The sequence below is a fragment of the Quercus robur genome, chromosome 2, assembly GCF_932294415.1.
Source record: "Quercus robur chromosome 2, dhQueRobu3.1, whole genome shotgun sequence".
Classification (NCBI taxonomy): domain Eukaryota; kingdom Viridiplantae; phylum Streptophyta; class Magnoliopsida; order Fagales; family Fagaceae; genus Quercus; species Quercus robur.
The window spans coordinates 13,596,131-13,656,127 of record NC_065535.1 but is presented as its reverse complement, the minus strand read 5'-3'; the positions used below and the strand labels follow the sequence as shown (position 1 = coordinate 13,656,127).

Genomic DNA, 59,997 nt, shown 5'->3' with positions numbered 1-59,997 from the left:
TACAGGCTGCGGCAAGGTGAAGGAGCCAGGGAGGAAAGACCAGCGAGGTGGAGAACGGAGCGGCGCCGGCGAGGTGAGGCGAGGCATGCAAGGAGCAGCGGTGCCGGAGAAGTGAGAAGCGGCACCGGCAATCTGAGCATGGGAGGCGAAGCAGTGGCACCGGCTGTCTTGCTTAAGTGAGAGTGAGGGTGAGGTAGAGAATGGGAGGCGGCTTGGGAGAGAATGAAAGGGTGAGAGAATGGGTCTGAGGGATTTGGGAGAAAAGTGAGTATTTATAGTTAGGGTTTTTTTTTTTTTTTTTTTTTTAAATATTATATATACGGGTCGGGTTCGGGCCGGGTATGCATAATACCCGGACCCGACCCGAACCCGCTTCGGGTTTTTTTAATGAAAACCCAAACCCGACCCTAATGTTAAACGGGTCGGGTAAAACCCGACCCATTAGGGTCGGGTCGGACCGGGTACCCGCGGGTCGGGTTCATTTTGCCATCCCTAGAGGTGCGTGGGGATGCTTCTTCAAGATTCCCCCTAGGCACAATAAACGTTATTTTTGCTACTCTAGGGAGGACTGGATCTTGCCCTTCCAGGGTACTGTCGGTGTTTCGACCTCTGGCCGAGAAGCATTACCGAGCGTCAAAAAGAGCTAGGATGGACATCCCCCTGATTTTGGGTTTTTTGGATGAGGACAAAGTTGGAACCATACAACCCCATGATGATGCTCTGGTAGTCACACTGAGAATTGGTGGGTATGATGTAAAAAGGGTGATGATTGATCAGGGTAGTGCTGTTGATATAATGTATCCAGATTTGTATAAAGGATTAGGTTTGAAGCCTGAAGACCTGTCCACCTACAGTTCCCCTCTGGTGAGTTTTGAGGGAAGGATGGTCATTCCAAAAGGACAGATTAGACTACCTGTGCAAATCGGTATGGATGTGGTGGAAGTGGACTTCATTGTTGTAGATGTTTTCTCTCCATACATAGCTATTATGGGTAGATCTTGGCTTCATACTGTGAGAGTGCCCTTTTTCGTGACACTCAGGCCCAAGGATCCTAGGTCTAAATGAAAAGGAGGATTTGGTGGACCGGGCCTTGACTCACTGCAGCTAACGAGCTGTTTAAGAATCAAGTGAAATGCAGAGAATACTCCTGACAATATAAAGAAAATGACAAACAAGGATATCGTAGAGTGCCAAAAATTAACAAGGTAAATTCAGAAGGAAAGAAACAGGATTAACAAAGCGATAAAAATTAGTGTTGTGGGGATCCTGGGAAATATGAAGCAATGTTTCATTAATACATTATCTGTTTGATTACAGAAAGCTCACTAGGACGTGATACAAGGTTCAATCAAGCTCAAAAATTGCAGTCTTGAATGACTATTTTAGCCTTCAAAACTTGCAAAGTTTGATTCTCGTTGAATCCGAGTATGTGCAATAGTGGCTTTTACAGGATACCGGGTAGCAATATTTTGTTTTCCCTTAATATTTTCTCTTCACTCTCGATTTTTCTGATAGTTCTTTTTCTAGAGAATTTCTTCTTCCTTTCTCACTTTTTTTCGCTGCCCTTTCTTCACAACCCATCCCCTCCTTTTATAATGGAGTTTTCTGGGCTTCCCAGGGAACCATTGGTTCTCCTGTTTTGCTCTTTTGCAAACAGAGCATGTCCTGTCCCCATCGTCTCGGTAAGTCCCTTTTCCGTTTCTTCTCATTCTTTCCTTCTCTCAGTTCTGATTCTTTTGAAAGCTTCTGGTTGGCCATCTTCTTTGGGACGTGCTGAGGTATGCCCTTCTCGGCATCCCCATTTCTGGCGTCTTCCACTTTTCCTTTTCTTTCCTATTTGGGCGGAATCCTGTTCTGCCATTTTTGAAAGTCATTTGTTATCATTCTTCTTCCCTGTCTTGGTTCCCCGAGGCCTCTTCTGTCTGTGCCATGAGAGGTCGCTCGCGTTCTTTTTGCTTTTGTTTCTTGTTTTCTTTTTTCTGTCTTCTTTCTATCGAGCTGTCCCAGTCTTCCTTTTTCTCTGTGCCTGAAGGGATCCGCGCCTATTGATGGTTCCTGAGGATCCTTGCTTCTTATACTTTGTTGTGGTCCTCTTTTTTTTGGATGCTTCTTTTTCTGGGTTTCGGGATCCTCTGGGCCTTTCTTTTATTCCCTCATGGGTCTCCTGTATAATTACTTTGAGCTTAGCTTGAATTTTCCTTCTGGGCTTAACTTATTCTTTTTGGGCTTATTTCACTATGATCTTTTTCAGACCTCAACATTTAGCCCCCCGAGCTCGTGGGTTGCCTGAAGCCCACGCGTGAGTGATTTAGGTTTCCTAAGATTTTCGTGGGATCCCCTTTTTCTCTACTTCTATTGGTTCCCTTCCCTTTTTACTTGGGATCCCTGCCCTTTTCCGCTGTTTTTGGTCACCTCCTTTTTGCGTGTTGCGTTCTCTTATAATTATTACTTTTTGCAGCTTCCTCTTTACACGGGACGTGGCAGTTGAGTATTTGAGGTAAAACTCCTCTACCCACTTTTCTCGTTTCCCGTTACTTCTCATTAATAACTACTGATTAATCCCTTCTTCAAATTAAATTTTTTGCAACTGGCGCTTCTTTCCATAAACTGTTTTCCCCAACTGCTACTTGCGCCTTTATTGTAGCCGTTTCATCTTATCACTTTGCTTCTCTGAGTTTTTTCATTCTTTGAGTTTCTCTTCTTCTCTGTTACTCTGGTCTTCCCCTTTTCGCACTTTCAATCTCCTTTCTTCTCATTGTACGTGTTGTTCCGATGGCTTCTTCTTCTTCCCGAAAGAGGAGAGAGCGTACTCCCAGTCCTTCTGAGGGTGAAGGTTCTTCTGGTTCTGCTCCAAGTGATTCTCACGAGGTTACCAAACGTCCGGCCTTCCCTTTACGAGATCCTTGGTATTCTCCCAGTTTATTTTTCCCTCATATATCTCACGGTGAGGCTCCTCCATCCCCTCATGTTTGGATGTTTTCTGGCCAAGCGGGTTTCGCTGGTTCCGCCCAAGTTCCTGACCCTAGAGAGATTTTCGATCTCCAGATTAGGCAAGGAATCCGAGAAGTGGTTCCTATTTTCTTTGATTTTGTTCCGAGAAAGATTCAGGGCTGGCCTATATGGGTAGACAAGGAACTGTCTGATGCTGAGTTTGTGGGTCGCTTGGAGCGCGCCGGTATCCTAAAGGCAGTGGCTATTTCCAGAAACCTTGAGGGCTTCAGAGACGCCAAAGGGCTCAGGCATCTGGTACGTCGTTGGTGCCCTTCTCTTCATACTTTTTTCTTTTCTGCTGGTGAATTGACGATCACCTTGGAAGATGTGGTTAATAACTTCCTCCTTCCGGTGTTTGGTGAAGAGAGCCTGTTTGATATTAACCTTTCTGGTGAGGATCTCGTGGTAGAGGATAAATTGTTTGGTCATTTTGATGGTCGCGCTGCCTCTTCTGGTGGTAAGTCGGCTAGGATGGGGAGATGGGTGATGACCCTTTCTCGTGAGAAGGATAAGGAAGTGAGGTGGGCCGGTTTTCTGGCTTTTTGGCTTAGTAAGTTTTTGTTTAGTGAGTTCCCTGGGTACGGAGTTAAGTCTTCATTTTTTCCGTTGGCAATCAAGTTGGCTCGAGACACCCAGTATCCTTTGGCCCCTCTGTTTTTGGGTCATGTTTACTCTCAATTGGACCAGCTTCATGGAGATGAGACTGAGGGTGATTCTTGTTATGTGATCACTTCATCTCTTCATTGTGCCATTCTTCAGATTTTCATGTGGGACCGTTCTGCAGCTACTTTGGCCAAGTGCAGGAATTTGAAATTTGTGAAGGACAAGTTCCAAGGATCCCCCGACATAGTGAAGGGTCTTTGTGGTAATTCTATCGATGCCTTTCCCATCATTTTTCGTTGGATTAGCTTGAAAGGTGGTGGCCTTAATCTTGTGGAGTTATTTGATCAAGCAGGGAGCTTACATTGGAGATCCCCTCGTGAGTTTGGTCCTGGCTTCGCGTGTGATTCTGTGTTGTCTTCTTTTTTATCTTCTACAGGTAATACCTTTGACTTGCGCCGTGGTGATGAGGGCAGTCTGGCTTATCTTGCCTGCATTAGCCCCTCCTGGCTTCCTGTGCCTTCTTCAAGTGGCGCAAAATATACTCATTATTCAGCACACCGGGTGCTCCGACAATTTGGTTTTGACCAAGACATCCCTCCAGTATTTAAGGACGTGGTGCCGTCCCTTCCTTCCTTAGATCCTTTCCTGAGGCTGCAGGCCTTTTCTTATTGGTCACGGAGGAGCCCCCAATTTGCAGTACCTAACTCCCAGAGAGGAGTCTTTGCTTCTAGCGGCTATACCAGTTATTGGAGAAGAGTACAAAAGTCTTTTGTTGATTATGTTGGCTCTGGTACAGTTCGGGAAACCCAGAATCCTAGCATTGCTTCTGCTCCGACATCCAATAGACGTTTATCCCTTCCTACTGCTGGGATTGTTTCTGCTGCTGCAAGCAGCAAGACTGGGTTCGCAGAGTGGCATGCCTCCAGGGGAGGTTGGGTGGCTTATGGACAAGACTTTCCTGAGACTTGGCTGGGTGATAGTCTCATTATTGGCGCTTCTTTTGGAGTGCCCATCAAGAAAGGTGCAATGGAGACAATAAGTGCTGCCACTGTTCCGAGTAAAGGTAAGGACGTCAGGCCGAAGAAAATGAAAGCTGTTGATGTTGGCGAAAATACAGGGGGTGTGGAGATAGGTTCTGAGGTGAAAAGAAGAAAAACTGGGAAATCTCAAGCACACTTGGCATCTCAGGAAGGCAAGGATGTCAGGGAACCTTTGGTTTCAAGGACCCGGAAGAAGACCAAGGTAGAGTCTTCTTTTTCCCAGGTTCCTGTGACTGCTTCAGTCTATGGTTCTTTAGGATCCTCTGGTTTGGTATCCCAGCCTCCTTTAGGACCCTCTAGGCGTACTCGTAGTAGCAAAAAACTTCCAGAGAATCTGTAGAGAGAGAGAGAAGGGTAAGACTTCTTTCCTTCTTCTCTTTTTTTTTTTTTTACCTGTTCACCTTGTTGCACTTATTTCTATTTTGCTGACGAGTGGTGATTTCCTTTGCAGTCCAAGCGCAAGTCTGATCACAAGAAGGGTAAAAGCCAATCTTCTGGTGACGATGTGGTATGTGTGTCCCCCCTTTTTTTTGTTTTCTCCCTTTTGTTCTGACATTGTGTTGTTAGCATTTCCCGTTGTTTTTTTTTTACTTGGCACTGCCTTTTCCTCTTCTTCTTCCTTTAGGTGGAGGTATCCCCTCCTATGACTGGCAAGGCTCTGGGAGAGGAAGCTATCACAGCTCTTTCTGTTGTTTTTCCTGCTGTGGGGAAGGAGTCCCCTACTGGTGGTTCAGCTGAGGAAACCGGGCAACCGATGCAAGATTCCCAGGATTCTCAGGATCCCAAAGTCTCTAGGATCCCTTCATCTCAAAGTCCCCATCTTGAACGTACTCCTAGTCCTATCAGGACTGTGTTTCCTCAATTCTTGTCAGATAAAGGCGCTTCGGGAGACACTCCTTTATCCAAACAAACAAGTAAGCCTTGTTTCCTTGAAATAGCATTATATCTTTATTTTCTTTTCCAGTTTTTTTTTTGAGTTCCTCCTTTTCTTTCTCCCTTTTAGGTCAAACCAGTGAGAAATCCGCTCCCAGTGTTGCCTCTTCTTTAGAATCAGAAAACTCAGAAGGTGAGTGCGAGCTGCTCCCATTATGTTTCCTTTTCTTTTCTTTCCTTCCCTTCGCCCTTCTCTTTCCTTTTCTTTTATGGCGAAGCCCCCTGCATCTATTCCTTCCTTTAGCCATTTTGCCGTTGGTCCTTCACCTCTTCTTCAACTTGCCTTATATTCTTTCCCAGAATCCTCGGGGAAGTCAGGGGATCAGGAAGAAGAGGCTCTGCCCCAAGAAGCCGGAATTGGTTTGTCCTTCTTTTTCCTTTTTTTCTTTTTCTTTTTTTTTAAGAATAAATCTGTTCTTCCTTTTCTTTTCTTTTTTGAATATTGATACAGGCTTTGCAGGTTCTGAGCTTGTTATCCCTGAAGGAATTGTGAGACCTGTTCAAGTTGCTGACCTTCATCCAGAGCGAAAGGCTGCAAGTCCCCCTGTCTCTGCAAGTGGTGACACAGTGATGGGGGATGCCTCGAAAGTGGCTGCCTCAGATCTTGATTCAGGGCTTTCCTCCTTCTTGGCTCACTTTGATCTCTTGGAATTTAATAGTCTTCCTGCCAGCCACTTCCATGTTTTTGGGTCTTCTTATGGCAACTTCCTGCGCTTCTCTGTTCCTGTGGAAGGCTTGCCGCTGCTAGAGAGTCTGCTCAAGAGTCATGGGGATTTCACCAGTGGCTTTAGGGGAGGCATCTTTCTAGGCAATATTTTGATGGAGTTGCTGTGTGTTGTGCTGGTTTCCCTGAGGAATTCCTCTGTAGATTCTTTGTCTGAAGAAAAGCTTCTGGAGTGGAGAGGGGTGGTGCAAGACCTTCTGGAGGCCAAGTTCAATTTGTCTTTTCTGCTGGATCACTTGCGTCTGCTGGCTCATATGCTGTTTCAAAGGCAATCATTCAAGAGTATAGACACTGAGATAGCTGCTGCTGAGGAAGCTTTGGCTCATGCTCACAAGGCTTTACAAGACTTGAAGGTCAAGCGGCAGAGGATTCTTTCTACTTTGACTGTGCCTGTTATTTCTCCGGATGCCTCCCTGTTGGTCGGCCTCATTCCTTAGCTTATTTTAGATTTACATAAACAATTTGGGGTTGTATAAGTTTTTTTTTTTTGAACATTGCTCTACTCTTTGCTTTCTCTTTTTTTTTTTTTTTTTTTTGTTTCAAAACTGCTTCTCATTTCTTAGTATGTGAATCTGCCTTTTTCTTTGATATATTGCCTTTTCTTTCCTATGACTCTTTTCTTTCCTGAGTCTTGGACCATGGTTTCCACAGGCTTCACTGTAAGTTCTGGTCCAAGTACTCGGTAATCTATTATGCAAGTACTGAACTGGGTACACTGGTATCCTTTCCTATGTATTTTTTTTGAGATACGGTCCCAGTTCATGAACTTTGACAGGTTCCCCTTTTGCCAAGTGCTAGGCTAGGTATCCTAGATATTTCACTTTTATTCTGTGATCCTAGACCTATGCACTTGGAACTGTTTGTGGGATATCTGAAGTTATTTGTGAGGTGGATCCTGGGCCATATGTAAAAGGGTATTACATACTCTTTTTTTTTTTTTTTTGACTCAGGTATCCTTCCTTAAATCTATCCAAATTTGGTCTTTGCAGTATTTAAAGAAAGATTCAAATGTTAAAGAAACAGGAACTTCATTAAAACATGGTCATTTTTAAGGAACAAAGAAAAAAAATCATTAGGTGCAGTATTGACCACAAAGTGTCAATCTATCACATGTTCCTGAACAAAATTATCTTAGACCAGAATTCATGATAAAGGCGGAAAAAAAATTAAAAAAAAAGATAAAAATAAAAAAGAACTTAGCAGATAGTGAAGCTGGTAAAAGGACCCTGAGGTACCGGGATCCCCTTGTCCTTATGCATAGTATTGCTTCAACCATTTCCCGTTTATGGGTTCTGTCAGGACTGTCCCATCTTCTTTGGCAAGGTAATAATACCCACTCTCATGAGCTGCATTGATGATGTAGGGTCCTTCCCATTTTGGGGTGAACTTGGAAGGCCCTGGCAGGTTCCTCCTCACGTGCTCCGCCATCCTTAGTACTAATTGTCCTTCAGTGAACACTCTTGGGCGTACTGTTTGTGCATATGCTCTGGTCATTCTTTACTGGTATCTCTGGCTCCTTTTCTTGGCCAGCTCTCTTTCTTCTTCTACCCCTTCCAGATCTGCTAGCCTCTTTTCATTGTTTGCGTCCTCACTTTCTCCTTGATTTTCCTCTAGAATTACCCTTGGTGTAGGAATGACTAACTCCATGGGGCTGATGGCTTCTGTTCCATAGACCAGGGAGAATGGGGAAAATCCTGTGGCTGTCTTTACAGAGCTTCTACATGCCCAAAGCACATCTGCCAGATGGTCACTCCATTTCCCTCCATACTCATGCTTCATTTTCTTAAGGATCTTCAACATTACCCTATTAGTAGCCTCAGCTTGGCCGTTTCCTTGTGGGTAATATGGGGTAGATCTTCTATGCTTGATGTGGTATGCTTCAGTTAATCCCTTCATATCTTTGTTTATGAATGGGATTCCATTGTCACTGATCAATCTTCTGGGGATCCCGAACCTTGTAATGATGTGGTCTCGAATGAAATTTGCCACAGCTGCTCCAGTAGCTTTTTTCAAGGGGATGACCTCTACCCATTTTGTAAAGTACTCCGTGGCTGCCAGGATCCATATATAACCGTTGGATGGAGGGTTTATAGGCCCTATGAGATCGAGCCCCCAAGTATGAAAAGGCCATGGCGTCGTCATATCCTGTAGGACATTTGGATGAGTGTGAATTGTATCTCCCAGGACTTGGCAAGCATGACATGTTTTGACCAGCTCCTCAGAGTCCCTTTTCATTGTTGGCCAGTAATATCCCAACAACAGTAACTGCTTGTACAACCTTCTTTTCCCTGGGTGACTTCCACAATCTCCAGAGTGTACCTCTCTGACTACTTCTCTAGCTTCCTTTGGTCCCAGGCACCTGAGGGGACCCCCATGGTATCCCTTTTTGAATAAAATGTCATTCTGCAAGAAATACCTGCACGCTAACTTTTTGAGCTTGTGGGCCAGTTTCCTGTCGGTTGGCAAGATCCCCTAAGCCAGGTATCCTATGAAAGGAACCCGCCAATCTTCTGCAATAAATACCGCGTAGCTTTCTTCTTTATCAATTGCCAAACGACATTCCTGGCATTTCCCCTGTATGATTGCTGCTTCCTTGTCCATATCTGGCCAGTAATACCCCATGCGTTGCATCCTTCTGTATAGGCTGACCTTTTCTGCAACTCCACATACTTGGGCGTGTAATTCTTCTAGTTTCGACTTTCCTTCCTTCTCGGTGATACATCTGGACAGTATCCCTCCTGCCAGCCTTCTATAAAATTCTCCTTCTATCTGAGTGTAATCCATTAGTTCTTTGATGTTCCCTCTAGGACCTACCTCTTTCATCTTTTCTTTGACTTCGTCCCTCCAGTCCCACTGTTTGGACTCTCTGGGGTACATCCTTTGGAGGATCCTTACAATAGAATATTCCTGCCTTTCTATTTTTATCAGCGTATCCCTCCCATTAAGCGGTATTTGGGATCCTAGGGTGGCGAGCGCATCAGCAAACCTGTTTTCACTTCTTTGAATGTATTCTATGCTGAAGGTGTGAAATTTCATCTCCAGCCTTTGTGCCCAAGTCCTGTAGGCTGCTAAGCTTTGTTCCCGTAATGCAAAGTCACCTTTCACTTGGGAGACTACAAGATTGGAATCTCCCAATACTCTCATATGTTTCACTCCTATGCTGAGTGCTATATTCAACCCAGTTAAGTATGCCTCATATTCAGCTGCATTATTAGAGCATGAGAAACCAAGCTTGAAAGACAGGGGCATGATATCCCCATTTTCACAGCTTAGTACAATTCCTACCCCATTTGAAGTTGCTGTAGCCGACCCGTCAAACCTCATGGTCCATTTCTTCCCTGGGATCTCCATCACTGCTACCTCACCAGGGATTTCTTTGCTCAGTGGGCCTTCCTCCTTTCCTGGGAATTGAGCTAGCAAATCTGCTATGGCCTGGCTTTTGACAGCCTTGGGAGTTCTTATACCTATATCATATTGTGAGAGCAACACTAGCCATTGTGCTATCCTTCCTGTGAGAAGGGGCTGGTGTAGGAGCGCTTTTATGGGGTGGGACTTGGTTACCAAGAGGATTTGGTGAGCTGAGAAGTACCTCTTCAACCTTTGGGATGCATAAATGATCACTAGGCAGGCTTTCTCTATTCTGGGGTACCTGGTCTCGGTATCCTTGAGTTTTCTGCTTACATAATATGCAGGCTGCTCATTTCCTTGGTCATCTTCTTGTGCCAGCAAAGCTCCTATTGCCTGAGAGTTTGATGCTAAGTATAGCAACAGAGGTTGCCCACGTACTGGTGCCTGGAGGGTGGGCAGATGATTCATGATGCTCTGAATTCTTTGAAAAGCTTCCTGCTGCTCTGTCCCCCAGGTAAATTCATTCCCCTTTTTCAACAGTTTGGATAGGCCTGCGGTAGCTGAGGCTAAACCAAGCACAAATCTCCTAATATAGGAGACCCTTCCTAGGAAGCTTTTGAGTTTCCTTACATTAGTTGGTCTTCTCATCGTGGCGATAGCTGTGGCCTTGGCTGGGTCCACGCTTATGCCTTTGTGATGTACCAGGAACCCAAGGAACTTTCCAGCAGACACTCCAAATGCGCACTTCATGGGGTTCCTACGTAACTTGTACTTCCTGCATCTTTTAAAGACTTGCTCAAGTACTTGGAAATGTTCTGTTCTGGTTTTTGACTTGACCACAATATCATCTACATAATCTTCCATCTCCTCATGCATCATGTCATGGAAAATGGCTGTCATGGTCCGCTGATATGTAGCCCCCGCATTTTTGAGGCCAAAGGGCATTACAGTGTAGTAAAAGTTCCCAATCGGAATTCTGAATGCCGTCTTCTCTGCATCTTTGGCTGCCATGCGGATTTGGTTGTATCCACTGTACCCATCCATAAATGAGAACATTGAGTTTCCTGCAGCTGAATCTACAAGGAGGTCGATATTGGGCAAGGGGAATTCATCTTTAGGACATGCCTTGTTCAAGTTACGAAAGTCTACACAACAACGGATCTGACCATTTTTCTTCTTCACAGGTACAATGTTGGAAAGCCATTTTGGGTGTTGGATGGGTTTGATAAAACCAGCTGTTAGCAATTTCTTGACCTCTTGAACTATTTGAGCTTCTACCTCAGTGTGGAAGACCCTAGCTGGTTGGACTACTGGCCTCATTCCTGGGTCCACATTAAGAGAATGGACTACCAATCCTGGGTCTAGACCAGGCATCTCATCATAGGTCCATGCAAACACATCTCTATATTTTTGAAGTAAGGTTACCAGTTGTTCTCTTTCTTGAGCCACCAATTGACTGCTAATGAAGACAGGTTTTCGGGATCCTGGTTCTGTCCCCAAATCTATTTCCTTTAATTCTTCCTCAGGCTGAATCTGGGCCTCCTTAACTGGTTCTTCTGGGATTACTTCTTAGGCCATCATGCAGCTTGGTGGTCCGGGACCTTCCTGCACAATGCATTCGGGTCCCGTGCACCTTCACAAGCGATAGATCAGTCTTCCCCCAGGTTCCCGCACCACCACACATTCTCGAGATCCTGAAGAGCTGGGCTCCCTCTTTTGTCTTTTTCTTTCTAGAAGGTTCCTCAGGTCACGGGTGCCCCTCCCTCCTTCTTCTTCTTCTAGGATAGGTGCCCCTAGGGTCCCTAGGGCGGGGTTCTCATCATCTGGCTCCAACTCATCATAAAACATTGTTTATGCAAAGTTCACTTCTCCCTGGCTGAAAGGATTATGGTTGGCAGGGATCCTTATGGGCCTTCCATTCAGTCTCCCTTTAATGCATTGATGGAACGTGGATGGAATAAGGCGATGTTTATGAAGCCACGGGCGTCCCAACAACACGTGATAAGAAACTTGTGCATTAATCACATGAAACCTTGTCAAAGCTACTATAGGCCCTACCCTTAAGGCTAGCTGCACGTATCCTTCTGTTGATTCCACTGATCCTCCAAATCCTGTTATTTCCATGGGAGCCCCCAGGATCCTTCTGCCAACTAAGCCAACAGCTTCCAGGGTACTCAAGGCTATGAGATTGAGTGATGCCCCCGTATCCACCAGTGCTCTTCTGACTTGAACGCCGTTTATGGTGGCCAATAGATAAAGGGGTCTACGGTGGTCTGGGTGCTCAATCTCCATGTCTTCATCAGTGAAGGTTATTGCATTGGTTGTCTCCAGGAAAGCTCGACTAGCATGTGACTCAGCTGTAAAGCATTCCATCCCTGAATCTGCTGCTATGCTCATGAGAGACTCTGTGGCCACCCTTCTTGCTTCTGGTCCGAATCCTAATTGATTGAATAGTGACCTGAACTTAGGATTCTTCTGGAGGGTCCTGACTGTACTCGGGTGGAAGGATCCTTCAGATTCTCCTGCTTCTGTCGGGTTCCCATGTATTACTACTGCTACCACCCCTTTTCCTTTGTGGTTAGGCAAGGGGTTCCTCTGTCATGGCTTAACAACTCCATCTCCAATCCATTTGTCTAGGACATGGCTTAACTCCTCAGCTGTACATGGGATCACTGGTGGTTCCTCGAACACCTTCCCGTCTGGTCTCTTCCTTTTCTCTCCTACTGATGCTGTCATAGCTTGGGATGCAGGCAGCCTTTTTGTCCTAATGGTTTGCGCCGTCCTTCTGGTTCTCTGTAACAGGTCAGCAAACTGCGCGATACATAGGTTTTCAAGGTTGAGCCTATAATCAAAAAGCATGTTGGCTATACAGGTTTCCACGAGCTCCTTTTCTTCATGGTCTCCATATCAGTCTAGGGACACATCTTCAAATCTTTTGATGAATTGAACAGGATCTTCTCCAGGTCTCTGCCTCACCATTTGCAGATTCTGGAAAGTGATTTTGTCTTCACCAGGGTAATATTTGGCGCAGAATTTTTTCATCATCTCATCCCAGGTTTTGATGGACCCGGGTCTCAGCGTGGTGTACCAAGTGTATGCCCTATCCACTAAGGATTTGGCGAATTCCCTCAGACATAATTCTCTGTCTCCTGCATAGGGGCCCATAGTGTGGACAAACCTACTCACATGTTCCACAGCACTTCCGTTCCTGCCATCGAAAGGATGGAACTTTGGGGGTTCGTACCCCTTAGAGTATGGTTTGCCAAGAAGTTCCGGAGGAAACGGGGGATTCCGAGAGAATTGCTTGGGGATCCCTGAGAGTTTTTCCCTTTCTTGCTCCAGGAGGGCATTGACATCTGCCAGTGTCAAGTACTGAGGGTTGGCTCTTCCTCCCACTGCTGACCCTCCTTCTGGCTGCGTCCCATCTTGGTGCCCAGTAGGGGGAACATTGTCTCTGATTTCCTGTGTCCTGCCCTCTTTGAGAAGACGAACTTCTTGCTCCAGATCCTTTAACATTGCTGTCATCCTGGCCATGAGGCCTGGTTCCTGCCTTGCGTGTCTTTGTTCTGATATAACCTCCTGTTCTACCAAGGGTATCCCACCTCCTTGCCTGGAAGCTACCTCGTTTTCTCCTACGGGCTCAGAGGCCGTAGGTGGCACATTAGTTCCTTTGCTGTTTCTTTGTCTTGGAGGCATTCTCTGTGAAGGGGTTGCTTCTTCCTTCTTCTTTGCCCAGTCCCCAGTGGAGTCGCCAAAATGTGAGATTGCCCTTTTTCGTGACACTCAGGCCCAAGGATCCTAGGCCTAAATGAAAAGGAGGATTTGGTGGACCGGGCCTTGACTCACCGCAGCTAACGAGCTGTTTAAGAATCAAGTGAAATGCAGAGAATACTCCTGACAATATAAAGAAAATGACAAACAAGGATATCGTAGAGTGCCAAAAATTAACAAGGTAAATTCAGAAGGAAAGAAACAGGATTAACAAAGCGATAAAAATTAGTGCTGTGGGGATCCTGGGAAATATGAAGCAATGTTTCCTTAATACATTATCTGTTTGATTACAGAAAGCTCACTAGGACGTGATACAAGGTTCAATCAAGCTCAAAAATTGCAGTCTTGAATGACTATTTCAGCCTTCAAAACTTGCAAAGTTTGATTCTCGTTGAATCCAAGTATGTGCAATAGTGGCTTTTACAGGATACCGGGAAGCAATATTTTGTTTTCCCTTAATATTTTCTCTTCACTCTCGATTTTTTTGATAGTTCTTTTTCTAGAGAATTTCTTCTTCCTTTCTCACTTTTTTTTCGCTGCCCTTTCTTCACAACCCATCCCCTCCTTTTATAATGGAGTTTTCTGGGCTTCCCGGGGAACCATTGGTTCCCCTGTTTTGCTCTTTTGCAAACAGAGCATGTCCTGTCCCCATCGTCTCGGTAAGTCCCTTTTCCGTTTCTTCTCATTCTTTCCTTCTCTCAATTCTGATTCTTTTGAAAGCTTCTGGTTGGCCATCTTCTTTGGGACGTGCTGAGGTATGCCCTTCTCGGCATCCCCATTTCTGGCGTCTTCCACTTTTCCTTTTCTTTCCTATTTGGGCGGAATCCTGTTCTGCCATTTTTGAAAGTCGTTTGTTATCATTCTTCTTCCCTGTCTTGGTTCCCCGAGGCCTCTTCTGTCTGTGCCATGAGAGGTCGCTCGCGTTCTTTTTGCTTTTGTTTCTTGTTTTCTTTTTTCTGTCTTCTTTCTATCGAGCTGTCCCAGTCTTCCTTTTTCTCTGTGCCTGAAGGGATCCGCGCCTATTGATGGTTCCTGAGGATCCTTGCTTCTTATACTTTGCCGTGGTCCTCTTTTTTTTGGATGCTTCTTTTTCTGGGCTTCGGGATCCTCTGGGCCTTTCTTTTATTCCCTCATGGGTCTCTTGTATAATTACTTTGGGCTTAGCTTGAATTTTCCTTCTGGGCTTAACTTATTCTTTTTGGGCTTATTTCACTATGATCTTTTTCAGACCTCAACACATACCTTGAGAGCAGTCTTATCTACTTTACATCAGAGAGTGAAGTACCTATCTGGAGGTCAAGTATTGGAGATAGTAGGAAGCCAGGTTGCAGCTTGGCAATGCCTGGTAGCTGCTATACAATATCGGCCAGACGCAGAGACCTCAGCTACCACCGATAATAGATTATAGCAATTAAAACCCCCAGCTTTGCCCTTAGATGGACCAGCCGACGAGGTAAAGTGTGAAAACTTAGAGAAGGTAATTGTTGTTGATGATCTAGAAAGATGTTTCCAGGTTAGGGCTAAACTACCTTTGCAAGAGAAGGAATGATTGCTGGAATTCCTTAGAGAAAATGTAGATGTGTTCGCATGGAACCCATATGAAACCCCAGGTGTAGATCCGAATTTCATTTGTCATCGACTCAACGTGAATCCTTTTGTTATTCCCAAAAGACAGCCACCTCGGTGACCATTAAAAGAGCATGCTGAAACTGTCAGAAGTGAGGTGGCCAAGCTCAGGCAGGCTGGGGCTATCAAAGAAGTTTTTTATCCTCAATAGTTGGCCAATACGGTGGTGGTAAAGAAGAAGACAGGAAAGTGGCAAGTGTGCGTGGACTTCACAAACCTCAATAAGGCTTGTCCCAAGGATTCATTTCCCATGCCGAAGATAGACTAGTTGGTGGATGCAACCGTTGGTCATCCTAGGATGAGTTTCTTGGATGCCTTTCAAGGATATCACCAAATACCGCTAGCAATGGACGATCAAAGAGAAGACTACTTTTGTCACCCCTGTTGGAAACTATCATTACAAAGTGATGCCCTTTGGTTTGAAAAATGTAGGATCTACCTACCAACGGATGATGACTAAAATATTTGAACCACAGTTGGGTAGAAGCATGGAAGTCTACATCGATGATATGGTAGTGAAGAGTAAAGTGGTATCCGAGCATGTGGAAGATCTTAGGAACATCTTTGGAATACTGAGAAAGCATAAGCTATGTCTGAATGCTTCAAAGTGTTCCTTTGGTGTAGGCTCCGGAAGATTCTTGGGATACAGGGTGACTTATAGAGGAATTAAAGTGAACCCATATCAGATTAAGGCCATCAACGGTTTACAAGCACCTCGGAATCCAAAAGAGGTGTAGAAACTGACTGGAATGACTGCTACTTTGAACCGATTTATCTCCAAATCGGCCGAGAGGTGTCGTCCCTTTTTCCTTCTACTGCATAAGTGGAAAGGATTTGAATGGACCGAGGAGTGTACTGTGGCGTTTCAACAATTGAAGGAGTACTTGTCCAGGACGCCTATCATGTCTAGTCCTGAGGTGGATGAGGTGCTGTTTGTTTATCTGGCAGTTGCCCTTCATGCAGTTAGTTTTGTCTTAATATGAGAGGACAGCGGCATCCAAAGACCAGTTTATTACGTAAGTAAGTCCCTTTATGAAGCCGAGGTGAGATACTTATCATTGGAAAAGGCCATTTTGGCGGTGGTCCATGCAACACGCAAACTTCCACATTACTTTCAAGCCCATACTGTGGTTTTCTTGACTCAGTTATCTCTCAAGTACATACTCAGAAGTGCAGATTCCACTGGGAGAATTGCTAAGTGGGGCACAATCCTAGGTGCTTTTGACATTAAGTATATGCCTCGCACTTCTGTGAAAGGCCAAGTCCTTGCCGATCTGGTAGCTGAGTTAGCCGAGTGTCCAGAAGAAGCTAACATGAAGTAAAGTGACATGGATGAAAAATCGATTGTTCTGATATCCACACAAGGCGGTTCCTCCTGGAGGGTATATATGGACGGAGCAGCAAACCAATGGGGGGTAGGACTGGGGCTAGTTTTGATATCCCCTGAAGAGATCATTATTGAAAAATCCTTGAGGTTAGGATTCTCAGCTACAAACAACGAGGCAGAATACAAAACTTTATTGATGGGAATGAGTATGGTCCAGAAAATGGGTAGAAAGATAGCATAATTATTCTCAGATTCAAGATTGGTAGTTGGCCAAGTAAAAGGAGAACTGGAAGCCCGAGATCCAAGAATGCAGGGGTATTTGAATCAAGTTAGGTGTATGCAAACGAAATTTGAATTTTTTGTCTTGTCACATATTCCCCGAAGTGAAAATACCCATGCCGATTCCCTGGCAAACTTTGCCACATCTTCAATACGGAATTTTCCTCGGGTGATAATCGTCGAAGATTTGTATACACCCACCTCACCAGAAAATGACGCACCTCAGGTTCATCAAGTCAATCTAGCGCCGAGTTAGATGGATCCCATATTGAAATTCCTCGAAAGTGACATCTTGCCCGAAGAGAAAATAGAAGCTGATAAAATACCGAAGAAAGCTCCTCGGTTTTGGTTATCCGAGGACCAAAAGCTATATAAACGGTCCTTTTGTGGGCCGTACCTACTTTGTGTACATCTCGAGATGTCAAAGACACTCGTAGAGGAGCTGCATGAAGGTATTTGTGGAAGTCATACAGGGGGAAGGTCCCTATCACACTGGGCCATTACTCAAGGATATTGGTGGCCAAATATGTAGAAGGAAGCGTAGGATTATGTTAAAAAATGCGACTAGTGTCAAAGGTTCACTCCGAACATCCACCAACCTGGAGGAATTCTTAACCCTTTGTCCAGCCCTTGGCCTTTTGCTCAATGGGGTTTAGATATTGTCGGTCCTTTTCCTAAAGCCTTAGGAAACAAAAAGTATCTGTTGGTCGGCACGAATTATTTTACTAAATGGGTAGAAGCTGAACCTTTGGCTAACAGCAGAGACTTAGATATTAAGAGGTTTATTTGGAAGAATATTGTTACGCGATTTGGAACACCGCACACTCTTGTCTCGGATAATGGCCTTCAATTTGATAGTAAGGCCTTCAGGCAGTACTGTTCAGACTTAGGTATAAAAAATAGATATTCCACTTCGGCCTATCCTTAAGGGAATGGGCAAGCTGAAGCTGTTAACAAAGTAATAGTCAATGGACTTAAGAAGAGATTAGACGATGCAAAAGGAAAATGGGTAAAGGAATTGCAACATGTTCTCTGGACCTATCGAACAACGCCTCGATGGTCAACAGGTGAGACTCATTTTTCCATGACCTATGGAGCTGAGGCCATCATCCCTCTGGAAACTGGATTCCCAACGTTAAGGACTAGCACATTTTCCTCGGACAGTAACGATGGGCTGTTGGGGAAAAGTTTAGACTTGATTGAAGAGCGAAGGGAGAGTGCAATGATCTAATTGGCTTACTACCAACATAAACTCAAGCAAGGCTATGATACTAATGTAAAGCTGAGACCATTAGCAGTAAGAGATCTGGTGCTAAGGAAAGTTCTGGGAACGACAAAGAATCCAGCTTGGGGAAAATTGGGGCCTAATTGGGAAGGGCCTTATCGGATTACTTTAGTAGCCGGAATAGGAGCCTATTATTTGGAAGACCTGAATGAAAAAGCTGTACTCCATCCTTGGAATGTAAATAATCTCAAGAGGTATTATTATTAATAAAAGTAATTGAGTTTGGGTCTTCTTTTAATTTATGCCGATCACGCATCTTGCGTTTCCACATCTAATGGCATCTTGTGAAGTATTAAACAGAAACTAAATTATGTCAGGTCCTCGGACCAAAAACTTAGTAGAAATTAATACCCTATGACATCTATTGAAGTATAAAACAGAAACTAAGTTATGTTAGGTCCTTGGACCACAAACTTAGTGAAAATTAATACCCTATGACATCTATTGAAGTATTAAACAGAAACTAAGTTATGTCAGGTCCTCGGACCACAAACTTAGTGGAAATTAATGCCCCATGATATTTACTGAAGTATTAAACAGAAACTAAGTTATGTCAAGTCCTTGGACCAAAATTTAGTGGAAATTAATACCCTATGATATCTATTGAAGTATTAAACAGAAACTAAGTTATGTCAGGTCCTCGGACCACAAACTTAGTAGAAATTAATACCCTATGACATCTATTGAAGTATTAAACAGAAATTAAGTTATGTCAGGTCCTCGGACCACAAACTTAGTGAAAATTAATGCCCTATGATATTTACTGAAGTGTTAAACAGAAACTAAGTTACGTCAGGTCCTCAAACCATAAACTTAGTGGAAATTAATGCCCTATAACATCTACTGAAGTATTAAATAGAAGCCTATGAACATTATTTAATGTACAATTGAAGTATTGAAGATCGAACTTTATTCAACTTTTGAACATTCTCTAAAGTTTCAATTGATTAGAAAGAATACGTATGTATCCAAAATGTCTCCCTGAGACCTCATAGTATTATTGTTTATCACTCATTTTTAATCGCCAATTGTTAATGTTTATAATTTATTTTTTCTCTTACAAACAAAAGATAGTCAAAATGAATCCATTTAAATTAAGATAACACAGTGAACAAGTACAAAAATAAGATAAAATAACAACAACAATAAGCAAATAAACATAAATATTCTTACAAAAGTCCTAATCAAATTACAAAATTAGTTCTATTTTTTCAACTTAATTTGGAGCTTTGGAGCTTGACTGATTGATTTATTTGCCTCCGAGGTGGTGACTCCCTCTTTATCCTTAATAGCTCCCCCAGCTGGCAAGACTGTGGAGGCCAAATCCTGTTGAAAGCCTTGGGAGGCCACCTCTGCCTCAGAAGCTACTGCAGTCTTGTCCAAGGAGGCTTCTGGAGAGGCAGTATTCTCTTTAGCTGGTTCTGGTTGGCTAGGAGGAGGAAGACTTGGAGGCAAAACCTCCTCATTGGGATTAACGATTGAGGGAGTGGCTTCAGCTTAATTGGATGGAGGAGTTGAGGGGCGGATTGCTTCAGGGTAGAACACGTTCTCTGGCCTCCTTAACTTGGATGAAGCCTCAACCCCAACTCGGTTAAGGGCTTCATCCCAAGTTTGGGCGCAGTAGATGCGGCACACCATTGGCACCTCGGCCCTCAGATTCTCCTCTGTCTCAGCTACACCGATCTCATAGCCCTTCTATTCGGCCTCATTCGTTGCCTGTTCGGTCTTGGCTTTTGCTCTTTCAGCTTCCTCCATGGACTTTTCAGCTTGCTCCCTCAGCTTTTGAGTTTCCTCCAAATGCTTCTTAAGGACCGCAATTTATTCCCGGGCAGCTTTTAGTTCTGCATTTGCTTCACGCAAGCGCTTTCCCTGGTCCTCGGCTTGCTTTTGGAAGCCTTCCAAGGTCGAGTCAGCGCTCTTGCGAGCTTGCTCCTCGGCAAGTAATTTCTTCCTCGCAGCAGTCAAGTCTTGCTCGGATTGTGTCAAAGTCTGTACAGCCGATGCCCGTCGCTTCCTTTCATCGTCTAGCTGACTGTAGCAGCGATTAAGCATCTCATCCAGCTTAAAAGTGTTTTAGATGACCTAAAATGAAGAAAATAGCATTATAGTTAGTAAAAAGTATACATCAGTGAGTAATAATCACAAAAAGAAAAAGAAAAGAGTTAGCACTTTACCATGCCTAAGTATCTTTTATTATTGAGGATGAGTTCATTCTTCCTCGCGTTCTTTATTTCGGCCATATCTCTTAGGAGCAACAAGGCCTCCTCTATAGCCGAGGCTATGTGACACCCAATGCCGCCGTTGAAGTTCCTAATAGATGCATCATCTTGTAAGGGCTCCTCGGCATGCATGGGTGTTGGCAGCCAGGCTTGAGGCTCAGGAGGTTGAGTGTCAGACCTCTCCTGGCCTCGCTAAGGAAGATGGCTGGTTTTTTGTTGCTTTGCAACTCACTGGGCATCCTCCTCGCGGGTCGGACGAGACTTGCCAGCATCCACCACATCCTTCCCCTTCTGCTCCCTGCGCCTTTTTAACTCGGCAGCATCAGGTCTGACTAGCTGGGGAGGTTAATGAGAAGGATGGTGAGGAGTAGGAGGAGGAGACCTGGTGGGAAGAGAAGGAATCTGCGATTGCGTTGATTTTGCCGGCGCATTCTTCCCGGGCTGATTCTTAATCAACTCTATCAAACTTCTTTGGGGTTTTCTTTGTATCCCTATCTTGTCAGGATCTTCCTCGGAGTGTATAGGTTGATCAAAAACTCCAAAATCTTCCGAGGAGTTTGAGAGTTCTACAACTTCTCCTTCTTCTTCCTCTTCTTCTCTTTCTTCCTCTTCCTCTTCTACTTCTTCTTCCCTGAAGGCAGGCTGGGATGAAGAGGCTCCTGTTGAGATAGTAGCCACAAAAAGGGGCTTAGTGCGGGTTTCGTTCTCAGGAAGAGGAATACCTTCTGCAACGACGAACCCCTTATAGGCCACACTAATACGTTAAAGCCGAGGATCACGGGCTCTGATCACGCACTTTGACGCTTGGAAAGCAAACGAAATGGGGGTGTAGCCGAGGATTAAATGGGCTGCTCGGAGTTGACCGTCGGCTTCGTTCACGTATATCTCTGCTTTCAATACTCTGTCTAAACTTGCTTTGTTGACTAAACCAAGTTTGGGTTTGGTAGAGCATCTATCTGCAAAGTCATTGAATCGAAACGAAGCGTCATTAAGGATAAGAATACTAAGACTCAAAACAAAAAAGAGAAAAGGGGAAAAACATGTATGTGTAAACCAAATGTTATGAATCTATAACTACATTCCCACCTGGTACTCCTTCCTCCACGGGGCATGGCAGACCATCATGCCATTCCCCAGAGAAGATAAGGAAATCCTCCTTTAGGTTCTTGTTTGAAGTGGAAAGGTACTGAATTAGTCTCATCGCGGGATACCTCAACTTGAGATAATATCCCTGCCCCGACAAATGGTGGAGGTTGTACACCCAGTTCACGTCATGATGGGTCAGGTTTAGGTCCATTCTCTCATTCAAAGCCTCTATACTTCCCAAGACTCTAAACATATTTGGGGCACACTGAGTGAGGGATAACCTAAAGAACCTAAGGTAGTTCCTAGTAATAGTTCCCATAGGGATGGTCATCCCACCTTTTATAAAGGCGATCATGGGAATAACCACTTCCCTTGTTCTTCTAGTGCCGACCCATTTTCCTTGGGCTGCGTACCTTATACCCACTATTGAGGGGATTCTATACTTAGCGCGAAAACTCTTCCTACCCTCCTCGGACTCAACCAAACCTCGAAACTTACCCTCCTTCTTCCCCATTTTCCTAAAAGGTTTAGTAGAGAAATTAACAAGTTTAAGATGAAAGCTGTAAAGGTTTTGAGAAGACTTATAGGTTTAAAAGAGGGTCCTCGGACAAGATTTTAGTATTTGTAGATGCCCAGGAAAACGACGAAAAGGGAGAAAGACAGGTTCAGTGTATGATCTCTAGAATTGTGTGATTGTTGAAGGTAAGAGAGAGAATTGATTTGAAAATTCATTTATAGTCGTGCAGAAGTTATAAGCGGGAAGTTTCCCGCTCGCAAAACAAGACAGACCCCCCACCGTACGATTTACATCTTACTGTTGAACGTGGGAGACAGGGGCGTCGCCAAAATTTAATGCTGCCACGCTCGGGACGCTGAGGTGTTAGGAGCGTGCTCAAAACATAAAAGGATATGGACTTATGACATCAAAATCAATCTTTTCTCCCGAGGAGTCGAAAAGCAAGATTTTGAGGGGCTATTGTGGGGGCCGGTTAATCAATAATTATTAAAACCGTGTTAACTGGGCCTGTGGCCTATCCGAGGGCGTAAAATTGTCCGAGGAGGCCCATATCAGGTTATAAGGATAACCAAATTGTAAGGTTGAATTTATTCAACCATCTAATTGGCTTTATTCCGTGCCAAATTTGCTTGTAATTCAGCATTTAGTAACCCTGTATTTAGGTGGGATTGTTGTAAGGGTAGTGAGTGAGATAGTGTGAAGATTGCTCAAGAGTGTGCAAGAAAACAGAGAGTCGCGGCTGGGACTCGCGACTGGACTCGCGGCTTCAACCCGCCAGAATCTGCACACGTGCCAAGCATGCTGGAAGAGGAACAGTCATGCTAGCTGGAGCACTACAGGACAAAACAGGACAACTGGCCATACGGTTAACTCGCGACTGGAACTCGCGACTTAGTCAAGCCGCGAGGTCAAGCCGCGAGCCACCCCTGTTTTGGAAAAACCTGACGTTTCGCATTCCACTCCTCTTCAGTATAAATACCCTTTTAACCCACGATTGAAAGAGAGCTTCCAGAGAGAATTTTGAGAGAGAAACCCTAAAGAAAAACCAGATTGTTTTACCCACAATCTCTACCTTAGAGTCTCATCAAAATCCCTCACTCTCTTCCTCTCCATTGTCAAATCCTTGAGAGGCCTTTATACCAAACCTGGTTCTCACCATTATCATCTCTGTGAGACAGACGTTTGGAGTTCTGGGAAGCAGTTAGGAAGGAGCCAATATTCATTGGTTGATGCTACGGTGTAGTAGCGGAATCCGGAAAGCTAGAAAAGAAAAAGGTTCGGCGCAACCTCGTTGGAGCAAGAAGCTTGGAGGGCTTAGGTGCATTGGGTAGATTAGGCTTGGAGGGTCTATTGTTGTCCTTGTATCCCAACTGTATTTTCTAGTGGATTGATTACCGCTTGGAGGGCGGCGGAGAGGTTTTTCGCCGAGGTCTTCGGTTTCCTCTTCGATAACATATCTGGTGTTATCGCTGTGTTTGCATCTTCCTTCCTCTCTATCTCTGCCTTTACATTATCTGCTGTGGTTTATTTTGTTGTGGCTTAGATAGTTGTTTAATCAATACCATGTTATAGCATATGTTAAGTTTCCGCACACTATTGTTTAACATATTGCGTGTGTTGATTAAATTGGTTTTTGGGGGTCTAAACGTTCAAAAGTGTTTTTGTACACGTTTTTGAACTTTCAATTGGTATCAGAGCGGGTACACAGCTGTTTGGTGTCATTACCATTTGTGTGATCCTAGACCCCTGTGTTGTGGTTGCTGTTCTTGTTTATACCATGTTGAATTGTAGCTCAAGTATTTGTGAAAATGTCTCTATGCACATGACTGAAAGGTGTCTTACTGATGACCTTGTAGAGTTATTAAAAACTAAGAAACATGCTAGAGTTTTTGTTCACATGCTGAAATTTCTTGAGAATCAGAATCTTGTCTTACACAGTAGCATATCTGAATCAAAATCATTGATTAAGAAATATAAAAGAAAGAATAGAATGTTGTGTGAAATGATTGAGAATCTGAAAATGAAAAATCAATCTAAAAGTAGCATGAAACCTGATGATGAGTTTGTGTTTGAAGGTCAAGAGTGTCTGTCACATGTGAACCTATTTGTGCATACCTCTTTAAAGGTGTTTAATGCTTGTCTGTGGTATCTTGACAGTGGGTGTTCTCGCCATATGACAGGGGATAAGTCACTGTTTAAGTCACTCAAAGAAAAGGTGGGTGACTATGTGACCTTTGGGGATGGAAGCCATGCTCAAGTCCTAGGCAAAGGAACCATTGAGATACCCGGTTTGCCTCTGTTGAAAGATGTGCTGTTCATAAAGGGGCTGAAGGCAAATTTGCTGAGCATCACTCAAATTTGTGATGACAACTTTCTGGTACAATTCTCCAAGAAAGGATGTTTGATCATCAATAAAGAGGGGATTCAGGTTTTGGAAGGAAATCGGACTACGGATAATTGTTATGGAATAGTTCCCACGGCACCAATATCATGTAGAAGTGCTCGGGTCGATATGTTGGAGCTGTGGCATCACAGATTTGGGCATGCCAACTTCAAACAAGTCGCCAAAGTCTCCAAACTTGAAGCAGTTGAGGGACTTCCTAAGTTTGGAAAAGTAGAGAAGACCATTTGTGGTGCATGTCAAATGGGGAAGCAAACTAAGGCAAGCCATCACAAGGTAAATGTGATAGCCACCTCTCGTTGCTTGGAGCTACTTCATGTTGATCTGATGGGGCCCACCAGAACTGAAAGCCTAGGGGGAAAAAGATATATCATGGTCATTGTGGACGACTACTCAAGATACACTTGGGTTGAATTCCTTAGAGAAAAATCAGAAGCTTGTGAGAGGCTAGAGATTCTGTGCAAGAAACTACAAAATGAAAAGGGGATTCCAATAGCCAAGATTAGAAGTGATCATGGGAGAGAATTTGAGAATGCAAGATTTGAGTCCTTCTGTGAAAAGAGTGGTATTAAAAGAGAGTTTTCAGCTCCCAAAACTCCACAACAAAATGGAGTGGTAGAGAGAAAAAATCGTGTGATTCAGGAGATGGCAAGAGTCATGTTGCTGAATAAGCAAATACCTCAAAACTTTTGGGGAGAAGCTGTCAACACCTCGTGTCACATTGGCAATAGGATTTTCTTTCGAGCTGGTACAAAGAAGACTGCATATGAGATATGGAATGAGAAGAAGCCTAAAGTGAAGTATTTCCGGGTATTTGGAAGTAAATGTTATATCTTAAATGATCGAGAGAATCTTGGGAAGTTTGATGCAAGAAGTGATGAGGGTACTTTTCTTGGCTACTCTACTACAAGTCGAGCATATAGAGTGTTCAACAAGAGAACAAAGACTGTGATGGAATCCATAAATGTCAAGATTGATGATGCCTTACCTAAGGTGGAAATGATTGATGATGTAGAAGGGCCGAGCACCGAAGAGCCTGATGTTGAGGTAGAAGCTTTGGATATAGAAGGTGAAGAACCTATACCAGAAGTAGAATCGACTCCCATCAACCCAAGAAGGGAAACGAGATCGATGTCTAGAACTTCAAGTCCTCTTACTCCACCAGAAGTTCATCCTCCTATCTCTCTTAGTGATGAAGTTTCCACTTCAAAAAGGCCTTCCTCAAGAATTCTCAAGAATCATCCGGAAAGTAATATCATAGGATCACTTGATGACGGTCTTCGCCTCAGGAAAGGAAATATTATGCTAGCCAATCATGTAACATATCACTGTTATCTTGCACAGTTTGAACCAAAGAGGGTTGAAGAGGCTCTTCTAGATGAGAATTGGGTTGAATCAATGCATGACGAGCTGAATCAGTTTGTGAGAAATGACGTGTGGGAACTTGCTCCACGGCCTGAGAACGTTCATGTTATAGGCACAAAGTGGATTTTTAAAAACAAAACTGATGAAGATGGGGAGATAATTCGAAACAAGTCTCGATTGGTGGCTCAAGGCTACACACAAGTAGAAGGGGTGGATTTTGATGAATCATTTGCTCCGGTGGCAAGACTCGAATCCATTCGAATCCTCATGTCCATTGCGTGCACCTTGAAGTTCAAACTTTATCAAATGGATGTTAAGTGTGCGTTTCTGAATGGATATCTAAATGAAGAGGTTTTTGTTGAGCAACCAAAAGGATTTGAGGATCCTCATTTTCCAGATCATGTATTAAGATTAAAGAAAGCACTATATGGTTTAAAACAAGCGCCTAGAGCCTGGTACGACCGTCTTACACATTATCTTCTAGATAGAGGTTTCAAGAGAGGGTATGCTGATCGAACTCTATTTGTCAAAAATGATGAAGATTATCTCCTTGTGGCACAAGTCTATGTTGATGACATAGTGTTTGGAGCAACTATCGAAGATCGTGCTACTGAATTTTCTGAGGAGATGAAGAAGGAGTTTGAAATGAGCATGGTGGGGGAGCTCACATTCTTTTTGGGTCTTCAAGTCAAACAACAGAAGGAGGGTATATTTGTATCTCAAGAGAAGTATGCCAGAAATATTGTCAAGAAGTTTGGCCTAGACTCCAAAAAACATGCCTCCACTCCCATGAGCTCTGCCACTAAACTGAATGTGGATTCATCAGGAGTTGAAGTAAGTCCCACGTTGTATAGGAGCATCATTGGAAGTTTGCTCTACCTTACAGCAAGTAGACCGGACATTGCTTTCAGTGTGGGCGTTTGTGCCAGGTACCAAGCTAATCCGAAGGAATCTCATCTGACTGCTGCTAAGCGAATCATTCGATATGTGAGTGGTACTGCAAACTATGGTCTGTGGTATTCAAAAGACTCAAATGCGTGTCTTGCTGGGTATTCGGATGCTGACTGGGCTGGAAGTGTAGACGATCGGAAAAGCACTTCAGGTGGCTGTTTTTATCTTGGTAACAATCTTGTTTCGTGGATGAGCAAGAAGCAGAATTCAGTGTCTCTATCTACTGCAGAAGCAGAGTACATCGCTGCTGGAAGTTGCTGCACTCAGCTTCTTTGGATGAAGAAATTACTTCATGACTATGGAATTCCTCAAGAAACGATGTGTGTCTTCTGTGACAACACCAGTGCCATCAATCTTTCCAAAAATCCTGTTCAGCATTCAAAATCCAAACACATAGAGATACGTTACCATTTCATTCGGGATTTGGTAGAGGAAAGAGTTGTGTGTCTTGAGTTCATACACACTGACAATCAAAAGGCGGATATCTTCACCAAGCCTCTCGATGGTCCACGGTTTGAATCCCTCCGTAAGACCATTGGTGTCGGTACAATTCCTTGACTCTCTTGTGTGTTGTGTGCTTCACTGTTTATATATCTGTCTGTGTTGGAGCACACATTTTTTTTGCAACTTGTTTCTTGCTTGCTTGTTCTTTTGTGTTTGCTGCTAGTTTTGTTTGTGTCTGATTCTTTCTTTTTGTTTCTTGAGTCAAAAATCCAAAAATCACATAAAGAATTTGAAAATCAAAACACTTGATTGACTTTGTTGAGTTTTTTTTTGTCTTAAAACTCGTTTTGCCTTGTACCTTTGTGCTAATGGCTTTGTGCATTGTCGAGCATTGCTTGTTTTCATGCACTCATATCACTTTGGGAAAAATCTTGAAATCTATGTGATTGTTGTAAATAGATCTTCAAACTTGTCATGAATGATTAGTGAATGGTTATGTTGATCTTGAAACTTGCATAGACTTGTGTCTATATCTCTTCCCATTTTTTATTTTTTTGCTAAAAAGAGCTCCCTAAATGTAAATCTCCAAATGAAAAGAGATATTGAGCTGCAAAAGCCTGTCGCACATTCTAGTATTTGACTAGGAAAAAGGGTAAGCGACTTTATATTTAAAGTGAAATTTCTTTCAAAAAGGCCAAAGGCCTATTCTTCTAAGAAAAATGTTATATATCCCTCTCACAATGAGAGATGATTGCCTCAAAAGATCAAATGTTATGGCTGAAAATGGAGTCAAATGAAAGGCTCCAAGTTATGTTATCAAGTTGTGTGGGAAGTCATATATTCATATTTCTATAATTGAGATTGGTCACATGATCTAGTGCTAATTGTGTATGCCTTGGTTGAATTGATCATTGAAGCTTCACATTAGACAAAGGACTATTTCATTATTGATATCCACACACAACACACAAGTTTATGTTTGATAAATGCCATATTCATTTGTGTGATTGTACTTGATAAAATGTGTTTTCACATACTCAATCTTTGTTAATTCAAGCACAAAAAGGTTTTTGAGTGTTTTAGGTGTTTTTGGAAAGTATTTTGCTGAAAAATCTGAAAATTTCAAAAATACAGTTTTGCCCTGTTTTGGCGGCTCAGTCGCGGGTATGTCAAGTCGCGAGTTTCAGTCGCATCTTCGCTGGTCAGTTTTGGCGACTTGTTCGCGAGTGGAAGGTCCAGTCGCGAGATTCACTCAGAGATTTTCGCGGCTCAGATCGCGACTCACTCGCGGGTAGACCTTCCAGTCGCGAAAAACACTTAGAAAAATTTTTCAAAATTTTCATCTTGAGTACTTTGGCGGCTTGAGCTGGCGACTGTGTGGCGACTTGAACCAGTCGCGAAAATCGCGTGTTTTGGTCATACAGGGGCAGTTTTTAAAATTTTCTGTTTTCCCTCGATCTTTTTGTGACTATTCATTGTCTTTTTTTTCTGCACTTTCCCTTTCTCACCGTGCCTTCATTGTCGATCTCCATTGTTTGCTTCTTCTCCGCTAAAAATCGTCGACTCACAGGTATGGTTCCTTGTCTTGCACTCTAATTGTCCTGTTGTTATGGTTTTCCCTCTGGATTATTCACTTCTGAGTATGGGTTTTGTGTTGGGCTTTGATGTCATCGTTGTCCTTTCTTAGCTTATGATAACCTGTGCTTCTGGTTTTGAGCTCATTTATGTTGTTGGCTGTGTTCTTCATCATATGCTTAGCTAGGGTTAGCTAATTTTTGTCTGATCTGTTATTGCTATCCTATTTCACTTTGATCTTGTATGGTATCTTGTTAATGTGGTGTTGATTTTGGTCCCTTTACAGCTGTTTTTGTGGGCATATTTGATCTCTCTACTGTGTAGTTCTAAGTTGGGCCTTTGGTGTCCCTCATTGTTATTTACTGACCATACTCATCCAGCTGTTAGGGTTTCTTCATTGTTCCTACATTTTCACTAACCCACTGCTGATATAGTCTGTTGGATTGTGTTTTTGTCATTTCCCTTGTTTCTAATACAGACTGGTCATGTCTCCATTCAAAAAGGCTGCTGTGAAAGGAGGTTCTTCCAAAGGGAAGGAACCCGTAATTGATGTTGATGAAGACACACCTCTCCCGAAAGTGACTCGCTCTTCATCACAGCGATTCGATCCCAATAAGTTCAGATCCTATTCCGCATATCAGTCATATGAGAACTTCTTTCTTCATGCCACACCACTACTAGAGAGAGCAGTGGATCTGCCTTCACTTCATAACACTGACATCCCGATATGCTTTGCTCACAAGGATTGGAATTACCTTCTCTCGGATCCGGATATCGTGTATGACGAGTTGGTTAAAGAATTTTATGCTAATGCAATTGTGGAGGGAGATGAACTTAAGTGCTGGGTTCGGCAAAAGAGCTTTTCTGTCTCTCCTACATACCTGGCAGAAATTCTTCACATTAACAGACCAATTTTTCGTCATTCACCGGTCTATGACGATCTATGTCCTGATGAGGAGCTTTTAAAACAAAGTCTTGGTCAAGACTTGGAATTCTCGCCAAATGGAAAATCCATCAGTGTTTCCTCCCTTTCTCCGAAACTGCGAGTGCTTACAATTGTGATGTTTCACAATTTGTACCCTTTGTCCAGTACTGGGTATATGAATCTCGGACGAGCTTTGTTTCTTCATGATCTGGTTTCTGATGAAGATATTGACATTTGTGCTCACATCTTTCATGTTCTGCGCAAAACAGTTCTTCGCAGTGAGTCTCGGATCTGCATTCCTTTCTGCAGTCTCATTTCACGGATCTTGAAGCTCAAGGGGATCTATCCATCGACTGATGAGTCTCCTATCCCCAAACCGAGTCCGATCAACATGCGTACATACAATGCAAGTGTTGGACATAGTCGGAAGAGAGCCAAACCAGAAACTTCTGCATCTCACAGTGACTCTCAGTTCAGCAATCTCTCCCTCGATGAGAAACTTGATCGCATTGTTTCCTCTGTCCACGAGGTGAATACAAAGATGTCTGGACTCACTGCTTCTCTACACCATCAAAGCAACCGATGGGACATGAAGTTTACTTCTCTTCAGACTCAGTTGGATCAGATTCAGAGAAAACTAGAAGAGGATGACTAGCCTATTCCATGACAAAAAGGGGGAGTGATAGGCATAATCAGAGGGGGAGGATATTACCCTAAGGGGGAGTGTCACTATCTAAGGGGGAGTGTCTTTATTTTTTTGTTTCCTTCTTCTCTTTAAGTTGATATATTATGTTTTGTAAAACTGTTATTCAGGTATTTGTTAGTTTGTACCCATATGCTTTTGTAAGCTTTGAGGGTTTATGTTTTATGCATAGTTTGTAGGCCTTGTGGTATGTACCATGCTTAAGTGCAGCCTTTATGCTATGTGAAATCAGTATTTTAAATCTAAATGTTTTGCATTGTGGTTTATGTACTGTCACTCTTGTGCCCTTGTAGGATTGTTCCTAGATGCATATGCCATGTGAGCTATGCATTGGTTGAGTGTTGAGCATACAAGTGTCTTGCCTTGTGCTTGTTAACTTGTATGTCTTTGTGTTCATTCCAAGTGTGAATGAACACTGTGATCACTACTTTGTGGTGTTCACTTGGTTGATCAAGCCATGGTTTGTTCATTAACTCCATCTTATGCTTGATCTCTTTTTGCCTGTTTCATATGCATTAATAATTTTCTGCTTACAATGATCATGGTGTATTGTTGTGTTTCAGGAGTTTATGTTCATATGATTCAAGTGCTTCACAGCTTCTAGAATTAGGTGTGAGTGAGTTTTGATCAACTGTTCCCAACTCACATGTTAAGTCTAGAGTCAGTTTTAGGGTTTTGTCACGGAATAGCCAAAGGGGGAGATTGTAAGGTTGAATTTATTCAACCATCTAATTGGCTTTATTCCGTGCCAAATTTGCTTGTAATTCAGCATTTAGTAACCCTGTATTTAGGTGGGATTGTTGTAAGGGTAGTGAGTGAGATAGTGTGAAGATTGCTCAAGAGTGTGCAAGAAAACAGAGAGTCGCGGCTGGGACTCGCGACTGGACTCGCGGCTTCAACCCGCCAGAATCTGCACACGTGCCAAGCATGCTGGAAGAGGAACAGTCATGCTAGCTGGAGCACTACAGGACAAAACAGGACAACTGGCCATACGGTTAACTCGCGACTGGAACTCGCGACTTAGTCAAGCCGCGAGGTCAAGCCGCGAGCCACCCCTGTTTTGGAAAAACCTGACGTTTCGCATTCCACTCCTCTTCAGTATAAATACCCTTTTAACCCACGATTGAAAGAGAGCTTCCAGAGAGAATTTTGAGAGAGAAACCCTAAAGAAAAACCAGATTGTTTTACCCACAATCTCTACCTTAGAGTCTCATCAAAATCCCTCACTCTCTTCCTCTCCATTGTCAAATCCTTGAGAGGCCTTTATACCAAACCTGGTTCTCACCATTATCATCTCTGTGAGACAGACGTTTGGAGTTCTGGGAAGCAGTTAGGAAGGAGCCAATATTCATTGGTTGATGCTACGGTGTAGTAGCGGAATCCGGAAAGCTAGAAAAGAAAAAGGTTCGGCGCAACCTCGTTGGAGCAAGAAGCTTGGAGGGCTTAGGTGCATTGGGTAGATTAGGCTTGGAGGGTCTATTGTTGTCCTTGTATCCCAACTGTATTTTCTAGTGGATTGATTACCGCTTGGAGGGCGGCGGAGAGGTTTTTCGCCGAGGTCTTCGGTTTCCTCTTCGATAACATATCTGGTGTTATCGCTGTGTTTGCATCTTCCTTCCTCTCTATCTCTGCCTTTACATTATCTGCTGTGGTTTATTTTGTTGTGGCTTAGATAGTTGTTTAATCAATACCATGTTATAGCATATGTTAAGTTTCCGCACACTATTGTTTAACATATTGCATGTGTTGATTAAATTGGTTTTTGGGGGTCTAAACGTTCAAAAGTGTTTTTGTACACGTTTTTGAACTTTCACAAATGAAAAGAAGAGTAGATATCACGTGAGGTAAGTTCAGTATTCGTCCGAGGACAAAATCCTTCTCAGCAATATGTATCCGAGGACGACCTGAATGCCATATTGTCACAAACGCACTTCAGAATTACATTACCACTAAAGGTGGGACATGAGACCAAGGGTAAGAAAGAAAAGGTAAACAAATATCTTAAACATCAGATGCCTCCACATTAATTGTCTCTCAACCAACTCTCTGGCCGTATTAATGTGGAAGTGATGCCTGAACAGTGATGAAGCAGCCTTACAGCTGCTGGTTAAAGGATCCAAGAAGTGTTGGATGGGACAGGAGGGAATTCCCCAAATTTAACCTACACGTGTGTGGTAAAGATAACACCAACGGGGTAGTATATAACGTAGAAGAATGCATTGAGAAGAGGGATCGGAACTTAAAAACAAGGGACGCTTAGAGGAAAACCTTATGAAATAAAAACTTAGCTTGATTGACGAAGAAATTGATTGTAATATTTGTGTTAATCCATCTAAGAAACGTTGAGTTTAATCATTTTTCTTTTGAAGTTAATCTAGTTCTTTTATATCCACGCTCTACAAATTTATTGTTTGGGCCTTCAGCGTTCGAACCTAATATAAGTTTGGGGATCGTTACAAATTGAGTCCTTACATAAATGGTTAAATTTGCATTTTCTTTAAAAATGAAATAATAAATTAAAACGAGTTCAAGTTAATTATATAGCAATAGCACGTTACATTAAACCTAATGTGGAAGAGATTGTTTAATCAAGCCATTTTAGATCGTTCAACATGATAAGGCTAGTCTGGACGACCATTCATAATATGGAATATCTTACAACTTCGGGATATAGGACTATATAGCTCAGTCATCCTCACCATTTAGGCAATTTAATGACCTTTGAATGAAGTAATAATTCAACATCTAGGTAGACTTGGGCTCCAAGCACAACCCAAGGGATGAGTATGACCACCTCACCACCATTGATGAATTGGTGCCTAGAAAAGAAAACATGAAGATTGTAAGCCTAGAATCTGGCCCACAACAAGGGCAGCTCCCCCAATCTCATCCATGATGGCCACATTAGTGGCTATTATTTAAGGCCACAACCTACTAGGAAATGACTACAATTAAATAGCAAAATACGTCACAAGCAAGCCCCTGAATTTAGAGTCTCTCGATCAGAGATAGGTATAAGAAATTTTTGTATTAAGAAATAGTGCTCTCTCTAGTAAGGTCACCACTAACTTAACTTAAGCATTAGGGGAGCTTAGGCTAATGCAACCAAAGTTGATCTTTATGTTTTGTAGGTATTCCATTGCTAGGTTGGCCGCTTAACCTTTAGATCATTAGCAGGTCAAACTATTTAACCATTGGATCATCATTAATTGGCTCACATCATCACTTCTTATAGATAAAAGGTTACTGGTTCAAACACAGTAGAAACGCTAGAAGCATAAACACCTTTAGCAGACCCCAACATCACCAAAGGTAACAAAGATGATAGAACAACGTTGAGAAGACTAGAAAGTAGTGTTCAAGAGCTAACTAAAAAGATGGGAGTTAATGATGTAGACACACCAGGTTCCGTTTGGTACACCCACTCAAACATATGTTTTCAGTTTTTAAACAATATTATATGTATTTCCACACACTTTTTCATCCACACGTATTTCCAGACATATTTTCAAACACATGTTTTCAGTTTTTTTTAAGTACATGTACCAAACACCCCCACAATTTTTGTAACCAGAGATTAGTACATTTTTAAGGGTAAAATGGTCATTGAGTGACATTCACTATTTCTGGATGAGTGGCATTCCAAAGCTTTTTTTTTTTTTGGTTGAATCTTTTTATTTAGCCTTCCCCAATTGGTCCTAATTCCTATATTCCATTACTAGAGGTGCAAGAGGTTTAGCTCTAAAAGGAAGGTAGGATGCATGGATACTCCATTTTTACTCACGTACCTATATCCGATACGTATCATACTGATATCATACTAGATACCTCTAAGATATGTGGCCAATCATTTTTTTTTTTTTTTTAAGTGCCAATACATCTAAGATGCACCTGGTATTTAATTTAAACATAAGCATGTAAATATAACCAATAGAAATTAATAGAATATTATTGTTCAGAAAATGAATTTTAAATATAGAATTTAATGTGTGTTTATATATGTAAATGACTTAATAGTAGGACACTTAATCTTTTGACTATATATTTCAATATAAAAAGAAAAAGACTTAAAAACCCATAAATAAACCTAGCAAAAAAAAAAAAAAAACACATAAATAAAAGTATAGAATTAAAGAAAAGTATAGTTACAAAAATTAGACAGTTTAAATAAAATTATACAATTCAATAATTGTATTTTAAAATTTAATCTCTTTCTTTTTTTTATCTTTTTTTTTTTTTTATCATACAGATGGTTTGACTACTCAACCACAACTTCGACATGGTTCTTATAACTTTTTTGCTAATCATGGTTCTTATAACTATGGTTTAGGGTGAGCAAACTCGTATACTATAATCCAGGACAGGGCAAGACATTTTGGGTTTAAATTCAGCCTGTACAATTATTACTTTTATTTTTTTTGAGAAGATCATACAATACAATTTCTTAAAAAAAAGAAAAAGATTAAATTTTACTTCTTTATTACTTGATTGTGAGATGTAAAAATTAAGATGATAAAAATGTTTTTTTTTTATTATTTATTTATACCTTTTTTACTATTCTAACTTTTACATCTCTTAATCAAGTGGTAAATTGCACTGGATCTAAAATCCAGACATTTTGTCATCCTTGTCTTTCAAATTTCAAAGCAAATAAAAAAATCCGGAATGACCGTAATCCTTATAAGACAGTAGTTGTTGTCTCAGTGAAGCATGTAGGATTCTATTTCTTTCATCAATTATTGCCTTTTATTCCATGTGAAGTCAATTACTTTAGGCTGCTTCGTCAAATTATGCCACGTTTGCTTTCACATTCGAGTTTCCTTATTACTTCTTCGTCAAATTATGTGTTGCGTTGTTTGATCAACAGTTTTTGTTGTTTAAACAACACAACACGTATTTTTACATCACTTTTTTACTCACACATGTTTTCATAACATTTAAACAACGTTATTAGAAATTTCGGCCCTACAAGACCCAAACAACACAAGTTTTTTAAACGCTACATAGAAAGGACAAAAAGAAAAAAAATGAATGATGTTCCGTTGATAATTTGATACATGGGAAAGCAAATTTTGGAACATAATAGATATTCCATTTTGAACAGGTTACTATTAGTGGGTTTTTTTTTTTATTATTATTTTTTTTATTTTAGAATTATTACAACATTGGTCTGATGAGCTTATTAACATTGGGAATGACATAGATATTGATACACGAGTGGACACTAGAGATAGAGATTGATCTTGCTGAGGCAAGCAACATAGAACATTGGAGGTTTTAACTTTGTACATGGGAGTAATTAACTTAATCTCTGTTTCCCACCATAATCTGTTGTTCCCCTTCTGGCTTTCTCATCATCGCTACAAACTCATCATAATTGATTCTCCCGTCCTACATATATCGAATAATAATTAGAATTGACTCATGTAAAGAACACCACAAAAAGAAATTAAGAGGAAGAGGAAAAAAAACATAGAGGATTAGGATTCAAGTCAAGATAATTACTTTATCAGTATCAACATCTTCAATTACTTCATCGATAGTAGCTTCATCCCCCATTCCGTATTGAGTCATAGCTTTTCGTAGTTCTTCTCTAGTGATAAATCTGGTGAAATTTACACCAGTGCATGGGAAAATGTCATAAGTGAGTGTTCAATAACTTCTATCACTTTATATATATATTAATATATATTAAACACTTGAATTATGTGAAAATGAAGATCTGATTTTGAAAATTTTGTTCAGTCCCCATAGATTTTTGGAAATTTTTTCACCTGAAAGGTAATTCTGATTCTGGGGAACGCTAAAATCAGATTTGGGCAAAAGGTTTAAGCATTATTTATAAGGTAAATGCATTATTCAAAGAATCAGCATACTAGCCAATAGTCATATGGCCCCCAAAAAAAAAAAAAAAAAAAAAAAAAATTCAGTACACTAACCCGCTGTCATGCTGGTCAAAGTACTTAAATGCCATAAATAAGTGCTCTTCATTATCGAGTTTATTGCGATTCATAGTAACAGTAATGAATTCTGAATAATCAATAGTCCCATTCTTGTCAACATCAGCCTGGCAGAAGAAAATATAAAGGTTGAACTCTCTCATTAGGCAAGCCAAGGGGAAATGATGTAAATAGTTGAGCTTATTTCTTGAAGAAGTCTATGAGTTAAACAACTTTGCAAGCCAAAGGGAAATGATGTAAATACTACAATACTTACAGCATCCATCAACTGCTTAATTTCTGTTTCAGTAAGCTTAGATCCTAGCCTGGTCAATCCAATTTTGAGTTCTTCAAGTGTGATTGTACCGCTTTTGTCAGTGTCCATGTTGTTGAACATCTGTTTCAGACCTTTTATTTCTTCTTCTTCTAAAAGGTTCTCTGCTATTACCTTCCAAAAATCAAATTTCAGTTACTAGGAAAACGAGTAAGAGAAAAGGCCTAAAAGAAAATTAAGGGCAATCAATTAATCATCGGTGTTACTTGGTCTAACCATAGGTTCTTGCGAAGTAAATCAAAGAACCTATCGGTAAAGAACTTGCACAAAGACCATGGGTCTAACCAGGATACTAAATTTTTAAGAAACTGAACTAGGCCATTTTTTTTTTTTTATAAATATTTTTACGAGATAGAAATTCTACTGTAGTCTAATCTAAGTGTATATGCATGTGAAATTCTCTTCTGAAGACTTGAACTGATGATACCAAAAATCGTCAATAAGTCACACAGTCTTCTCGTACTCGAGACAACATCTGCTCAATATAGAAAAAAGACCTTAAGAGAGTACCGGTATAGTACTAGTCGTAGAGTTAACATTCGTTTCTTGGAGGAAATTGTCTTTCCTTGTGGAGAAGATCTTTGTTAATGTGCGTATTTTGCGGGATCCGTTTCTCATAAGGACTCTCTCGATAAGGGTTAACCGTGAGGCAAGATATTTTCTGATGTATTTATTTGTGGAACCCAAGAAAAAAAACATGTTGGAACCGTCAAGAGCCCCCTTTTACTCCAGTCACCTTCTTTCCGTCACTTCAAGGCAATCTGGTCATCCAACAGAAAGTCGTCGGCTTGAGGGCAGAGTCGTCGTCTTCTGCATAGTAAAGCTGACGAGTTCTCTGAATCTGTCGGTTTTATCTTATATGGACAAGATTAATATCTTTCTCAAAATTACCCTTATCAGTTGCTCCTTACTCCATGGTCCCATTAACTTTAGTTGACGGGTTATGGAGTTTGATTTATAGCCCCCCTTCCCCCCCTCCCTCCAATTTTTTTTAAGGAAAAAGGAAGGGGGTATTTATTGGCGATTCCTTGAGCAGCCAATATTAAATGCCAGAACACGTGGCATAAGCCAGTTAGCCTCGTTTCTGAATAAGGGCGTTGCTTCGTCTCACATGCATTCTTCTTTACATATATATATATATATATATATATATCTCACCTCCTCCCTCTTTTCTCCTATTTCATCATTGCTGGTCTTCAGAGAGAGAGAGAGCTCGCCACTTTGAGAACTTTGCTTTCGTCATCTTGCTGACCTCGTCGCCTTTGTTGTGTCCTTTTGTTGAGGTCGTCACTTCTCAAGGAAATGTCTACTAACTTCGTAAGTCACCTTTTCTTTTATTTCATTCTATCTTTTACTTTTGTTTTTCTAGTTGATTGTTAACTCTTTTAGAGAGGCCGTCAACTAAGGTTCATAGAATAACTCCGTCACTTGTAGGTGAACAGATGTCTAGAGAAGCGACGAGTGAGTAGTTATCAGTTCGTGAGGGACCAGGCTACGATGAAATCTTCCAATCAGGTCATGAACCTGAGGAGGGCCTTTCCTGGTCATCAGAGAGGGAAACGTCAGCCCATTCTCCTAACGAGAAAGTGGAAAGTTGTGATGGAGAGGAAGGTGAGGAAGAAGAGGTAGATGAGAGTGAGGACGAAGGTGATGAGGGAGGAGAGGAGGGAGAGGATGACGGGGACAATGGTGAAGTTGACGGGAATATCCCCGAAGGTGGAAGTTCAGGAAGCCCTAGGGATGGGCATACCCATCCGTTTATTCTTCCCAAAATGTGGACTGTCAATGACTTTAACCCAACAATGACAGCCAACATCTTTAAGAATCTAAGGGATTGTTACCAAATTCCTGACCATATCCCAATCTGTCTCCTTGGGAAATTTGAGAAGTGTTACTTGGGGAAGATTGCGGATGTCGGTATATACGATGCCATGTTTGCTGTAGGACTGAGATTGCCACTGACGGCGTTGCACTGTTAGTTGGCCAATTTTCTTGGACTGTCCATCAGACAGATTGCTCCAAATGCTTGGAGGATATTCATTGGAGTTGAGATTTTGTGGGGTCGTCTTAGTGGTAGGAATCGTCAACTTTCATTGGACGAGTTCTTTTGGTGCTATAGACCCCCAGCACATCGTCTCGTCCCAAGGGATATATCATTTTGCTGCACGGAAAAAAGGACTTAGGCTTGTGTTGGATATACTTGATTCCAATAGGAACTGGAAAGGCAAATATTTTTTTGTTCAAGGGACGGATTAGGTATGCCGTCCAGAGGAGTGGGCTACAATGCCCCATGGCTTCGACAATACTTGGGATATTGTCAAAGATTCAGGTTTAGCACTTGTCATTTTTTTTTCTTTTTCTATTTATTTGTTAAGTGTTTAATGTCGTTGTTTCCCTTTTTTCAGCCAGTGTTCGTCTGCGCATAACTGATGAGTAAGAGGCTTTCATACGTCGGATTCTTGAAATCCCATTTGAGGAATGGAAGTGTAGGGATCTGATCACCCTTGATATGTTGCACGCCTATTGTGGTGGTCCAAAGCCAACGCCTGCAACACGTAGATTAAACACTTACTCTCATCGACGTAAGTTATTACCTATTTCTTTCCGTCGTCTTTTTTTTTTTTTTTGGTTGGTTGTGTTTGTCTAACTTTCGTCACTTGTCCTTTGCAGAAATAGAGGCAGCCAAACAGAGGGCATTGGTGAGGGCAACTGTGGCACGGAAGAAGGAGGAGGAGAAGAGGGAGAATGGGCAGGAAGGGGCGTCCTCGTCAGCCCCCAAGGTTGTCGGGAAGGGGGCGCCTAACAAAAAGGCTGACGGGAAGGACAACCATCCTTCTAAGAAGCCATTAGTCACACTTAGGGAGAAGCAACCGAGGAAGCCGTCGCCTCCCAAGCTGAGCCATGGAACTGGCAAAGGCTTGATGACGTCGACAGGCCCCGTAAACTAGGGAACCTGTCGCCTTTTTACGCACAAAGGATACGCCGTCGAGATGGTTGAATCAATCATTAAGGAGGCGGATGTGGATCCTTCTGACGAGCAAGGGACGGAGGACCTAAGGGCGTCGGGTCTTTTTGATCTAATCAATTTTTCTTTATTGTTTATTTGTTAGCTGGAGGTTGGTTCCATTTTTAGGCATGGGTGCACATGAAGGCGCTCCAAGATAGGTGTGTTGCTGAGGAGGGGGTGATCAGTCGTCTCAAGAAGCACAACAAGACGTTAACCAATGAACAAGATAAATACAAGGATGCCATTCGTACTCTTAACAAGGAGGTGATGGAGTTAAATGGCAAGTTGAAGGAAGAGACCCGTCAGCGGGAGGAGCAAAAGGTGAAGGCGTCCTTGGAAAAGGAGTTAACGGCTCTCCTCGGGCAAGTGGAGACAGCCAGGGCAGACACTGTGGTAGAGTTTAAGACTTCATAGCCTTTCCTAGACTCTTGCGCTGTCTACTATGGGGACGGGTTTGAGGACTGCCTGAAACAGGTTAAGTCCATCTACCCCCACTTGGATTTATCCATGGACGACCCCATGCTGTCGACTCCAGCTGGCGATACCATTTTTGAGGACACCAACGACTCCACCCAATCAGAGCGAGATCCAAAAAATGATGGTGTCGTTCTTGCTTAGCCTATCGTGGAGAAGCCTATCACTCTAGTGATCTCGTCTACTGAAGCTTAAGTTGCTGACAACCCCCCAACTCAAAACGCCCAGGATCTTCATAAAAACGAAGGGAACCCTCTAGCTTCGGACGCTTGGGACCCCTTAGTATAGTTGTTTTTTTTTTTTATTGGCAATTTTGTAATGTATTTCGTCCATTTCCCAGACAGTGTTAAGTGCCCTTTTGTTTTTTGGGCCTTGTTTGGAAAAACTCCACTTTATTTATGTATTTCTTATTTTATACCCGTTGCTTTTAGCATGTGTGCTTCATTAGCTGATATGCGTATGTCTGGTGGTATCATGTGTGATTCCGTCTACTTTGGTGGACTCGTCCTTTTTTAGACATAATAGTGAATCCGTCCGATCTGAGAATTAAATAGTAAACTCGTCTCCTTGTCTTCTTACAAGGATGAACTCGTCTACTGGTGGACTGTAACAAACCTGTCTACTTGTGGAGTTAACAATTTTAGGGCATCCTAATTTGGTGAATTCGTCCTCTTTTGGACCTAATAATGAATTTGTCTATTTGTGTACTTAGTACTTTCAAGGTTGAGCTCGTCCACTTGTGGACTCTGTAATAAACCTGTCCTAATGTGGACTTGGTAATGTTACGGTATCCTAATGAAATGAACTTGTTTACTCTTGGACTTAACAATGAATTCATCCACTTATGGACTTATAATCTCAATTTGTCCACTTTTTGGACTTTGTAATAAACTTGTTCGTTTGCGAACTTAACAATAAACTCGTCCACTTGTGTGGACTTAATTTTTTTAATTTGTTCACATTGTGGATTTTGCAATTTGTCCACTTATGGACTTAATAATAAACTCATCCACTTATATGGATTGCATAATTTTAATTTGGCCATATTGCGGATTTTGCAATTCGCCCACTTATGGACTTAATAATAAACTCGTCCACTTGTGTGGACTTCATAATTTTAATTTGTCCACATTGTGGATTTTGCAATTTGCCCACTTATGGACTTAATAATAAACTCGTCCATTTGTGTGGACCATAATTTAAATTTGTCCACATTGTGGATTTTGCAATTTGTCCACTTGTGGACTTAATAATAAATTCATCTACTTGTGGACTTTATAATTTCAAGGCATCCTCATGGGATGAACTTGTTTAAAAAATAGTTTTGTAGGGACGAAAATATGGGTAGGCCGTATCTGAATAACTCCTCTTATTGTGATAAATGCATGCATAAGTAAAAATTGGTCTTACAAAGGATAAAGAAAACCTGCCTTTTGGGCTTTAGAAAGTACTGTAAACAAAATTTAACTAAAAGAAATAAACTGGAAATGAGGAGTGTAGTTCTTCATGCTGTCATTTACTGGTAATATTTCCTGAGATGCTTGGTGTTCCATGGATGGTGCAACTTTTGTCCGTCTAGTGTCTCCAAGTGGTAGGTGCCTTTCATCTAGTATGCAGTGATTCTATAAAGTCCTTCCCAGTTAGGATCGAGCTTCCCTTGGGCGGGATCTTTAGTCGCGCCCATCACCTTTCTCAAGATGAGGTCTCCAACCTTGAAGTCTCTATGTCTAACTTTGGAGTTGTAGTGCTTAGCCATGCAGTCTTGATATCGTGCGAGCCTTTGTTCAGTTGTTGCCCTGACTTCATCTATTAGGTCAAGCTGTAGACACATGGCCTCGTCGTTTCTCCTTTCATCATGATTGTCCAACCTGTGGCTTGTGAGTCTGATCTTAACTGGGATAATTGTTTCGCTTCCGTATGCTAATCAAAATAGTGTTCTATATGCCCATAGTACACTTGGCAGCTCCTTTGGCCATAGACCCTTTTCCTCATCAAGCCGAGTCTTGATAATTTTTAATAAAGATTGGTTCGTGACCTCAACCTGTCCACGTCTTGTGGGTGGGTGGGAGAGGAGTAATGGTTCTTGATTCCTAATTGTAAACAAAAATCCTTAAAGGAGTCGTTGTCGAACTGTTTGTCGTTATCTAAGACCAAGACCCTAGGGATCCCGTACCTGCAGACGATGTTTTTCCAGACAAAGCTTCTTACATTCTTCTTTATGATGGTAGCTAAAGCTTCGGCTCGACTCATTTGGTGAAATAGTCTATGCCAACTATAAGGAATTTTAGCTATCGTATTGCTATAGGGAACAGGCCCATGATGTCCAGTCCTCATTAAGCGAAAGGCCATGGGGCCGTCATTGGGGTGAGTTCTTCTGTCGACTATTTGATGACGTTGCTGAACCTTTGACATCTGTCGCAGGTTTTGACATATGCCTGGGCATCCTTCTGCATAGTAGGTCAGTAGTATCCTACTCGAATCAGTTTATGTACCAATGATCGCGACCCCGAGTGGTTTCCGTAAATCCCTTCATGGACTTCTCTCATGACATAATCTGCTTCTTTGGGGCTTATTAAGAATGGGCAAGAGAAGCCTCTTTTGTCCTTTATCAGGTCGAATCGTGCTACTTGGACCTTCAGTTTTCTTACGGCCTCTTTACTATCGGGTAGTGTGCCATCTTTCAAGTAGGAGACTAAAGGTGTGGTCCAGTTGTTCTCGGAGCCTATTTCCTACACATCGATGACATCTATCAATGGCGAGAACTAAATAAAGGAAAGTACCTTGCCGGGGATGATCGTGTTCTGCTAATGTGGCCTTGGCAAGGCGGTCATTTCACTCGTTCTCTCCTCTCGAGATTTGAATAATCTTGGCCTATAGGTCGTCTGCCCTTTTTTTTACTTGCTCCCAGTACTTTTTCATTCTCTTTCCCTTACATTTGTAGTTGCCATTCACTTGGTTGGTGATGACTTGTGAGTTGCAATGAACAACCACACTCTTGGCCCCTGCTACTTTAGCGAGATCTAGTCCTGCTACTAGAGCTTCGTACTCTGCTTCGTTATTAGTCGTAGGGAAGTCAAGATGGACCATACATTCAACCTCGTCCCCTTCTGAAGAACGAAGCATAATACCTGCTTCCCCAGCTTGTCTGTTGGACGATCCGTCTGTGTGTATACTCCACTAAGGACATTCTTCTACCGCCTGGCCTTCCACGTTAGTGAACTCCGCAATGAAGTCAGTGACCACCTGCCCCTTGATGGCAGTATGCAGGCGGTACTATATGTCCAACTCACTCAACTTTATTGCCTATAGGGTCATTCATCTAGCGGCTTCAAGATTGCTCATAACTCACTGTAAGGGCTTGTCAATCAGGACGATCACTGTGTGGGCTTGGAAGTATGGCTTGAGCTTACGAGTTACTGTAACTAAAGCGAAGACGAGCTTTTCCATCGGTGGGTACCTTTCTTCTGCACCATGAAGTGTCCGGCTGGCGTAGTATACGGGTTTTTGCACCTTGTCTTCTTCACTGATCAAGGCTGCATTGACGGCAGCTGAGGATACAACCAAGTAGAGGAACAATTCTTCCCTTAGTTTTGAGAGACTTAATAACGACGGGGAAGAGAGTTAGGCCTTCAGATCCTCGAATGCCTGCTGATACTTGGCCATCCACTCAAAAGATTTCCTGGAAGAAAGGTAGACACTGATTCATCACCCTTGACACTAACCTATTCAGCGTGGCTACCTTGCGGTTGAGGCTTTGTACTTCTTTCACGTTCTTTGGGGGTGACAACTCTATTATGGCCTGGATCTTATCTGGGTTGGCCTCGATACCTCTTTAAGACACTATGAACCCTAAGAACTTTCCTGCCGTCACCCCGAATGCACACTTGCCCTAGTTGAGCTTCATGTTGTAAGAACGAAGGGTGTCGAAGGTTTCCCTAAGATCATCCAAATGATCGTCCTCCCTTCGGCTTTTTACTAGCATGTCGTCAACGTAGAATTGCACATTTCTTTCAATCTAATGTACGAACATCTTGTTCATGAGCCTTTGATATGTTGCGCTCACGTTCTTGAGGCCGAACGGCATCATTTTGTAGCAAAAAGACCCTGGCTGGTAACGAATGAAGTTTTCTCCTAATCCACTTTGTCCATTTTGATCTGGTTATAACTTGAAAAAGTGTCCATGAAACTCAGTAACTGGTCTTCAACTGTAGAGTTTACTAGGACGTCAACCCGTGGGAGGGGGTAGCTATCCTTGGGGCATGCTTTGTTTAGGTCTGTAAAGTCCACTCATATTCTCTATTTCTCGTTGGCTTCCTTGACCTTCACCACGTTTGTTAGCCAATCGGGGTAGTAAACTTCCCTGATGAAGCCTACCTCTTGTAACTTGTGAACTTCTTCTGCTATAGCTTGATCTCATTCTTGGGCAAACACCCGTTTCTTCTGACAGATGGGTGGAAAGAAGGGTGATACATTCAACTTGTGCCCCATGATCGAAGGGTCGATTCCTAGCATGTCTTCATGGCTCCAAGCAAATACATCTTAGTTCTCTTTGAGAAAAGTCGTGAGTGCTTGGCGGACCATCGGGCTAGCGAGAGTACTGATCCTTGTTGTTCGATCAGACTTGGAGTTGTCGAGAAGTATCTCTTCAAGTCTTTCAACGGGCTCTAGCACCATTCACTGCTTTTCTATGTTCATTGTCTGCATATGATCGTCCATCTCCAACATTGCTATATAACATTCGCGTGCAGCCACTTGATCTCCACGTACTTCTCCTACTCCGTATTCGGTGGGGAATTTGATCATCAGGTGGTAGGTCGTCCGAGAATGGCATTATAGGCGGACGAGTAGTCGACAACAAGGGATGTAACATCTTTAGTGATTTGCTGAGGATAATCACCAATTGTAATGGGCAGCGTGACTGCGTTGAGAGGGTATACTTTAGTTCCTCCAAACCCAACAAGTGGGGCGTTGGCCGGGACCGGCCATTCCTTGCCAATCCTTATTTGCTGGAACGCCGAGTAAAAGAGGATGTCAATAGAGCTTTTGTTGTTGACTAGGACCCGGTGTGTGTTGTAGTCCCATACCCGTATGCTAACGACGAATGCATCGTCATGCAGGTGGTGGAGACATTGAGTGTCTTCTTCTGAGAATTCGATGAAGGGTCATCGATTTGCGCCATCTTTGGGATAACACTCATCAGCTAGACGTTCTGAACCATTCTGAGGTAAGCCTTACGGGCCTTTTTGGATGAACTAGAGGTCGCAGTGCCTCCCACAATCATTCTTATATCTCCTATGGGTAGCCTAGGATGCTCATTCTCCTGTCGAGGAACTTGCTCTTATGGTAGGTTCACTTTTTCTTTACTGACGAACCTTTGCAACTTTCCTTGTCTGATGAAAGTTTCTATTTGTTGCTTCAAGACGTAGTAGTCGGTTGTGTCATGATCGTGGTCACAGTGGAAGCGACAATACTTGTCTCTGAACCTCTTATTGGGATCTCCTTGTAGCTTGTCGGGAAATGTCAGGGCTCCTTCGTCTTTGATTTGCATCAAGGCTTGGTCGATCGGGTCAGTCAGTGGGGTGAAGCTTGTAAACCTCCCCGTGGGGTTTTTGAAGCGCCTATCCTCTTGCCATTCTCTGGTCTTAGCCATCTTCCGCTCCCTATCCTGCCATACGTCCTCTTGTCTTTCCCTTTTCTTAGGCTTCTCTTTTCTAGCCAGCAGTGCATCTTCCGCATTCATGTACTTGGTAGCCCTGTAAAGCACATCCGACATGGTCTTCGAGTCGTTCTTATATAAAGAAAATAGGAATTTACCCTTCCATAGCTCATTCGTGAATGCAGCCATGAATATCTTATCGTTAGCTTCATCGATTGAAAGGACTTCTCGTTGAAATGGGTTATGTAAGACCTCAACGTCTCATCCTCCCGTTGCTTAGTGTTCATTAGGCATGCAGTGGACTTCTTGTTCCTATGTCCCTCGATAAAGTGTGAGGCGAATTGGGCGCTTAACTCCTTAAAGATACTAATAGAGTTAGGCGTCAACCTGCTGAACCAAATCCTTGCAGGTCCCTTTAGTATAGTAGGGAAGGCCTTGCACATGATCTCGTCCACCACTCCTTGCAGGTGCATCAGGGTCTTGAAAGACTCCAAGTGATCCAGGAGATCCTTAGATTCGTCGTATGTCTCCAACTGTGGCATACGAAATTTCGGCGGAAGGGGGAACAAAGTGACGGATGCCGTGAATGGTGAATTAGTTCGATGGACTAGGTCATTGAGGTCGCTAGGCACCCGTTCATCATGAAATTCATCCGTTTCTTCATCATCTGCATCTCCGTGACTATGTGAGGTGGAGCTGAATCTGCGACAAATGGACGGCTTGTGTCCTGTTGCTCTGGTCTACTTGGAGCGTTGCTACCTTCCAGCCCCTCTTGGTCTCTTCTCTTAGCGTTGGTGCCTTCTTGATCCTCCTCATGAATGTTAAGCCCCTTCTAGATCATGGTTTTGCTTTGTGAGGTATTTCACGGCAATGGCGAGAGTCTGAACCTGTCTCTCGAGGGCGGTGGTGTGTGGTTCGTCTCCTTGAACATTGTTGGTGATCTTCATTGAGCGAGTAAGCATCATGCAATTTTTTGTCCAAGAAATGATAGTATGACTTACAAGTCGTTAGTTCCCCATAGATGGTGTCAACTGATGATGCCGAAAATTGTCAGTAAGTCACACAGTCCTTACGTGCTCGAGACAACACCTACGCAACATAGAAAAAAGAAAACTTTAAAAGAATACCGATGTGGTACTGGCCAAATACCCTCCGAAGGTCAACTTAGAATTTTCACAACTCTAGAGTGCCAGAGCTAGTAGAAATTATGTGTACCTTGATTTGTGAGGGTTTTGTGGTTTTTACAGTAATGTAGAGTTGACATTTGTTTCTTGGAGGAGAGGGTCTTTCCTTGTGGGGAAGATCCTTCTTAATTCGTGTATTTTGCGGGATCCTTTCTTTATAAGAACTCTCTCAATTAAGGTTAACCGTGAGGTATAAGATATTTCTTTATATATTTATTCATGGAGCCTTAAGCAAAAAAACACGTTGGAACTGTTAAGAGCCCCCTTTTACTCCTGTTAGCTTCTTTTCGTTAGTTCTCCATCATGTCAAGGCGATCTAGTCTTCCAACAGAAAGTCGTCAGCTTGAGGGCAGAGTCATCATCTTCTGCATAGTAAAGCTGACGGGTTCTCTGAATCCGTCGGTTTTATCTTATGTGGACATGACTAATATCTTTCTCAAAATAACCCTTATCATGAACCATAGCCCTTGTCCTCCCACACCCCACAAGCACTTATACTTGTGGAGTGATCATCGCACTAAAGGTGTGCTGTGATAGGACTAGACAATTGTTGTTTACTCTATATTTGTATTACAAGGGTGTTCACCAAACCGCAAAGACCGCACCAAAACCAACCACAAAATGGCATAACTGTTGTGCACCGCATGTAACAGTGCATCACACTGCACCGCACCACACCCTTTCTATATATTAATATATATTTTTTAATATTAAATATATTATTAATAGTTTAATAACCCTAGTTTTCAGGAAAAAAAAAATTAATAACTCTAGCAAGTGTTAATTAGGAAAGTCAGCTCAAAATAAAGTAAAATTAGCTCAATAGTTTAAAATTTGGCCCAAACAAAAGGAAAAATCAGTTTTAGGCTTGCTAGGAAAAACCCAAAATTTGAAAAATATATTGGCTTCAAACCTCATTTTATACACCGCATCAAACATGTGATCGCAAAAATGAGGTGTGGTACGATTATGGTTTTGGCTAAACTCTAAACCGCACCGCACATGTGACCGCAAAATAAGGTGCAGTGCACTTATGGTTTTGGCTAAATTGCATCGTAAAGTGTGGTGCTAAAATTGTTCAAAACTGCACCACATCGCGAACACTCCTATGACTATGTATCTTGTGTAAGGAAAGAAACATTCAAATATTTTTTATTTTTAGATGAATTCTGAATTTTGATTGCCTTTACTAATTATAAACTCTAATCTATTTATATATATATATAAATATATATATATATAAGTTGAAGCGTAGCATTTATTGTTACTATACTTCTGTTGAGCCACATTAACGGCCACATCAACCACTCATTTCCAACATATTCTCTCTTTTTTAAATCTTTTTTTTTCCTTATTAATTTTCTAACTTATTGTTATACTTTCTCCAACTTTTCTCATCTCTTTTACTTTTTCATCTCCCCCACTACTATCTAATTTAATATCACTTTTCCTCTAATCCTTTATCTTTCTTTATTTTTTATTTTTTTTTGGCTTTTCTTATTCCTTTTTTCTTACAATAAATTTACAATTCTCTTTCTAATTCTATACATAGTTTTCCCCACTCACAAAAAGTTATTTCTCTCTGTTTCTCTTTCTTAAAATTTTGTAGTAAATCCATGAGGGTCTTCACCCAAAGCGGACAATACCTTCTAAGGGAGAGGTTCGTCCCTCCACAAAGAAGAAAGAAGAAGACCCACAAAGAAGAAGAAGAAAAGAGACCCATGGAGAAGAAAAAAAAGAAGAAGAGACCCACTGACCCAATACAGGAACTCGAGTCTTAGAGATTTGAGTTCCTTCACTGAACTCGAATTTTAAACCCTCGAGATACTAGTTTGCAAAATAATTTTGTAAACTTGACAACTAACTAAAGGGTATGACTTACCTCTAGCATTTTTTTGACTAGAATCTCGTTTTGTTTTATTAAGAAATTGCTACATCAACCAACTAAATAAAATGTAGAGATTAAAACTTAATACCACTTGTTATTGTATATTTAAAACAACATGAGATGTCCAGTTAAAAAAAGTGTTGGAGGTAAGCTAAACCTCTAACTAAATAGTTGCTAAAATATTGCTCAATGCCAAATTCCCCCCTACCTCATTCTATTTTCAAAACATTCGATACTAGTCTACAATAGATTATGTATTAGATCATTTTCAGAATTGAAAGAAATTACGTAATCAATTTTCCTCTCTAGTATCAGTTTTCATGAGTAATCCTTTGATGATTCCATTTTAAAGGCCACATTTCTATCTCCTAATGCTACGTTGGTGAAATCGAGTTAGATTGTTTCCTTGGGACATATAATAATGCATAACACTAACTACTTGCAATCATTCTAGACATCAATTCAACACAAAACAACTCAATCATGTAACAATTTGAATATCAAGTTCTGAATAACTTAAAAACCTATATGATCGTTTCAAATCATACCTTCAGAGCGAGTTTTTTCATCTTATTCATTGTTCTAAATTGCTTCATCCTAATTAGAACGGCACTATTAGTAGGTCTGTCAGATGCGTCATCATCTTCCTTCAACCATGGATGTTCTGGTTTATATGCATAATGCAAATGATATTAATGGTTAGCTAGTTTAGTTCTCTGTGAAATAATGTTCTACAGCTCCAAATAGGGAAATGAAAAAAAAAAAAGGTGCAATACAGTGAGCATCTTAAATTTTTTCGTTGAACCAAACATCTTATATAAGCCATAGATTTGCGTGGGACTTATCCAAGAGCCTCGGCTATTTTAAGCTTAACTGAATGGAACTCATTCAAAAGCAGTAAACCTATTGAACTATTCTCAAAGAATTATATACTAACCAAGAGCGTCAGCTGCAGTAATTCGTTTCGTAGGGTTCATAGTTAGCATTTGTTTGATGAGATCCTTTGCACTAGCAGATATAGAAGGCCATGGTGGGCTTTGCAAGTCAAGTTTGCCTTCTAAGATTGCTTCAAATATGGCTTTCTCGGTTTCTGAAAAAAATTTTAATTCACACATCAATTGTAGAAATAAAATCAGAACAAAATACATGTTCTGACAGCAAGATATATATCAGTTTTTGGACTAATAACATGTATCTCTTTGTAAACCAAAACACAACTCAAGAATCTGAAATTACAAGATGGATTACTGGCAAGTAACAAAGTAATTGTTTTTCAAATATCATTTTTAAACAAACAAATAATACTTTATAATTGTCCTAACGAGTTTTTTTTTTTAAATATTTTGAAGCCTAATAGAGTAATGTTGCAATTTTTTTTTTTGGTGAGTGTAATGTTGTAAAGTTAACTCAACTAAAATATGAAATTTACAATCTAATCTAATGCATTTTCAGCCAACAAATTAATATAATTATAAAATTACAGCATAGTAAAAATTCTCATGAATCAATTTCGCTTTATCAAACTAAACATAATAATTTTAATATATTACAAACTATGAAATGTAAATTCTAAAATATAAGCCACCCCCATTGCATATAAAAACCAAGCAATTGACTCAATTAAAATAAAATGAACTTGTTCCTATGGTCTGATTGAACGAGAAAAAAGTGTACAGGAAACTAGAGGAGTCTTTGATTATTGCAACATCATTTACTTTTTAAAAAAAAAATTATAACCTTATTTTAATGGGGATAATAGACATGCAAATACCCAAAACTCTTCTAAAATCTTGAACCAACCCTAAATTTTTAAAAAGTTTCAATGCATGGGGACAATCGTCCCCATTTAAGTGTAAGTGGCTCCACCCCTAGTTGTTGGTCAAATGTCTCCAAGATCCTAAGTGGTAATTTTTATATTTTTATTACTTCATTTTTTTTTTTTTGGGGTGCAATATTAGTTGCAACAACAACAACAACCAATTGCAATACTAATTGAAATGTCAAAAAGGTATTTTCAGTAAACCAGAGGAAATATTTTAACGTGGTATATGTATGAGATCCTTATGACATGAATTCCAGTTAATCATGAAGAAACAAGGAAATTGGATAATATTGTGGATCTTACTTCTATAAGCAACCAAGATGTTAAAGAAAAATCCTTGGGAGAGAACAAAAGGAATTTAGATGTGAAGATTCATCAATAGAAGACAATGATGAAAATAAGTCATTCTTTATTTTCAACAAGGAGATCTAGTCACACAAAAAAGGGGGATAAATTTCAGGATCTCACATAGCTATTGTTTGATAACCTAGGCTCTTCTTTTTTTGAGATAATTAAATTCAATAATTATAATGGGGGAGGAGGGATTTGAATCATGGATGTCTTCGTTGGAAATCCAAAGAGATACTAATTAGCTCTTGGTGGTTGTGAAAGTCATTCTTAGACCTAGGATTTAATGCTAGTATTGGGTCTCTTGGGATCCATGTGTGCTTTTGTTGGCTAGAAAAATCTATTTTCTTTGTGTACTTTGGAGTTTAGGACCCCTGCATATTTTGAGCATTATTGAATTAAAACTTCTTTGGAAATAAACTTACATTAATTACCCAAAAATAAACAATACCAACTGAAATGTAAGCAAACACTTTACCTACCTCCCCAAAAAGGAGGCACCCCACTTAGAAGGATGTATAAAATGACTCCAGCGCTCCACACATCTATCTCCTTCCCATACTTTCTCTGCAATACCTCTGGGGCCACATAGTATGCCTTTCCAACAATTTCCTTGTAAATTTTACCTGAAGAATATAAATTCATTTCTTCAGTATTAGTGAATGGAGAAATTGGTTAAACCCAAATATCCCCGCATGTAAACATAATAATTTCCAAGAAGACAAATTCGTAAAGTAGAGATTGCATTTTCCCCTCTTCCTTATTTTCTTGTAAGAAACATTAAAAGGTAAGGTTAAGCCAAGAAATCTGCCATTCATTCATGAGACCAATCAAAATATACTGCATTAGTGCCTTGCATTTATCTAAATTGATGGCAATGTTTCTTGCCACAAAAATCATTGGCATAGTTATTACTATACAGAGAAGGCAAACATGTTTTTTGAACGAGCATGCATGTGTGACAAAAAAATTTGAAGCATCCAGACGAGGATTGCAATCATGAACATTTTTAACTTCTTTTATCTTTTTACACTATAATGGCAATATTACAGATACCAATAGCAGCTACCTTCAGGCTATTATGTGTTAAAACGGAGGCCATCATCTGCTTTATCATAAGTTCATAACTAATATTAAGCTCAAACCATTTCATAACTCAAATTATTTTTATGATATCAACTTCAAGAAAGTATACACCAGTCTTTATAGTGAAATGGTGCTAGGGGATATTTAGTGTTCGACTCATGAGAAGCAAACATAGTGGAATGTCTTGATAAATTACTAATTTTCCAAAAGCTTAGGCGGTTATAAAATGAAAATTTTAATTATTTAACCATTATCCTAACACTCCTCATGTGTAGGCCCAAATCCTCCTAGGTTCGAAATCAAGATCAATGCTTTGATACAAAGGTAAATTACCAATTTGTCTCTAAAGCTTAATCTGTTAAAAAAATTATGAATTCAATCGTTTAATCCTTATTCTGACATATTTCAAATCGATTAATGTATTTTTCTGTCTGATAACAAACATTTTTAAAAAAATTTCCAGAAAAGCTTTTATTGATAAATAGAACATGGCAGCAAGACTTTCATATATCTGCTAGAATTTCTTCAGTTGAATTTGAAGGTAATATCTACACTACAAATCTAGTTGGCTAGTTGTCACCGTGTGATGGAACCACAACGACGTGTTTTTTGTGTTCGTTTTCATTTTAACTATTAGAAGTTTAAAACCCGTTTACGTGGTTGACCAGTCTCTTTCAACATTGACTTCGTCAAGCTGACCCATTATGGCATCCACAAAAATCTTTAAGGCAAGTTTTGGATTTCTATAAGTACTTCTGTGCAAACTCCCTTTCCAGCTTGCTATTTGTTAACGTGTATTGTGTTATGGGCTTTAGGCCCAATTAGGTTACTTGTATAGCACACTTGTACTTGTACTACACTCTACTTGTACTGCACACATATGCCTCCTATATAAAGGCAGTGATGTATATTCTTTTATTCAAGAAATAGAATACAATCATTCAGTATTTCTAACATGGTATCAGAGCCACTGCTCTGACCTTTTCTTAGCAGTCTTGTCTTCATTAGTGTGAATTTCTTTTTAACAACGCTTCCGCTATCACACTGCCGCCGCAGCCTCTCGCCGTTGAACTTCCGACGTCATCCAGTCGTCGTCCTTGGGTTCCGGACCTGCAGCCGCCGTCGTTAAGGAGTTTCACACTGCACAGACCACTGCTCTTTGCATCGCCGCTGCAATTATTGCTCCGATTACGTTTTTGAAGGTACCACTGAGATCGTCCAGCGCCGATCTACACACTCGTGGAAGCCTCGTCGCCATCGGAGACTGCACGCGCCCCCACGCGCCGTTCAAAGTTGCTGTTCCGCCGATCACGCGCCACACGCGCCATCACGCGCCACAGCTTCTTTTCACGCGCCGACAACGCGCCGTCACGCGCCTCCATGCGCCACATCTTCTTTTCACGCTCCGACCACTCGCCGTCACGCGCCTCCACGCGCTTCCACGCGCCGTCACGCGCCGTCACGTGCATCAACGGCCTCGCTGACGTCATTGCTGACGTCAGCCCTAACAGCTTGCTGACGTCACTGCTTGCATCATCCGCTGACGTCACCTTCTGATCTGGATTTGACCGTTGACTTTCAGGTTGACCGTTGACTTTGACTGGCCGTTGACCGTTGACTTTTCCAGGGTTGACTTTTTTAGTCCAGGTTCTCCTTACCCAGTTTTTCGCGTAGATTTCATTTTTGCAGTCTATTTTTGCATATTTTGCTTCAAAATGAAGAATAAGGACGAGTCTTCTTCCTCTTGCAACAATCGTCGCCGACAATCCAACAAACGTTTTTGCAATTTTTGCAAACGTTTTGGCCATAATATTGAGACTTGCTATCAACGCAACAAATCAGCTGTTTCCATCTCTGCTGCTACTGTTGCTAACACTGAGAGTGTCCAACCTATGGCTCCCGTCTCTGCAAAGTCTTAGTCTTCTGGATCCACTTTCACCATTTCCAGAGATGACCTTATAAATATTATCGCCAATGTCATTCGTATGGTTGGTAATGCATCTTATTCCTCTTCTCTCTCAGCTTTATCTGGTATGTCTCCTACCTCTTGGCTTATGGATTCTGTTTGTTGCAATCACATGACACCTCACTCGTCCTTATTTTCTGACCTTAGACCTGCACCGCACCCTCTTAATATTCGCACAGCAAATGGTTCCACAATGTCTGGTCATAGTATAGGTTCCGTTGCGACCTCCAATCTCTCAGTTCCTGGAGTCTTTAATGTTCCTGACCTTTCTTATAATTTATTTTCTGTTGGACAATTAGCTGAGTTGGGTTATCGCATTATCTTTGATTATTCTGGGTGTATTGTGCAGGATCCGAGGACGGGACAGGAGCTTGGGACTGGTCCCAGAGTTGGGCATATGTTTCCCGTGGACAACCTTCGTCTTCCACTTGTTGCTCCAGTTTCTGTTGCTGCAGCTGCTACTGCTTCTTCAATTCCTTCCCTTGCACTTTGACATGCTCGACTTGGTCATGCATCTTCCTCTCGGGTACAACAATTAGCTTCTAGAGGTTTGTTAGGTTCAGTGTCTACAAAAAATTTTGATTGTGTTTCATGCCAATTAGGAAAACAACCAGCTTTGCCTTTCAATACTAGTGAATCAATATCCACTGATATCTTTGACCTTATTCATTATAATGTTTGGGGCCCTTCTTCTGTCTCTAGTATTGGTGGATCTCGATATTTTGTTGTCTTTGTTGATGATTACTCTCGCTATAGCTGGATTTTTAATATGAAACATCGTTCTGAATTATTGCAAGTATATTCTAATTTTGCAAAAATGGTTGAAACTCAGTTTTCCAAACGCATCAAAATTTTTCGATCTGATAATGCTCTTGAATATACTCAATATGCTTTCCAAGCTGTTTTGCATTCCTATGGCACTGTTCATCAACTAACTTGTCCAGGTACCTCTCAGCAAAATGGTAGAGCCGAACGGAAACTTCGTCATATTCTTGACACTGTTCGTGCTCTTCTTCTCTCTGCCAAAGTTCCTGCTCCTTTTTGGGGTGAAGCTGCTCTTCATGCTGTTCATACTATTAATCGCATTCCGAGTCCGGTTATCCAAAATCAAACTCCATATGAGCGCCTTTTTGGGTCATGTCCAGACTATCACCACCTTCGCTCCTTTGGTTCTGCTTGTTTCGTTCTTCTTCAGCCACATGAGCATAACAAACTTGAGCCTCGGTTAAGGCTTTGTTGTTTTCTTGGCTATGGCGAAACTCAAAAGGGGTATCGGTGTTATGACCCTGTCTCTCATCATCTTCGTATTTCTCGCAATGTTGTCTTTTGGAAACATCGCCTCTTTGTCGAGCTCTCTCACTTTCGTGCCTCCCTATCTTCCTCTTCTGTTTTAGATCTTTTTCCAGATGAGGCACATATTCCTTCTGTAGCTGCTCCTGATCCTCCTGTAATTGCTCCTGATTCTCTTGTAGACTTCTCTGTCCAACCACCAGATATCACTGATCCCTTTCCTAGTTCACCCTTTAATGAACAGGTGGAAAATGAACAGGTTGAAGACGAGCTATCCAACCCCAACCCTGAGCTTGGGTCCCCTGCTCCTGCTCCGCCTGAAGATCTTGCACAAGACATTCCACCTCGTCACTCAACTCGAGTAAGATCTATTCCTACACATTTACTTGACTATCATTGTTACACTGCTCTTGCTACATTACATGAGCCTCACACCAATCGTGAGGCTTCCACTGACCCTTTATGGCAGATTGCAATGAAAGAGGAACTTGATGCATTATCTAAAAACCATACTTGGGATTTGGTGACACTCCCTCCCGGGAAATCTGTGGTTGATTGTAAGTGGATCTACAAGATTAAGACTCGCTCTGATGGGTCCATTGAGCGCTACAAAGCTCGTCTTGTTGCAAAAGGCTTTACACAGGAGTATGGGATTGATTATGAAGAGACCTTTGCTCCGGTTGCTCGTATCTCATCTGTCCGTGCCCTCTTAGCTGTTGCTGCTGCCCGTAAATGGGATCTTTTTCAGATGGATGTCAAAAATGCATTCCTTAATGGGGATTTACATGAAGAAGTTTATATGCAACCTCCTCCTGGTCTCTCTATTGACTCAAACAAGGTTTGTTACCTTCGACGTGCACTTTATGGCCTTAAACAAGCTCCACGAGCTTGGTTTGCCAAATTCAGCTCTACCATCTCTCATTTGGGTTACATGGCCAGTCATTATGATTCTGCCTTATTTCTTCGTCGCACTGACAAAAGCACTATTTTACTTCTCCTGTATGTGGATGATATGATCATAACTGGTGATGACCTCAGTGGCATTCAAGAACTCAAGGATTTTCTTAGTCAGCAATTTGAGATGAAAGATCTTGGACATCTCAGCTACTTCTTGGGTCTTGAAATCACTCATTTTACTGATGGACTTTATCTTACTCAAGCTAAGTATGCTTCTGAGCTCTTGTCTCGAGCTGGACTCACTGATAGCAAGACTGTTGACACTCCAGTTGAGCTTAATGCGCATCTAACTCCCTCAGGGGGGAAACCATTGTCTAATCCCTCTCTTTACAGACGATTGGTTGGCAGCCTAGTTTATCTCACAGTTACTCGTCCAGACATCTCCTATGCTGTTCATCAGGTGAGCCAGTATCTGTCTGCTCCACGATCAACTCACTATGCTGCTGTTCTGCGCATTCTTCGATACTTGAAGGGCACCCTCTTTCATGGCCTTTTCTACTCAGCTCAGTCTCCTCTTGTACTCCGTGCATTCTCTGATGCTGATTGGGCAGGAGATCCTACTGATCGCAGGTCTACTACAGGTTACTGTTTTCTCCTTGGTTCTTCTTTGATTTCTTGGCGAAGCAAGAAACAAACCTTTGTGGCCCGCTCCAGTACTGAAGCAGAATATCGTGCTCTTGCTGATACCACATCTGAGCTCCTTTGGCTACGATGGCTCCTTAAGGATTTAGGTGTGTCCACCTCCTCTGCTACTCCCCTTTATTGTGACAACCAGAGTGCCATTCATATTGCTCATAATGATGTCTTTCATGAACGGACTAAACACATCGAGATTGATTGTCATTTTATCCGTTATCATCTTGTCCATGGTGCTCTTAAGCTTTTCTCCGTCTCCTCCAAAGATCAACTTGCAGATATCTTCACCAAGTCACTTCCTAAGGGACGCACTCGTGATTTGGTTGACAACCTCAAGTTGGTCTCACATCCACCTTGAGTTTGAGGGGGGCTGTTAAAGTGTATTGTGTTATGGGCTTTAGGCCCAATTAGGTTACTTGTATAGCACACTTGTACTTGTACTACACTCTACTTGTACTGCACACATATGCCTCCTATATAAAGGTAGTGATGTATATTCTTTTATTCAAGAAATAGAATACAATCATTCAGTATTTCTAACACTATTGATGCATCAAATCGCCATTTTTTTTTCTTGGTTGAGTTATTAAAAACTAATGAAAGCACCCCCAACAAATGAATAGATAAACCATGGATAAGGAAATATGCAAACAAAACAAAACACTCATTTTGCAGAATTGATTATTAAAAATCGAACCAAATGAAGCAATAGAAGGCAACCCCAATAGCTAGAATCTCCCTAGAAATAGTGCAACATAGTGAACAAACTATATAACTAACCTTCTTCAATGAAGACAAAGAGACCAAAATCTATAGCTTTAATGGGAGAATGATCATCCTTGCTAACCATCAAGAAATTCTCAGGCCTCAAGTCCCTATGCATCACCCCCATAAAGTGACACACATGAACCACATTCACAATCTGCCTACCAATCGAAGCAGCTTCACGCTCTGAATAGCTCCCTTTATTGATGATCCGGTCGAAAAGCTCGCCACCAGTGCACAATTCCATGACCAAATGCAGATTTTGCCTGTCCTCATAAGCACCCTTGAATTCCACAATATTGGGTTGCCCTGTCAGGTGCTGCAGTATCAGAATCTCCCTCTTCACATCCTCAATATCTTTTGAATTCACAAGCTTTCGCCTTGAAATGGACTTGCACGCGTATTCCGTGGCTCTCTCTGTACAAAGATAAGTAACCCCAATCTGACCTCTACCCAGTTCTTTTTCAAGAACATAGAGTGAGTTAATATCAACGTAAGGTCCTTTAAGAACTTTTCCAACCTCATCTGCAAGAGGAGCAGGCTTTGTTGGGAATTATGAAGAGGAAGAGGAAGAAAGAGTGGATTTTTTTGGTGTAGTTGGGCTAAACCGTTCTTGGGTACTCCTTGGAAATTGTTGTAGAGGTGGTGTGTCATCGGAGGTGCCTGAGGAGATTGGGATGTCACGGGATTTCTTAAAGCAGTTTCCCATTGAGAAAAACAGAGGAAGGTCTCAGAGAGAGAGAGAGAGAGTTTTAGACTTCAATTGCAAGAGAGCATAAAAGTTGATTTCAATTGCTCTACGCTACTTTTGGTTTTGGTTTTTTTTTTTTTTTTTTTTTTTTTTTTTTTTTTGCTTTGCTTTTGCCTCTTGAATGGTCCTAGGCACCATTCTTCCTTCTCTTTTTGCTCAGATACGCTTTTGCTAAGGAGAGAGAGAGAGAGAGAGAGTCTGGGCTGTGCAGTGTTTGGTTATGTTTTGTCTCAATCTCAAAGAGAAGCATTTTTAACTTTTGTTTTACGTGTGTATTACGTGATGGTTTAGTTTGATTTTAATGGTAGGATTTACATTAAAAACACATAGGGTCCGTTTGGATTGAGCTTATTGTTACTGAAATTGAAAACTGAAAACACTGTAACAAAATAATTTTTAAATGTGTGAAAAGTACCGTGGGACCTATTTTTAATATTTTTTAATGCGTGAACAGTATTACTACAGTAATGAACAGTACTGCTACAGTGCAAAACAGTAACTTTTGTCCACCAAAGTCAACTTATGCGGGCGAAGAAGAAAAAAAAAAAAAAAAAAAAAAAAAAAAAAAAACAAAGAAAACGCAGCACCAAACGTGGACGCAGGAAAACAGGCAATCCAAACGCCCTCATAAAAAGTGATGGAATGAATGTTATACATCTTTATATTATAAAATCGCGAATGCCGCTACAGTGCTTTGGTACCGTGCACTATGAGTATTTGTACTGTGTAAATACTGTAGCGGCAACAGTACTTTGGTGAGGCACTTCTCTTTTCTTTTTTTTCTTTTCTTTTTTCAGTCTTCCGTTTGTATTTTTTTTTTCCTTTTATATATATTGTTGTATTGACACAACAAATTTCACAATATTTTCACAATTATTGAGGTGTCAATTTCTTATAAGTTAAAATAAAATAATAAAATATGAAACTGTGACTAACCACAACTGAAAATAAATGTTTTGTGAAAAGCGACAATGCCGCTACAGTTTGCACTGTTCATCTACAGTGTTATTTTGGTGAGCCACTTTGTCTTTGTTTTTTAAGTTTTGAACAGTAGCTACAATTCCAAATGGCACTATAGCTACAATATCTACAGTTTTTTATTTATTTTTATTTTTTTAGTCTTCCGTTTGTACTTTTTTTTTCCTTTTATATATAGTCTTATACTGATACAATAAATTTCACAATATTTTCACAATTATTGAGATGTCAATTTCATTTTGCTGCTTTAGAGTTTTAGCACTGTTCATCTACAGTGCCATTTTGGTGAGCCACTTTGTCCTTTTTTTTTTTTTTTTTTTTTTAAATTTTGAACAGTAGCTACAGTACCAAGCAGCACTGTAGCTACAGTAGTAACATTTTTTTTTCGAGTCTTCCATTTGTACCCTTTTTTTTTCCCTTTTATATATATTGTTATACTGACACAACAAATTTCATAATATTTTCACAGGTGTCAATTTCTTATAAGTCAAAATAAAATAAAAAAAATATGAAACTTTGACCAACCACAATTGAAAATAAATCTATATATATAAAAGCACGAATGCGCTAAATCATTGTAGCTACAGTGCTTTGGTTTCGTGAGCCACTTTTTTTTTCCCAAGTTTTGAATAGTAACTGCAATGCCAAGTGGCACTGTAGCTACAATAGCTATATATATATATATATATATTTTTTTTTTTCATGTAATCAGTTTGTGTTTTTTTTTTTTTTCCTTTTAAATATTTATGTAAGCTGGTATATAAATTGTTATATTGATATAACAAATTTCACAATTATTGACG

The 59,997-nt window shown here is 41.3% G+C and overlaps 1 pseudogene; it reads right to left on the bottom strand.

Annotated features, from left to right (window-relative positions):
* Positions 1-35,253: 35,253 nt before the first annotated feature.
* On the bottom strand, positions 35,254-58,412 carry LOC126712471 (calcium-dependent protein kinase 29-like; annotated as a pseudogene).
* Positions 58,413-59,997: the final 1,585 nt, after the last annotated feature.